The sequence below is a fragment of the Ovis canadensis genome, chromosome 1 (assembly GCF_042477335.2).
Source record: "Ovis canadensis isolate MfBH-ARS-UI-01 breed Bighorn chromosome 1, ARS-UI_OviCan_v2, whole genome shotgun sequence".
Taxonomy (NCBI): domain Eukaryota; kingdom Metazoa; phylum Chordata; class Mammalia; order Artiodactyla; family Bovidae; genus Ovis; species Ovis canadensis.
In genome coordinates, this window is record NC_091245.1 from 253,086,167 (window position 1) to 253,158,255 (window position 72,089).

General features: G+C 44.4%; 1 protein-coding gene and 1 long non-coding RNA gene across 2 annotated transcripts; both read left to right on the plus strand.

The window, feature by feature from the left end:
* Positions 1–25,396: 25,396 nt before the first annotated feature.
* Positions 25,397–37,858, plus strand: LOC138435862 (uncharacterized). Its single transcript, XR_011255279.1, has 2 exons — positions 25,397–25,599; positions 33,184–37,858. It is a non-coding gene; the product is annotated as an uncharacterized lncRNA (long non-coding RNA).
* A 29,819-nt stretch (positions 37,859–67,677) lies between these two features.
* LOC138444284 (proline-rich protein 23B-like) lies at positions 67,678–68,466 on the plus strand. Its single transcript, XM_069597659.1, has one exon. It carries the CDS (start codon positions 67,678–67,680, stop codon positions 68,464–68,466), a length of 789 nt encoding a protein of 262 aa, XP_069453760.1.
* Positions 68,467–72,089: the final 3,623 nt, after the last annotated feature.

A 72,089-nucleotide genomic window follows, 5' to 3' on the forward strand; every position in this document is an offset into this window, starting at 1 on the left:
AGAAGCTCACTCACTGCAACTAAAGAAAGTCCACTTGCAACAATGAAGAGCCAGTACAGCCAAAAGTAAATAAAGAAATGAAGAATGTCCAGAAAGTCCAGGTCCCCTTTATACTATGTTGTAACATAAAGTAAGAGAAATAGCATCATTCTGGGGTGTACTGTTGCCTGTCATCCCACATGAATCTAAACTGATCCAGCTCCTGCTTCATGACATGTATGGAAAAAGTGAAAGGGTTAGTTGCTCAGTCATGTCTGACTCTGTGTGACCCCATGGACTTTGCTCCCCAGGCTCCTCTGTCCTTGGGGATTCTCCAGGCAAGACCACTGGAGTGGGTTGCCATTTCCTTCTCCAGGGGATCTTCCTAACCCAGGGATTGAACCCAGGTCTCCAGCATTGCAGGCAGATTCTTTACCATCTGCACCACCAGGGTATGGACCAGAACACAATTGCCAGATTGATGCTCATGTATCACCCGCTGGAGACGGTGCTGATCTTCAGCAAGGAGAGCACATCTGGTTCAGCACCTGCACAGGGCCGTATCTCGGTGCTAAAATAAGGTTAATCAAGACCAGAACTTGATGGCTAACTGAAAAGGCTTTACTGCCAAACAGGGAACCTGACTCAGCAGATATTCTAGGTAAGCTATTGGGAATAAGGTGCAAGGAAAGAGAATTAGGGAAACTCTGTCAAAAGCCAGCTGACTGATAGTTGGTTTTGTCCCATATTGGGAAAGCAAAAGCTGGGAGTGGAACTGATTCACTGACAATGGTTGGACTTTTCTGTTGTGTGTGTGAGCACTGGATGTGGTCCGCTGTATACACGTGGTGCATGTTTTGGAATTACATCTTCCAAGTGCCTCTGCTAAGTATCTGCAGTCCCTGCCTCAGGACTACAGTGTCCAGCTGTTCTGTGATGTGTCTGAGTTAGGGTTATGTCACCCAGTCTGGTGAGCAACATCAATAGGCCAGGTGGACAGCCTAACTGGCCAGGTCAGAGTCACCACTGGTTAAGTATAGAATAGTCCACTGTCATCCATCAGAATCCAAGAAGGGTTTGGAGGTGCCAGGCTGCTGAAGGAAAAGGGAACGTGACACCCTTTAGGTCTTAGAGGGTAGCAATGAGTCATACATTTCCAGTAGTCATGTATGGATGTGAGAGTTGGACTATAAAGAAAGCTGAGCGCTGAAGAACTGGTATTTTTGAACTGTGGTGTTGGAGAAGACTCTTGACAGTCCCATGGACTGCAAAGAGATCCAACCAGTCCATTCTAAAGGAAATCAGTCCTGAATATTCATTGGAAGGACTGATGCTGAAGCTGAAACTCCAATACTTTGGCCACCTAATGCAAAGAACTGACTCATTAGAAAAGACCCTGATGCTGGGAAAGATTGAAGGCAGGAGGATAAGGGGACAGCAGAGGATGACATGGTTGGATGGTATCACCGACTTGATGGACATGAGTTTGAACAAGCTCCAGGAGTTAGTAATGGACAGGGAGGCCTGGCATGCTGCAGTCCATGGGACTGCAAACTGTCAGACAAGACTGAGCAACTGAACTGAACTGATGAGTCTCTGCTGGCCCTCCAAGGATGAGGCACGACTGTTTTAGGTACCATCTCGGCCGGGAGGAAGGTGGTTTCAGAGCCCCCATTTAGCTTTGCTCACTGCGATTGCTCTTAGCCCACAGGACAAGGAGCTGATGCGAGGGTTCTGTAGACCACCAAGCAAGTCCACTCAAAGGCACAGGGGGGGCCTTGGGAAATAGCCAGCAGGTGGACCTGTGGGTCCACGGGATCCCCTATGAGCCACATCAGGACCAGGAACCATCTATTATATGGACCTCACATGTCCCCCTTCTAGGGAAGCCAGGATAGCATTCTGGTTCTGGTGTCAATATCAGCTCAGACTCTGTGAAAAGTCTGACGCTTCATTCATATTTTGGAACTATCAGAGTAGTGTCTCCTGTGTGTGGTTACCTAAGTAAATGACCATAATCAACTTTGAGATAGATCTGGGGTATTATTACTGATCACAGTTGCTTCAGAGTTGCAGGGTCCTTCCTCATAAAAACCTAGCCTCCCCTTGTTGACTGTCCATCTGTCTTGTAAGGGAAAGGTCCTTTGACCGTCTCCATAGTATTACACACGTGGGGCTCCACTATCTTCCTCAGACTTTAGTCATGCTCCACCCTTGCTCCTGAGATTTAAGCACTGTGTTTGGCCTCTGGCATTTGGGACTCTATCATTCCCCACTGCTACAGAAAGCCCAGTACTACTGGGCTAAAAAGTTCACAACATCTTACAGAATAATCTGAATGAATTTTTTGGCCAACCCAATGTAACAGCATTTCTTACTAATGCCAGCCCAGGTCCACTGATCTTTTCAACGATCTCAGGGCCTCTCTCACCGCCTTCCCGATAAACACTGTCAGCCCTCGTGGAACACAGCCAACTTTTTCCAACCTTATGCAGCACATCCGCTCTACTCTCTACGCCTTTTGGTTCTTTCCACGCAGTCTGTCATGTCTGCTTCGCTTTGTGGGGACCGTCACTTTTGCCAAGTTTCCAAAAGCCATCCCAGCAGCATATTAGCACATTTCTCCTGAGATTCTTGCCAGGATGTTAAATCCTATCTGTGTTTCTGTATCACTAAACACCTGTCTATCTAGCTTTCCATTCCACCTCTTTTGATACAGCACCTTGACCCAATCCCACCTGTACCCTCCCAACTCCTTCCACTCATATAACAGATAAGCCAGTTTCTGCCCCCTGCAGCAGGCCCAGTACCTCCCCAGTAATATCCTCTGGGATTTGATGTTTGCTGTTAGTCTGGTTGCCTGGAAGAGAAGTGGGGATAAATCCCAAGATAGTTAAGCATCATTTTGTAAAGCACCTGCCTTATTTTCTTTGAGGCCTTCACATGATCCTCCAACAGGCAGTGGAGGTGGGGAGAGGACAACTGTCTTTTAACAATAGGGAGGGATTTGGGAGCTCAAGGTCCTCAATAGTATCTCCCCAGACATCCCTCTCTCAAGTGCCCTCCACGAGTTGTGTAGGGCTCGCTGGGTCAGCTCTGAGGTTCTACTTCTCTTAGTTAAGCCTAGTCTTCTGCTCTGTCTGGCCTCTGGCTGCATAAGACTATAGTGAAGTCGCTCAGTCGTGTCCGACTCTTTGCGATCCCATGGACTGTAGCCTACCAGGCTCCTCAGTCCATGGAATTTTCCAGGCAAGAGTACTAGAGTGGGTAGCCATTCCCTTTTCCAGGGGATCTTCCCAACCCAGGGATCGAACCCGGGTCTCCGGCACTACAGGCAGACGCTTTACTGTCTGAGCCACCAGGGAAGCCCGCATAAGACTAGCGTTTCCTTAAATGATGCCAACGATGACTCTGCAATTCTACTTCTAGTGGCACGGGTTCAAACTCTAGCTGGGGAACTGAGATCTCACATGCACTGTGCAGCCAAAAAAATTTTTAAAAGAGAGGCCAAGGAGGCTCTCTTGCCTTCCCATTTTGCCTTAAATTAGTGACTAATTATCCAGAGCCAGCCATGATCTCCTCTAAAAAAATTGGTGATACTCAACACTAGCCACCTCATCCTATAATTACCATTTCCTTCTTACTTCCTTAAATGCCAGAGATAATATATCTGCCTGTATTGCCTCCCATCAGCATCCCCACCCAGTTCACAGAGGTAAAAGTTTTAGCAACTGCACCTCTCCAGCACCACGGGCCATCTGTGCTGGGTTCTCATTGCCAACCAGCTGGCAAGTCATCTTAGCTTAAAGTCTGATTCTCAAGACCATTCTGGATACGAACTTAGATTGGGCTCCCTAAAAACAGACTCGGAGACAGAGACCTACATGCAGAAATTCTACTATGGGTGCTCCGGAGAGAGACAGGAGTAGGAAGTAAGGAAGGCAGGAGGAGACGGGGAGAAACTGATCCTTAGTACAGTTTGCAACTGAGACCGCAGCTGATCATGCTGGTGGGTCCTCAGCACCCCTACACCCACCAGTCATTGGCCTGTGGGCTGTCCCTAAGAGGGGCTATCACCTCAATGGGACTCTTTTCTTCAGAGGGCAAGGCCCAGTGAGGGAGGTGGCTGTGAGCCATCAGCCAATATTCCTAGCAGCTGGAAGATAGCGATGTCCTCCCTGGAGAGAAGATCTGAGCGGGGCACCATGGTACCCAGGTTTTCCTCACCCCATTCCCTAAAGGCCCCACCCTTACTGTGGACTCCTGGCACTAGAGGCCTTGCTCCACCCACCACAAGATAACTGCAAACTTGGCTTTGAGGATGGATGGGACTTCCTGAATGGATCCCTAAGCAGCCACCACACAGACAGGGATACCAAAGCCGACTCCTCTCTGAGTTGAATCCGAGTGGGGAGCAGGGATGAGTCTGTGCTTCCCTCTGTCCATTGCGAGAGCGAGCGGAAGCTCCTCCTCTAACCCCTTCCTGCAGAAGATCCAGGTTAAGGACGCCACTCGCCCGCCCGGACGCCCACCCCACTAACACTGTCTGCACTCTCCCTCCACTGTCTCCTGCTGAAGGACAGGGCATGCCTTTCCCACAGTGTCCAAGTTACACTATTCACCAGGCAGTGAGCACCCAGCTCTCCGCTGACCCTGGGCTAAGTGCCCCACACGTGACCTCATTAAACTCCTGTAACGACCTTTTCAGAGAACTCTGAAGGCAATTATTACTGTTCCCATTTTAGAGATGGAAAAACTAAGATTCAGAGAGGTAAGACGACTTGTTTTACTGCTGCCGAGGCAGTAAGCTGCAGAGCCAGCATTTCAAGCTTGCTCTTTTCTCCCTGCTCCCCTCTGAAGCAAGCCTCAGCAAAGCTTTGGAGTGGAGTTTAAGAGCAGCCCAGGTGCCCCTTTCATGGTGCCCACCGCAGCCTGCCCAGGACTGAGGGGTTCTCCGGGGATCTTGCCCAACTCTGATTCTACTCTTGCTTCTGTTTTCAGGAGAAAGAGGGCAGCAGTAGGTCAGTGATCGTGGGTGGGGTTGGCCTTGGCCATCAAGACCACTGATCCCTACTCCCATCACTGCTCTCCCTCCAACACCCTCCCTCTCCGCAGCCGGCCCCAAATCCGCCTCTGCCTTTAAGGTTCAACTCAAGTGTAGGCACCCAGGGAAACTCTGCCATTGTGCCCATGAAGCACCTATGCTTCTGTCTACTCCAGCATGAGTCACACATCCACCCCAAACTCCTCCGACCTGTCTTCTCCACCCAGTCAGCCTTTGGCATACCTTACCTGTGCCAAAGCTGGGGTGCAGCTCATGGCATTGTAGGAAGCCCTGTTTCCCCAAGTTGCTCTTCCCTTGCCTGGTTGCCAGTCGTGGTTGACTTGAGCATCTGAAATGGGCCAGGCACCATGCCAGAAGCTTTAAACCCACCACACCACTGGGCGCTCAAGAGTCCACTGTGTATTAGTTCCATTTTGTAGATGAGGAGACTGAGCCTCACAGAGGTTAAATGACTTACCCAAAGGCACACACTGGTGAAACCAGGATTCAAACCAGGTCCTCCTGTCTCAATGCCCACGTTCTGACTCATGCCCTAATTACATTAAACTTGGCACATAATGGCCTTCAGTGCCTTCTTGTCCATAAGACATCTTCACTTCCCCCGTTAACCAAAGCCAGGTGGCAACCTTGATGTTGACCCTCCCACACCTTGGTCAGTGCCTGAGTCCTTTCCCACCACCTCCCCAGTTCCTCCCCCATCAGTTACCTTCTCTCCATTCCCAGTGGCCCTCCCCTGCCCGGGACAGTTCTCACAATCCCTCACTGGATTCCTATCCCAACCTATGGTCCCTCACCCTTCCAATCTTGTCACTTCTTTCTTTATCTCCTCCCCACAAAAATCCCAACCTGTCTTTTGGTCATGGTTCTGCCCCTTCCTAAGTGAGCCTTGCTTTCTCACAACCCTGCATATCCCAACACTGCTGCCCACACTCCTGCCTATAAACTCCTGGTCAGCCTCAGAGACTCAATTCAAATGTCACCTCCACTGAGAAGCCCTCCTAGACCTCCCCTTAGGCAAGGATAGGTGCCCTTCCTTTGACCTTTCATGGAAATTTACAGGCCTCTTTCATGTCCTTTGTCACTCACTAGTGCAAGAGTTTATAGTGTGTGCATTTATCTCCTTCATTAGTCTCTGAGCTTCCTGGAAGCAGGGACTGTCTCTTACTTATCACTGGCATTTTGTTTTGTGTGTGTATGCACATGTGTGTGAGTGTGTCTGTGAGTGTGTATGTATGTGTTTAACCTCAGGTGCAGAGGGCTGCATGTGCTTCTCAGTTTCATGGAACTTCATCATCACTGGTCCACAAAGGCCTCTCTGCCTTTTATCTCCATCCACATTCCCTCTCCCCTCCTCCTCCTGTGTCTCTCTGCATGCCCAGACCCTGGCACAAACACAGAGCACAAAGGATGCTCAGCAAATGTAGCTGGGTGCAGGAGATGGGTGACAAATTAATCATGAATCCTATGTAATTTCACTCTTTGCAGGCTCCATTGGGCAGCCAAAGTGGAAAAAGATATGGTCTAGCTGCTGCAGTCTAGAAACCTCATATTGACAAGGAAATAAGAGTTACTGAAAGATGAAGTCTTCACTGTTGAGGGCCTGGCTGTGGCAGAGAGAAATAAAAAGCAATATGTTTTAATACACCAGAAGCTGGGTTATCATCTGGGGACAGCAAGTTAAGATTTTCAATGCAAATTCAGTTCAATCCAACAAGCCCAAGGTAAAACTCTCATCTCTTCATCCAAAAGGGCACTGTCGTCCCCAGAAGTCATCTCAGGGCTATACCCTTCCTTCTAAAGATGTCACTGTTGTCATAGATTATTTGGAATTGTCCCCTCAGGCAACTGTCTGGAATGCTTGTCTGGGGCAGTTCACTCACTACCTAAAAGATCACTGTCAGATCTTGAATCCATGAAAAATAATTTAAAAATAAATAAGGTAGAAAGTCTCTTTGTTGCTGTTGTTTAGTCACTAAGTTGTGTCTGACTCTTTGCAACCCTATGGACTGTAGAACAACAGGCTCCTCTGTCCATGGGACTCCCCAGGCAAGAATATGGAAGTGGGTTTCCATTTATTTCTCCAGGGGATCTTCCTGACCCAGGGATCGAACCTGCATCTCCTACATTGGCAGGCCGATTCTTTACCACTGAGCCACCTGAGAAGCCCAGAAAGTCTCCTTAGAAGTTGAAAATATATATATATACTGTCAGGATTTTGAGGCCACAACTCCCTCTGGAACAAAAATACTTTCCAATTTAGTCACTGTGATAGATGGCAAAAAAAAGTCACAGTCTTCATTCCTCCTTATATCCGTATCACGTGCCTTATGACTTGCTTTGGCCAATGGGGTGTTGACAGAAATGATGAACAGGCCTGAAATGGACTCACAAACTGAGGTTTCTTTCTCTTTATGCCTCTGCCATCACCATGAGACTATGCCCCAGCTAGCCTGATGGAGGGTGAAAGACAAGTCAGAGCTGAGGCCCCCAGGTATTCCAGATGAGGCCACTAAAGACTAGTCATCATCCAGCTGCTCTCTAGACATCAGAGGAAACTCAACTGAGATCAGCTGACCACACACACATGAACAAGCCAAGATCAGCCAAATCCAGCCCAGATCAGCTAAACCTCTGCAGAGTCATAAGCTAAATTACATTCACAGTTGCAGGTCCCTGAGGTTTCTGCGTTTGTTTGGTTCCTTTGCAATAATACTGCAGCAATTGATAACATCTTCAATTATTTATACACACACACTCCATTGATCAGAGCTTGAACTGATTTGGGGATTTTCTAAAGGTCACATCTGCCCCTAAGAACAAAGAATTGCCTTAGAGACATTGAATGAACATGTATTTTGTTCTGAAGGTAAAATATCCCAAAGCATGGAGCAATGATAGTATCTCTGGAATAAGTGAAGAACCCTCTGGGGAAGTGCTTTTGAAAAGGCCACACACATGTGGACATGTAAATGTTGGCATATTTACCCCTTTACTTGTGGTCATAATTTCACAGTTGCTGAGTATTTTCTAGTGTGACTGCTGGAAATGGCAATATTTTTTTCTGTACAGGAGATGGTCCCATTTAGAAGTTTTGTGAATTCAGTGAATGGATATTAACTATTTCCAAATCATGGGCTACTGTTTTTCTCTTTGGAAATGATAAATGCCTATGAGTATCTCCAGAGAACTGTTGGGTTCATGGAAAGTTGTTTGAAGATCTGTTAGACTACCATGAAGCTCAGACAAGCATTATCTTTGGGATTCCGGGCACAACTGGCAGAAACCGAGGCATATGTTCATATGTTTTCCATCCCTACCCCAAATGCACACAAAAAGGGAAGGTCCTTGTGACCTAAAAATACGATTTGCAAATGTACAAAGCCTGCTTGTCATTAATTCTCCTCTGAAGATGTGCAGAGCTTGTACTTTTAAGTGCAAATGTCTAATAGGTCTCCGGGCTGGGGAGAGCAACCTCTCCACCAGGCTGCGGGCACATACAGACTGGCACCCTCACTACCGGGCAGCTGCCCCCATGAGCCGAGCTGCCAGGGCCTCATGCCACCACACCAGGCCAAGGTCCACACACTGGGGGTCGGGGGATGTGCATTTCCTGAGGAGCCAGGGAGGCTTTATAGAATTGCACAGAACTCCTCCAAGGGAGGGCTGGTGACAAACAAAGGACATGGGCTTTGGCGTCATCATACCTGGTTCTATCCAGCCTCAGCCACCTGCTTGCCTCAGTGCCCTCAGGAAATCACCACATCCTTGCAGCCTCAGCTTCTTCATCTGTGATGGGGGACCAGCAGCACCTTCCTTGGGGGGCTATCAGGGCAGTTAACTCAGACAACGGATGTGAAGGGCTGAGCACAGTCCCTGGCACAGAGTAAACCCTCAGTAACAACTGTTATTAGTGAATCAGAGGCAGTCGATTTTGGCTTGACTTGGGGAAGCTGTTACAAGCAACAAAGCTGCTAAACTGCTAACAACTTCAGAACAAGCCAAGGAGTCCCACATATGTCCTGTGGCTAATGACATGTTGACTGTGTCCATCGACGGGTTCCCCAACTATCTCCTGTCCATTTCTCAGTAGACACACAGACTAGGAAAACCGCAAAACGAACTAGAAACATGCCAGTACAACTGTGTCTAACGTAGGAGTAAAGTTGTTTTGAATGAAGGTCTGAACCTGTGAGGATGGTGCCCAGACCTCAGATGTGGCCTCTGAGCTCCATCTATTTTTTCTACCTCTTTCTCAAGTCCACTGCTGTTTATTAAGCAGCTGGTATACCCCAGGCACTCACAGGGACACCTTAAGATGAACAGTAACATCCCAGTTCTGCAGATGAGGAGACAAGGCACAGGGGAGGAAAGCCATTTGCCAGATGTCACAGAGCCATTACATGACCAAGTCAGAATTGAAACATGGTCTGTGTGTCTCAAAAGCCTAATTATGTCATGCCCCTCACACTGAATCTTCTAGATAAAGGGTCCCATAAAACAGCATATACTCAGAGTAACAAACATGAGCCCTCTCCCATCATAGCTTTAACGATATTTCCAAAACTTCAGCAATTCAGTTTCCACCTCCATCATGTCTGACATATTCATGTGTTTCATCCTCTCCCATTATCTTCTTAACTCCTTTCATTAAATCAACTTGATTTTTCTCCTTAACGTTATTTTAAAAGGAAACACTCTGAACTATCACAGCCCATATCACTTGCTATTATTAATTAAATTTTAATTACATTATTATTCAAATTTAAAAGATCATTGGCATATCATTTAAAATCAGCTTGAGCACTGCTCACTATACATCATATCCAGTGAAACCTTGCCATAAATATTACTTTCTCATACATATATATACACATATATATAATTGTGTATGCATATATACAGATGCATATAATTTTCCATAATTTTTTTCTTACTTTTTATCATGAAAAATTTCAAAACAAAAGTAGAAAGAATAATATGATGAACACCTGTGTACCAATCACCCAGTTTTAATAACTGTCAGCTATAGCTAGTTCTATTTTATCTGTACCCCAACCGACTTCCCAAGATCCATGCTATTTTTTTAACTGGAGGATAACTGCTTCACAATGTTGTTGGTTTCTGCCATACAACAGTGTGATGCAGCCATACGTGTGTGTGTGTGTGTGTGTGTGTGTGTGTACATACATCCCCTCCCTCTTGAGTCTCCCTCCCACCCCCTCCCATCCCATCCCTCTAGGTTGTCGCAGAGCACGAGGCTGAGCTCCCTGTGTTATACAACAACTTCCCACCAGCTATCTATTTCACACATGGTAATGTATATATTTCAATGCTATTAGTAAGTCCGAAAGAGAAAAACAAGTACTGTATGTTAATGCATATATATGGAATCTAGAGAACTCGTGCTGATGAACCTAAATTTGCAGGGCAGGCATAGAGAACAGAGCTGTGGATACAGCAGGGGAAGAAGAGGGTGGGATAGTTGAGAGAGTGGCACTGAAATACATACATCCATGTTATTTTAAGCACCACCACCATCAGCTTACCTAACAGGCACTGCTGTCCACAAGGCAGGAAGGATGAGCCCCCAGGTATCCCTGGAGCCTCTGCTAAGGGCAGAGTGCAGGACCAGCATTCACGGCATGAGCCTCCAGTACCTGGGACTAGAGAGAAAGAAGACAGCACACTGCAGCTAAAGAAAGCCATATGCAAGTCAACCCTTGGCAGTCATTCACAACATGACATCCCAGTGCTGTTCTTTTCAGCCTTTGGTCTTCACCCAAGGCACTGATATCTCCTAGGCCATGCTTCCCAGGAACGCATCTATTGCTGAGGTTGACTGTGGCCACACTGGGACCAGGCAAAGAGGGATGTCTCTTGTCTTAGTTGAAACTTTCCACCCATTTGCTTTAGCACAAGCAGGTTTTAATAGGAGGTGAAAGGGCTGAAATATCTCCAGAGGTTTCTGAAACATGGGGTGTCTCAAGGGAGACGCAGTGATGATTTCAGGGTAAATGAATCAGAAGCACATACACCGTCTTTCTCCGTGCACACAGAGATACTTAGAAATGAAGGGAGGAAAGCGTTAGGGAAAACAATTTTGAGTGCTGTTGAACCAACATTAGAAAAATGCACAAGACAGCTTCCAAACAGCTTCCCAAAGCAGAACCATGTCTTTCCACCTCTGTGGCAAACTCTTCTGGTCTGGAAGCCAGGTCTCCTGGGGTTGCCAAAAGTCCCCCAGCCTCAGCATAGCACCCCCTACCCACTTCTTTCTGACCAGAAGCAGAGGGTCTCTCAGCCACCCTCTCCCACCCAAAAGCCCAATGAAGGGCGAGTTAGAGATGATGCCAAGGCTGGTGATTCTCCTTGGCAGAATCTTCTCTCTCTGCTCATCTGTGGTGCCCAACAAAACCATCTCCACCAGCAAGAATGCAGGTAGGCCCTTGTGTGGCTGGGCTCCACTAGTGAGCAAGAAGATAAACAAGTTCAAAGAACCTCCAGGGATGTGTGTTTGAGTAAGGCTACTTGGAGACATGCAAGTGCTCAGCTGTGAGGAGCAGGAACTACCTTCAGGAGGCCAATGTTTCTCCTGGGATCTGACATTCTCTGACTCGGTTATCTCCTGTCTTCTCCTGTTACCAGCCAACCATCCTCTCAATAGTCCCTGCTATCTTGCTTCCCAGGGCTTCCAAGACTCTCTTGACTCCCTTTTCTCTGCCTGCCTGCTGGAGTCTATCCTTCCTCTCTGATACCCACAGAGGAGAAGATCTGATTGGGCTCAGTGGCCAAACCCTGAATCTCTATTGGTAGTATCCTGCAGAAGACCATCCCACACACCATTTGGTAGCCTATGAGAGGCTGTCTTTGGCTGAGCCTCAGACTCTGGTCCAATCATGCAGCCAGAGGGCAGGAACATATAGTTCAACTCTAGGCAACCAATGCAAAATGAGCTGCCTCCAGCCATTCTGATTGGACCAGGGACTTGGGGATGGTGGAGTAAGGGGAGTTCTCCTTGGAAGTTGAATGTTCTTTGTTGCCCCAGACCTTAAACCTAAGGTTTCATTGTCCTGGGCAGAGCATGAGAGACTAACAACAAAGTCTACAGCCTGAGGGAGGCATCCACATATGTGAGTGTTTCTGTGTGTGGGGGTGGGTGTGTGTGTATCACATGCTAAGAGCAATGCTAAGATTCATTAGGTTGCAAACCTGTTTTGAAACATGGCCTGGCCTTTTAAATCCTGACTCTCATGGAGGCCTCTGCTTTCCAGGAAGGTATTCCCATCAACAGTTGTTTCTGCAATCATGGTTGTTATGGAACCCTTTATTTTGAAAACACGTTTCAAAACAAGGCTTCTTACACACTCCACTTTCTCTGGGCCATTCGGAGCAAAACGGTGCAGATGTTTTCCTGTGGCCCATACGCTTGTGTGTTATCCCTGCAGGCCAGTCAAGTCCCCAAACCCATCCTGCAGTCACCACGGAAAAATGCAGAGGCACACACTGCGGGGAACGCGTGTCAACTCATCCCAAACACTCCCCTTCAGCCTCCTCCCTGCCCCACATGTGGCTGAGCCATGACACAACAGCCTGCTCCTCAGAGAGTAATTCATTATGTAATTAAATTTTTTTTCATCCAAGTCGATTTCTAAAGCAACTGCTGAGATAATACCAATTAGCAAACACTAACAGAAGAGGCGCCCGCCCTGACGTCAGGGCTCACGTCCATTAGAGTTTACACGACTTGTCAGATGCTCGTGCCAGGGACCCTGACGGAACGCTGGGTAAGACACAAACAGCACATGCTCTTCAGGCTGGAATGGACCTTTCTGGAGGGAGCTTGTTCCCACCGACCAGACTTGCAAAGCCCTGGGAGGAGCCAGGAAAGAAATGGGCTCTGAGACAAGACTGATACGAATTCTGATCTCTGCTCCAAAAGTTCCCAGGGCTCTGGCAAGTCACTTAAGCTCTCTGAATCTCAGTTTCTTCTTTGGAGGGATGTTTTTGTACTACCTACCTCACGGCGCTCTCATCTTAGAGATGGAAACCAGGGCTGGCACACGGTACATGCCCCATGTGGAAGCCCAGTGGCATTGCCATCTGCCTTCCCACGCTAGCGGGTGTTTTGAGTCTATTGGCCCTTCAGTCGCCTGGTCTGCCCAGGGGTCCCAGGAGAGGCAAAGGCGGAGATGGACATTCCTCTCTTCAGATCACTCAGATCCCCTGCTGCAGAGGGCTTCCCCTGACCATCCTTGGTCCCAGTCATGATGGGTCTGGTTCAGAAAACCCCTCCTAAGCCCCCATTCTTAAGGTGCTCACTCTGAATGGAGACAACAGACAGGTAACCCCAGTACCTCCTGATCAGGGCAGTGTGCATCCTTATGCTTGGGGAAGCACAGAGGAGAGATCAGGGACAGCTTCCTGGAGGAGGAGAGAGGGGGGTGAGGGGAAGTTTCTAAGCCAATAAGATGCGTTGAGCAAAAGTTCAGAGGTGGTGAGACACAAGCTGTGGACAGGGCCAGGTCTCCAGCTGCAGTGTTAAGGAGCTCACGCTTCCCAGTGTGTGTTTACTTTAGGATGATGGCTCTAGCCAGAGTGAGGAAGAGGGAGCCCACAGGTGAGACCCAGGACTCCAGAGACCAGAGGGAGGTGGAAGCAGCCATTCAAGGGAGAAGGGCAGCCTGGTGCCCTGCTGACAGCTGGGCCAGGCTTATCTTCACTCTGGAACCAGAGGAGAAAACCAATTTGACAAATGGAAAAAAGTCTCATGTCCGGGAATCAAGTTACCTAAGAGGCAAGTTGGATAAGCCACAGCCTCCCTCTGGCCTGCTTCCTGAAGCAGGTTCCCTCTGAGGCCCTGTGAGCCGAGCTCCGGGTAGACCCGGCTGCACAGGCCCTGGCTACAGACCCTCAACGCTGGGCGGGAGCTGAGACGGGCCTCAGGAAACAGCAGAGGGTGGGTCACATCTCAGAAGTGACCCAGAACCCTCCTGTTCTCCTTCCGCCTGCCACTCCTCTGGGCCAAGCAAGCCCCTAGCCTCTCCCCAGGTGTCAGCCCCGCTCCTGCTTCGTGACACAACTGCCATCCACAACCATCTAGGCAGTACACTTTCCACTTGTGGACTTGGAGCTGGAGAGAAGTTTCCTGCTGTCTGTCTTCATGACTGGCCATCCAATGACTTCAGCCCTCTCTGAGGTCCCCGTGGGTGCCCCTAACCATACCCACATCCTGGAAGGTTGCCTTGGTGACAGGAGGTTTGCTCCAGGCCTGGCCCAGGCTGAGAGGCCTTGGGGAGAGTGTCAGGTTACCGAGCCCGGATGGAGATGTGCTGGCGGAGGCAGCTCTCCCAGTGGACCTGGGAGTCCTTCACATCCTTCATCCCCGCTCTCATCTCTAGGGAAGAGCTATGCCCCAGCTACGCTCACAAGAAGAGCTGTCCCTGGGGATCCAAAGTCACCTGCCTCAACTTGTGATTCAAAACGAAAAGTGTATCCCCCCACCCCTATTCCTTTAGAACCAGAAATGTATAATTTGTAGACTTCAGAACGGCTTCCCAGGTGGTGCTAGTGGTAAAGAACCTGCTTGCCAATGCAGGAGATGCAGGAGACATGGGTTCGATCCCTGGGTCGTGAAGATCCCCCAGAGAAGGAAATGGCAACCCACTCCAGTATTCTTGCTTGGAGGATCCCATGGGCAGAGGAGCCTGGTGAGCTACAGTCCATGGGGTCGTGAAGAGTTGGACACGACTGAAGCGACTTAGCATGCACACTGACTTAGGAGAATATATAAAGAAACAATACCTGATTTTGGCAGTTTACACACCCACACGTATACATACTCACTCCAAAAGCCTATCTCTCCCTACCCACTACTCCTGGCCCAATCCTTGTCTCCTGCCCCTCCCCCATTATGGACAACACCCCCTCTTCCTTTCCTTCATATGAGCATTGGACAAGACTTACCTCAAGGTGCCCCTCCTACCTGAGGCATCCTTAACCCTCTAGTCCACACTACCCTGTACCTTCCCTAAGCTTCCAACCAAACCAATGTCTAATAATTGGGTGCCACCTGTAGGTCTCCTAACGTGTCCTTGATGAGAGCTGTTCTCCCTGTTCACTCTAAACTCATTGCAACTTCCCCTGCCCCCTCAGCTCCAGAACCCAGCATAGTGACAGGCACATAGTAGGCACTTCATGTAAATTTTGCTGACATGCAATCCCCAAACCCAAGACTTTCCAACCACCAGGTAACAATTCAGAAAAAAAATCTCTGAGAACAGCCTAGTCAGCAGGAACCCAGCATCCTCCTGGAAGATCCAACAGCTCCTAGAGTGCCAGAGCCAGGGGGCAAGAAAGGGCTCTGAGTGCCACAGAAGGGCAGCCTTTGTGTGGCCCAAGTGCTCTGGCAGAGCTGTGGCGTGGCAACTGAACTTGCCCAGTGCTACATTCCAAATCACCCACCCCTGAATCAGGACCCCAAGCCCAGACCAGCTTTGGGACTCTATGTCAAGGAGCTAACAACGGCACCCTGCAACCCCAGTCAAGCTCGTGTTCATGAGATGAGCCAGGAAAGTAAGAAGACTTGGGGGAGTAGGATGGGTGCCCCTGGGAAATGGAGCCTAACAACCTTGAAAAGTCAGTGGCCCTGCCAAGAAAACACTATCATCCCTTAACTGGTCCCCAAGCTAGAGGCCCGGCCTCCAGCAGCCTTGACTGCTTATCACACTGCACATGCTCCATCAGTCACCAGTGTACCCCGTGCATGGCATCCAGTTCTGTCCCCTCAACCAGGCCTCTGTGGCCAGTCCTCTTCTCAGGGACCACCGCAGTTGCCTCATGGCTGCTGGCCCCCAGCGTCACCCCGTTCACTGCACACTATGCCCTCTTGAAAACTTATAGCTACCAGTGCCGCTGCCCATAAATGGGGTCTAAATTCCACTGGCTTGTGCCCTGCACACCTCAGAGGCTGCTCTCTGTCCCACCTCCCTCTGCCTCTCTTCTCCACAACTCCAGGAGCCCACCACATTGAGCCACTCACAGGGCTCTAACGGGGCCATGCTCTTTCTCGCTTCAGGGCCTTTGCAAAGGACACTGATGCAGACACTCAGACACATACAACTTCACCTGACCATGACTGTCTCTTTGTCTTCCTCTCAAATGTCCTTCCCTGAATCCCCAGGTGGCACGAGGTGCCTCCCTTCTATGCTCTCAGGGTTCCCCATGCTTCCACACCCAACTCTCAAGAGTTGAGCTTAAGGGGGTAGATCTCCCCCTGGGACAGAAGACTAGTAGGCTGTGCTGGTCTCCACCAGATGGGACCCAGTTGAGCCTCTGATCAAAGGCATGGCGTCTGTGTGGCCTGTCCAGTCTTTGGGCTCAGAGAACCAAAGACACTGGGCTTGGCTGTGCAGGCAAGGGTTGTAGACATCTCCATTCTCGAGAGCCAACACCACACCCAAAGTTCTTCCCCACTATTTAGGCCATCTTCTCCTGCTGAGAGGGCTCTGGTCACGTTCCTGTAGAAGCTTCAGTCAGTCCTCACAAGAGCATTCCAGAGCCAGAAGGGCAGTGCCCATCAGGAAATCTTAGCAGACTCACAGCCATCAATAGGAAAGCCTGATGAATATTCTGGAAAAAGGACATCCCAGGGCTAGAAATCTCATGTGCTTTTGACCCTTTGTAGTCCAGGGACTCTACAGCATGCCTGCTCCTGGGAGGGGCTCTTCCTCCTGACACCTGGTTACAGCCTAGCTCTTCCCTGAGCAGTGGAGGGTCAATATATTGTTTCATTTGCTGGCTTTTTGTTTGTAGAGGGAGTCCCCACAAAGAAGAGGTTCCCTAAGACTTCCAATGACCAGGACAGAGAGAAGCCAGTTAGTCCCTGTGATGGTTCTCTTTGTTTTATTATACCTACATTTTTGACTGCACAGATGTTCAGTGCCCCTGCCTCCCAAGTTGTTCAAGGGTCACTTGTATTGAGAATGTCCTATTGGAAGCAATCAGGTTCTGCTAGGTACTCTATCTTGTTGAACTCTCCCAATAATCCTTTGAGACAGGTACTGTAATTATTCCCATTTTCCAGAAGAAGTTGAGGCCAGAGAGGTCAAATCACATGTCTAAGAATGTACACTCGGTAAGTGGCAGGGAAATTAATCAACCACCTGCCTGCCCTCAAGGAGGTTGCCATCTGTAAATTAGTGTGAGGGAGGGCCGGCTTGGGGCACCCATTTCCAACTGTATATATTGTCTGGACTCATCATAGGAGTCCTGCAGTGAATTAGGGCTTTAAATTTACCCTGGTGGGGTTGGGGGTGTCCTGTGTATGTGTTACATGTATACATGTGTCTTAGAAAATGATGCCCAAGGCAGAATCTTCCACGAAAGCAAGACAATCCCTGCATGGTACCCAAGCTGGAGACCAGACCTCCATCACCCTTGATGGACTGTATAATCAGGGTTCTCCAGAGATGTCAACAAGGGGTGGATATACAAATATAATGCAGGTATAATTAACAAAACAAAAAGACAACCTACATCATGGGACAAAACAATTGCAAATGATGGAACAAGGGCTTAATTTCCAAAATATACAATTATCTTGTACAATTCAATATAAAAAAACTCAATCAAAAAATGGACAAAAGACCTAAATAGACATTTCTTCAAAAGAGACATACAGATGGCCAACAGGCATGTGAAAAGATGCTCAACATCTCTACTTATTCAGTTCAGTTCAGTTCAGTCACTCAGTCGTGCCCGACTCTTTGCAACCCCATGAATCGCAGCACGCCAGGCCTCCCTGTTCATCACCATCTCCCGGAGTTCACTCAGACTCACGTCCATCAAGTCCGTGATGCCATCCAGCCATCTCACCCTCTGTCGTCCCCTTCTCCTCCTGCCCCCAATCCCTCCCAGCATCAGAGTCTTTTCCAATGAGTCAACTCTTCGCATGAGGTGGCCAAAGTACTGGAGTTTCAGCTTTTGCATCATTCCTTCCAAAGAAATCGCAGGGTTGATCTCCTTCAGAATGGACTGGTTGGATCTCCCTGCAGTCCAAGGGACTCTCAAGAGTTCTCCAACACCACAGTTCAAAAGCATCAGTTCTTCGGCGCTCAGCCTTCTTCACAGTCCAACTCTCACATCCATACATGACCATGGGAAAAACCATAGCCTTGACTAGATGGACCTCAGTCAGCAAAGTAATGTCTCTGCTTTTGAATATACTATCTAGGATGGTCATAACTTTTCTTCCAAGGAGTAAGCGTCTTTTAATTTCATGGCTCCAGTCACTATCTGCAGTGATTTTGGAGCCCCCCAAAATAAAGTCTGACACTGTTTCTACTGTTTCCCCATCTATTTCCCATGAAGTGATGGGACCAGATGCCATGATCTTCGTTTTCTGAATGTTGAGCTTTAAGCCAACTTTTTCGCTCTCCTCTTTTACTTTCATCAAGAGGCTTTTTAGCTCCTCTTCACTTTCTGCCATAAGGGTAGTGTCATCTGCATATCTGAGGTTATTGATATTTCTCCTGGCAATCTTGATTCCAGCTTGGGTTTCTTCCAGTCCAGTGTTTCTCATGATATACTCTGCATAGAAGTTAAATAAGCAGGGTGACAATATACAGCCTTGACGTATTCCTTCACTACGCAAATCAAAACTACAATGAAGCATCACCTCACACTGTCAGAATAGCCATCATTAAAAAGTCTACAAATAATAAATGCTGGAGAGGATGTGGAGAAAAAGGATCACTCCTACACTGTTGGTAGGAATATAAGCTGGTGCACCCACTATGGAAAACAGTATGGAGGTCCTTAAGAAACTAAAAATTGAGTTACCATATGATCCAGCAATCTTACTCCTGGGTATATGTCTGGAAAAGATGATAACTCTAATTTGAAAAGATGCATGCACCCCAGTGTTCATAGCACTACTATTTACATCAGCCAAGATATGGAGAAGACAATGGCACCCCACTGCAGTACTCTTGCCTGGAAAATCCCATGGATGGAGGAGCCTGGTGGGCTGCAGTCCATGGGGTCGCTAAGTGTTGGACATGACTGAGCGACTTCACTTTCACTTTTCACTTTCATGCATTGGAGAAGGAACTAGCATCCCACTCCAGCATTCTTGCCTGGAGAATCCCAGAGACGGGGGAGCCTGGCGGGCTGCCATCTATGGGGTCGCACAGAATCAGACACAACTGAAGCGACTTAGCAGCAGCAGCAGCAAGATATGGACGCAACCTAAGTGTACATCAACTGTGAGTACTCAGTCACTCAGTCATATCTGACTCTTTGAAACTCCATGGACTATAGCCCCCAGGCTCTTCTGTCCATGGGATTTCCCAAGCAAGAATACTAGAATGGGTTTCCATTTCCTCCTCCAGGGGATCTTCCCAACCCAGGGATTGAACCAGTATCTCCAGCGTCACCTGCATTGGCAGGTGGATTCTTTACCACTGAGCCACCTGGGAAGCCCAATACATCAACAGATGAATAGTTAAAGATTTGGTATATACTATATATATATATATGAATGTTATGCAGCCATAAAAAATGAAATAATGCCATTTGCAGCAACATAGATGGACCCAGAGATGATCATACTAAGTGAAGAAAGTCAAATGTGGAATCCTTCTCTCTTAAGATTTTTCCCCCACATTTAGCCCTACAATCTGCCGTGGCCACAGTCTACCTGGAATACAACAAAGACATGAAAAGGAGATCTAACCTGGATCTTTCTCCTGGCAATGAGGTCTAAAAACCCCAAAATACCAGACAAAAGAAGCTGATGTGGTATTGGGGACTTTGTTTGAACACAGAACTGGATCAACTGGAAAGGCAGAGTGTGACCGGCAAGACACTGGCTCTGGTGGTCAAAGACCCACATTCTTTCTGCACTAGCCCTGTGTCTATGGGCAACTCATCATGTCTGTGGATGCCTCAGCTTCCCCATCTATGTAAAAAATGAGTTGGATAATTTCTAAAGTCCTAAACACGTAGGATTCATTGACATACAGCTGCATCTTCATAGAAAAGTGACCACTTACATCAAGAAAAAATATGTCATGAATGCTACTCTTGCCCCAAGCCTCTGCAAGCATCATTGACCTAAAACTGCCTTCTTTCCTCCTGAAGCAGATCCAGACCCAGAAGCCTTCTCAACATAACACTCCAATACCTACTACCAACTATTAGCATTAATAAATGTTATTAATATACAAGATAACATGTATTCACATTAGAAACATTCAAGCCTCTGAAAGTTTATCCCAATCCAAACCCCCAGTACTGTCCACCCAGGGCCTATTGGGGCTCTGCACTATCTCTGGACATGGATTTCAGGAGAACTCGCCAGCTGTCCACAGATGGGTGGGCCTGAGGAGAAATGGACCTGACCTCATCACCCTAGAACTCCCTAAGGTCAGGTTCCCGCATCCCGGGCCCATAGGAATCCTGAAAAATGTATCAGAAGTAATAACTTCTATTCTAAGGAATATTCCAGAGAAGCAGAGGCATAAAGCAGAGGCTTGGGGGTATTGGAAGACCCAAGCCAGGGATGCCCAACACACACAAACACACACACACACACACACACACACACACACACACACACACACCCCAGCTCAGGTATTCACTGGAGCCCACACTCATACAGGCACCCTGAAGGACTCCTGGGTGGAAACGACCTGCAACAGTGCCATCTAGTGGGAGCGGGGGCTGTCCTGCCCTCAGAGGTTCCAAAAGGAGCCCCAGAGAGATGGACGTGAGGTCAGAGCCCTGAGGGCTGGGCTGTGTCTCATGGGGAAGTGTACAGAGGAAGCTGTAACGTGAGACTCCGTCCACCTTGAGATTTCTCACCGCCCGGCTCACCACCTCCACATGGTGCTAAGTGACCCCTGGCCCTACATACACAAATGCCCGCAGCCCTGTCAAGCCCTGCCCCCCTGGGGCCCCGCTGCAGGATCTTCTACCCTAGCACACTGTCTCCAGCTCTGAAACACTTTTCCAACAAATGTGGGCAAGGCTCTAACCAGACTCTGGCTTGGTTATTCCTCAGGGCTTTGTTTCCTGCATCTGAACCTCAGTTGACCCCTCTGTATAATGGAAGAATCACCACGCCTTCCTGACTGGCTGCTATCACCATGGTGCCCAGCAGCACCCAGGAGGGTCATGGCCCTGGGTGGCTGGGAAGGCCATCTGCTAGAGGCCAGAGTAGGACTCACTCCTATAGGGTCCGGGAATGCCTGGACTGTCCCTCTCACCACCATAGGGGACTCTGCCCCACTCCTCTTCTGCGAGGAGTAGGATGTCACATTTTAAATAATTAAATCTTACACGGGCTTCCTGGCCAAGAAGGCCACTCCTTCTTTTTAGCAATTTACTGACCAGAGACATATTAATACATCTTTTGTTACCCAAACATTATGGTCTAGAGATGGTTCAGTGTTCGCTCACAAAGCGCCAGTAACAGGCATGAGTTTCTGTAAAAATCCCCCTGCCAATATTGTGTTAGAATCTGTAGGAAGAGTGGCTGTACCTTAAAGATCTCTTGTTTGGATATTCCAGCCAGTGTAACCAACAGAAACATTGTTAATGATCATGTAAGGGGACTCTGAAATGAGCGGGAGCATTGCTGATCCTCTCTCAGCAAGGGGGGAGGGTGGAGCAGTTTCCCAGGGTTTCCCAGAGGCTGGGAGACGCCAATAATGGGAGACTTTTGTAAGGAGATGAGGGGACAAGGAGGCTCTGGAACCCAGGACGCCGCTGGGGCTGAGCAGCAGAGGCAAGGGTGCCCATGAGGCCCCAGCCAAGGGAGATGGCCCCAGGGGAAGCACCCGGCCACTCAGCTTACTGCGAAGGCATGAAGGCCTGGCCACCCTTCAGCCTGTGAGGAAGGAAGCCCCAAATGGTATCTGGAGTAGCAGCATGACCCAAGGCCCGGCCTTTCCCTATGCTGGGTCTCTGAGCCTGGAACACATGGGCTGAGGTGGAGACCAGCTCTGATGGCACCAGGGACCCATTTACCAGTGGCTCCTGATCCCTCCTCTTTCCCCTGGCCTCCAGACCTGCAGCTGCTGTCAGCCGAGCCTCTCCTCCAGTGACCAAGCTTCATTCAAATCCTCCATTCCCCTGTTCCTTGCACTTTGCTAAAACAGAAGGATCACTTCCAAGTGTCCCCTCATCATCCCAAAGAAGCAGGACAGTTCCCTTTGGGGCTCCTCCCAGACCCATCCAGCCTCCTGCATCTAGTTCCCATCCGTTTGTCTCCCCCTATTCCCACCTTCTTTGGGCCCAGACCCCAGCCACAGGAAGGCCAAGACCAAAGCAGGGGTCGAGAGAGAGAGCACCAGAACAGCACTGGCTGGCCCAGAGAAGGGTACAAGGATCCACTGAAGGGCAAAGTCACACGTGCATCCTTTGGAGTGAAGGGGAAGGCAGGGTGGGTGGCAGGGCCTGTGAGGTGCTGGCCACGTTGCCTACCTCCTGTCTCTTTTAAATGGCACAAGGGGCTGTGAGTCAGGTTCAGAGATGCCTACCTCCCAGGGAGGACCCTCAAGATTAGGGGACTCACCTGGCCTGAAGCCACCAAGGTAGAGGACTTTGGAACCCAGGGACCCAGGTCTCGTGGTCCTATGTCACTTCAAATATCACTCCAATTCTGTGGGCATGGTCATGGGGAGTGGTCTAAGCTGGAGGCCGTGTGCATGGTAGTGAGGTGCCTAGAGGCAGAGGAGAACCATCACTGACAAATTCTGGCATGGGCTGGGTACACGGATTGGAGACCTTTCTTTGCCCCAGAGACAAGCGGAGAGAAATGGACAATGACACCCTCATTGATCTGTAAAGTTGGGTGGGGTGGAGCAGGACAGGAGTAGGGGAGATCACATCCAACCTCCTCTCCCCCGGCTCACACTGGACCTGCTCTGGCCCCATGAGAAGGTCAGAACTCCCAGCATCATCCCCGCCCACTGGGAGGCTGCACAGTGGGAGGAGGATGCCTATATCGTGGAAAATGGTACAAAGAGAAAGGACTCTTGTTTTGATTTGGGAAAGGATTCAGGGACATCTCACAGCATCTGCAGGTAGAAAGTACACAGCCCTCAAAGGAACTAAAATCATATCTGCTATATTGCTGGGGGCAGCGAGAGTCTGTCTGTGTCCGTCTGTCTGTATCGGCTTTTTCTGCTCACTCACTTGGTGGCCCATGGCCCCATAATGCCCACACAGAATCTAGCCTCGGCTCTTGAGTCTGCAGTTATACCTTTCTCTGTATCTTAGTTCAAATCTCAAGAGAGGATCTGAATAATTTAATCTAGTCTATGATTTGAGTCCTCTGGAGTCAAGTGACCTTCCTTATCCAATCAGCTATAAACTGGCCCCAGGGGAGCTGGGATGGGGCGGGTGTTTAAGGTTAGGTCACATGGCACAAACAGAGCAACTGGAGAATGTGATGTGAGAAGTGACTGGGGACAGGAAGAATATGATTAACATCACTCTATATGATATATAGATGTAAAGATGTTTCATGTGGAATTGTTTATAATAACAAAAATCAGACTTCTCACTCAACATTATTAATTCTCTATGCATTTGCTGAGCATGTGCAGCTTTCCAGACTCTGAACAGAACCCTGGACACTAAGACAAGGAAATCTAGCCTCTGCTCAGGAAAAAAAGCACAATCACTGTATAAGTAGAGGAACAGACACAGGCTTCTCAGAGGGAGGTGACAGGCAAAACCTGGAAGGTATCTCTAGGAAAAAAAAAAAAAACCATAAACAAATAACCAATGAATCAAATAAACTAAGCCTCAATGAGAAACCTGCTAAACAATCAAGATGAAGTGACAAGCAATAGTCAGGCCCTTCCTGGACTGGAGGCTGATGACGATAGAATCAGAGCCCTCTGGGCTACTGGCCAGAGCACTGGAATCTGGCAGAAGAGGTGATTCCTCTCCAGAATTGGCAGGCCCAGTCTCCCAGTTTGAACCTGCATTTTGGCCCGAGAGTCAGCAGCCCCAGCCGACAGATACAGTGTCCTTGCCTCTACCTGAGCTTAATTCAAACCATTCTGTCTGCCCCTAATTCGGAGCTTTTATTGGGTTTTAGGTTACTCTATATATGGCACAATAGAAATATTTTTTTAATCTTAAATTAGAAACATACCACAGGAGGATTTTTTGAAGCTTTTTAACAACACTGCAGAGTGAAATGTCTTCAACTCTGCAACAGAAACCTACCCGAGGTAACCTTCCACCGGAGAGACTTTGATATCAAGTGTGGCATGTGTCCTCTGGAATGTGCTTTTCTCCCCCTGGTCCAAAAGCAATCCAGCAATCCACAATGGTCCTCTAATTAGTCTGGGGTGTGTGAGTGCTAAAAGCAAGGCTACTCTGGGGGCATTCCTAGAAGGACCAGCAGTAGAGATGGACAGAACAAAATTAGCGCTTTGGCTGGCCTATCCAATGGAGATGCCCATCACCACATCTCTTGCTATACAATGAGGCCTAGAGACAAGACTGTGTCCAGATGGGTCAGGCCAAGATTCCTAGCTTGCCTGGAATATTTAGACACTTGCGGCAAGCTGTAAAGGTAACCATTCTCATGAGAGGAAGGGATTATAGAGATCAAGATACTGGTCTGAGCTGGTCTGAGCTCCAGGTAGCCCAAAAGAACTCAAGCTAGAAAGTGCTTCTGGTGGCCCTAAGAACAGCTCTGCCACTGGATACTCCTCCAGTGAACACACTGAGCTCACACCAGGAGCTCCTTTGCACTCTGGCTCTACCCCTGCTGGACATCATAAGAATGGCCTATTAAATGACCACAGACCCAGGCTCATGGCTTGGCGCATGGCTTGGCACATGGCACAGCCCTATCCTTTGACATTTGGGGTCCTACTTAGAATTTTGGAATACATCTAATTGTTTTTTGGAAAGAAATCACAGCAATGAATAAGAGGCAGCCAATAAATGCCAGGAAAGAAATAGGACAATCATGAGACTATGCATATATTTGTCCTCTATGGGGTAATCTAATTTCCTTGAATCGTGCCAAGAAGCCCTAAAATCTAAAAACCAGAGCATCACTTTCCAAGGCTGCTCTCTGGCCCTGTGATCTGACCGCCATCTCAAGGTCAGAGCAGCTAGCCAGCTTGATGTCACTGTCACCACAATGGTGGGCAATGCAAGCCTTGGTTCTCCCTCTGGAGAAATGGGGAGTGTGCGTTCACTCCTGTTTTCAGTGGGGAGGGATGGGCTGGTGTTTGCTATCTACCCTCAACGAGCCAGCCAGCTGGGCTGAGTGACAAATGTCAAATAGATTAAACCAATCTGGCTCCTCCAGGCTGTGGGGCCCAGGTTGCATGAAGCACCCCACCTCCATTTGAGGGCAGCCCACAGCTCTGCCAGTGGTCCCTCTGATGCTGAGGCTTCCTGCATACGTGCACCCAGCACTGGGTCTGGTCGCTGCTCACCACGGTGCGTTGGGGAGGGAGTGACGCTGGCCCTGCAGGCTCCTGCCAAGTAGAAGAGACTGAGCTTCATGCAGAATGGTGAGAGACTACACAGGCCATGGGTCGGGATGGGGTGTCCTTTGGGCACATATTACAGGAGGAACTCTGAGGTGAAAAGGTGTTGTTGGATTGGAAAAGGCACAAAGGCTTTCCCAGAGAGACAGACCTGAAGTTGGGCCTTGAAGGGTGTACAGAAAAGGGGCAGGCATTTTAGGCAGGTGGTACAGCCAGTGATAAGACAGATGGGAACAAACACCATGCGTTCAGAAATGGCCAAAGCAGGAGGGCTTGCCCTATGGAGGAGCAGGAATAAGCAAAGTTTCATCCTCCTAGGTTTATTTCCTCATGTGTCCTCATCTCTGAGAGTTCTCAAAGGTGGCTCTTCGGATCTAAAATGCCACCTGACTAAGAGAAAGCAGGTGGGGCTGCCTGGAGGAGTGACCGAACCCTTGGGAAATTTTGTTGGCCCTCTTGCCCCTCTCCAACATCTGTCCCCCACACTCTTGGGTATCAGCTTCTACCATTGATAACTCCCCAAGATCAGGCTCGATCAGTCCCGCCTAGGGATCCAGGGGTCCAAGTGAGCTCTGGGCCTTGGGTATAGCCCCCAGAGGCTGGGCAGGTTGAAGTCCGGACCGGGGCCCATCTCCAGCCTGCCCTCAGCCCTGGGGATGTCACTCCACAGGACAGGACACTCAAGGAGCTTCGGTGCATTAAAGGGCGGGCCAGGACAGCTTTGGACCTCCAACCTCACTTTCAGCTGCCCTCTGGAAGTGGAAAAGGTCACAGGTTTTTCTTGTCTGAAGTGGCCCATTGCAAGACCTGCAGCCATCCAGCTTCTCGGTTCTGCCAGGTCTCCGGGCTTTCTCGACAGCATGCTGCTGCTGCTGCTGCTGCTGCTAAGTCGCTTCAGTCATATCCAACTCTGTGCGACCCCATAGACAGCAGCCCACAAGGCTCCGCCGTCCCTGGGATTATCCAGGCAAGAACACTGGAGTGGGTTTGCCATTTCCTTCTCCAATGCATGAAAGTGTAAAGTGAAAGTGAAGTCGCTCAGTCGTGTCTGACTCCTCGCAACCCCATGAACTGCAGCCTACCAGGCTCCTCTGTCCATGGGATTTTCCAGGCAAGAGTACTGGAGTGGGCTGCCATTGCCTTCTCCGCTCGACAGCATGAGTCTCCCTTAATCCATCTCCACCACACGTCCATGAACTCAGCCTGGGTCCTTCTGCTCACTCCCTCTATTTCTTCCCCTTTCAGCAGAAAGAGGTGCTAGGGGAGTTCCTCCAGATTCTGCCTCATAGGCTGGCTCCAAAAGCAGAGTCGATCAGCCAGAAGCTCCACCTGCCACCTCTCTGCCCCAGGCCCCTTTGCACCAGGGGCCTGGTTTCACTCTGCTCAACAGGGAACTGAGAACTGCCCATGAACTAACCTAGACCAAACCAACCCCTGTCCCCAGTACAACCGATCCTGGAGAGCTGCTGCCCCTTGTGTGGATAATCAGGGCTGAAAAGGTTCCCCACCTCCCTTGACAGTCTGATTTACACTCGTCTTCCCCACTCAATTCACTCTCAGAAGTCTTCCAGTTGAGAGGATAAATTATATGGCCACCCTGTTTTACCACATCTAAGGGGAAGGGGTAAGTGAGTGGTCAAGACAGGGCTGGAACTCAGACCTGGCTCTCAAGTACCAAGCTCTTATCCCCTCAGGCATTAGGACCAGCAAAGGCTTAAGGAAGGGAGCTGGTCAACAATGTGGGTGGTGCTGTCATAAAGCAGCCCACAAGTAGCACAAGCCAGGATAGAGAAGATCCCAGAAGATCTCCTGGTGGTGGAAATGTGGCCACAGGCTGTGACCGGTGAGCAGAAAAAAGGAAAAGTGTGTACAAAGGTGGCCGCCAGCTTGACCCTGGTGGCTAGGAGAGATAACTCTGCCCATGGTCCCTGTTAAACACTAAGATGGCTGTGAAGAGAGCATAGGTTTGCAAGGAAGGGTCTGTTGTCTAAAATATCTGCATTTGGCTTGAAAGAAGAGGTTTGATCTCTGAATAGAATCTGGCTATCTGGGCCAGCAATCAAAGCCAGGCATCCAATGTCAGACAGACAAGCGCTTAAAAAAAAAAAAAAAACAGGGTCGGGGGTGGGGGTGGGGGTGGGGGGTGGGGGGGAGGTGTAGAGGACGACTCGTTCTTTCCCTGAAGCATCAAGGACATCTGCTGGGCAGGTCACGGGCAGGCCAGGGCAGGATGTGCAGCCGGGAGACGTGGGGAGTCGGCAGCACCGTCTCTGGGTAACAGTAACAAGTGGCACCAGCACTTTTCGTATTAACCCCCCCAGTCCTGCAGCCTTCAGCCGAGGTGTAAACTGGGAAGGCTCCGTGTAGGCAGGGGCACCATGCAGGCTCATGCAGGCACCATGCAGACCTTGGCCTTGGCCTGTGATGAACAGTCACAGAGCCAAGGAAGGCCTGCAAGCTTAGACATTTTTCCTATCTGGCCCTGACTCCTCATCCGACTGTTTAGCTCCTCTGAAATGTCTTCCAAATTCTTACCCATAAGTGGGAGCAGGATCCCCTCAGTTTAATTAGGATCTCCTGTTATACCATATCACAGAATCTAAAATAATATTTCTGTCAAGGAATTGATTATAATTCATAAATAGAAATGTACTTGTTTGCTTATTATCTGATTATCCCCACTATACCAAAAGCTCCATGGCAGGGGGTGGGGGGTGGGGGTAGCACTGTAGCTGTTTTATCCACTAATACATCCCCAATGTCTGGCACACAAAATAAATGTTTGTAGAGAGTCTGGATGCATGAGCACACAACTAAAAATCCATTAGGACATCATTCAGGTCCTTTCACTTATCTAATCAACCAACTTTTACTGAGAATCTACTATGTGTCAGACTCAAAGCTGGGGAAAGCAGAGTTTTAAAAAAATCTTTTAAAATACAAATACCCATGGGAGAGCTAAACTCTAAGATATTATCAGTTATTCACAAACTGATGGGAATTTGATTGGCCAGTCCTCCTTGGAGGAGGACCCTGGCAGCAGGAATAAAGAGGACTGAGGGTCTAGAGAGACAAAAGGAAAGCCTGACTGAGGCTCTAGGTGAAGGGGAGAACACGGGTGCCCGGGGAATAAATGGGTGAACGCTAAGCAGCTGGGTGTACGTGCATAAAAGGAGATCACACACAGGAGATCCAAATAGGAGGCCTATCTGCCTTTACACAATAGGCCCATATTATGTTTATACACGTCAGCCCAATTCACTTCACAGCAACACCTAGAGGTAAGCAGGATTATCGCATTTTAAGAAGAGGCAGCTGAAGCCAGAGAGGCCGAATAACCTGCCAAAGCACACACAGCGAATTGAGAGGCAGAACCTGTAATCAAATGCAGGCCTACTGACTCCCAACTCTTTATCAGCCCAGGGCTGCTTCTGTGGCAGGCCCTGTCCAGGCGCTGTCCATGTGAGGGTCTCCAAGATGGAATTACAAGCTGCAGTACAGCTCCGACACTGGGCAAAGGAAGCACGCTCGCCTTCTACCACAGAAAGCGGGAGGGAGCCACCCCCTCCGGTGCTAATCTCGCCCGTCAAGGTCCCAGGCCTTTCTTCACAACCCAAGGACCTTGAGAATAAAGAGGCAGGGCTGAAGATAGTAGAGTTCACACACTTGCCACCAACAGTTCTTCCAGCTTGGGACGGGGCCCAGCGCTGATCCTCAGCCATGTCAAAACCAAAGTTCTGGGGTGGGGGAGACCCCAAAGTAGAGGGCAGGGCCTGGGGCTCCCCTAATCAGAGAGGGAAGGTAGCCCAGCAAATCTCTGTGCAGCAAATAAGAGCCGGCTCCCCACCACGCCCTCCACAGGGTACTTTCCCCCCACCTCTAGTTCCCCAGCCACATAGAGGGGGCTCTAGGGGTCAGGGTCACAGTTGCACAGGGCAGCTCTCTGCTGTTCCACCCTGTCTCTAGACAGGAGCGCTCGACAGGAAGTGGGGAGAAGGGCCAGGCCTGAGGGGTGTCAGGAAGCACAGAAGGGATCGGGGAGGAAGCTGGAGCTCAGTGAAATCAGTCCAGGGACTGGGCCATGCGACCTCACACACTTTACCACTGGGGAAATCGAGGTCAGAGAGAGCCAGGCTGTGCTCCAGACCACAGAGGGAGGGCTGCTCTGGAGCTGGGTTTCCAGGCCTGGATTCCCCCACACCTCCCTGAAATCTGTGTGTCTCTGTGGCTGACGGTACCCCAACACCCCTCCCCCCAGAGACTGGACAGAATGAACTGAGCAGGGCTGAACGGAAGCAGGCATTCGGGGACCTGAGGGTTTGAGCACCACCACCACCACACCCCCGCCTGACCAGGGGTGCGTCTCCCTCGCCCCGTGAGCCTGTGATTTGACCTCCTCCCACCCCTCAGGGATGTGATCACAGACCGGAAGCCAAGTTCCCTGAGTCCTTCTGGAGAGACCATCCCCCATTTCTCAGGTTCTGACAGAGAACAAGTGGGGAGCCACAGGAGAGTGGAGAAAGCCAGGCCCTGGCGGTGTGCAGACCTGCATTTATCTAAGCGCACACTCCATACCTGCTGGCTCTCCAGCCTTCAGTCACCTCGGCGCTGTTTCCTCTTCCATAAAGTGAAAGCAGTGCCAGGGCCTCAGAGGACTGCGGGGAGGCCAAACAGGCCCACGTGCAACCAGCACACAGCAGGGCTTCATGTGGGATGGGGACTTCTCTTCCTGCCTCCACCCCCATGCAATCCCTCAGCTTCCAGAAAACACCTCTACGGATTCTTCCTTCCTTTACAACGTGGCTCCAGCATATGCAGTTGAGACCCAACATCCGGCACATCTCTGGAGAGCCCCTCTGTGTGTCGAGTCAGTGGGGACACTGTTGGGGAGGCGGGGTATAGGATTCATGATCTGGCGAGGAGACTATAGCTTCAGCAGGCACATAGCAGCCCCCCAGTAAACAGCTGCCCAGAGAACTGACAAACAGCTCGTACAGTCAGTCAGCAGTCACTGTCATCCTCTTCTGTTTTCACCATGGGTTGTCTGACCCAGAGGATGTGATGAGAACAGAGAGATGTTCAGGGACTTGCTTTATGTCACCACAGACAGTCAATGCCAGAGACCTGGCCAGGGAAACAGCAGAGCACATTTATTCACAGAATAATCCCTGACTTGAAAATCAAATTGGCTGGAATCCCATTTCAAGCTCTGGCTTTACCACTAAAGGCTGTGAGACCTTGGGCAGGATACTTAACCTCTCTGAACATCAGTTTCTTCTGCTACACAAGGCGACACTTTTCTCTCAGAGCAGAAACAAGATGGGTATAGATTTCTGGATGTAAAATATGGGGTATGGCACTGGGAAGGGATCAGCACCCGCCCACCCTAAGCCCCCCTAAAATAGTCACTAGGCAGTAACAATAAAAGGCATGAAGTACCAGTGAGGCTCAGTTCTAGAACGTCCTTAGAAGAGCAGCAGGAAGATGGAAAACCACACAGGAGCTTGTTTTTAAAGGCAAAGAAAAATATGATTAAGCCTGAGAATGATGTAATGAAAGAATGAAAATATTTTCCTTACCAGGGCATTTGTATGTCAACAGCTGATAGGGGGTGGGAACGGCCATCACAAGGCTGCCAGGTGCTGCCAACAGCACCACATGAGGATCTACCAGCAGAGACGGGAGTAGGCTGTGGCTGCACAGTGGGGAAGGGAGGCCTTGCCAGGGCCTCAGTTCTCCAGTCTGTGAAATGGGACTGCCCAATCTGGGCTCAGTCTGGCCATGTGAAGTGAAAGTTGCTCAGTTATGTCCGACTCTTTGCGACCCCATAGATATACAGCCCAAGGAATTCTCTAGGCCAGAATACTGGAGTGGGTAGTCACTCCCTTCTCCAAGGGATCTTCCCAACACAGGCATCGAACCCAGGTCTCCTGCATTGCAGGTGGATTCTTTACCAGGTGAGCCACCAGGGAAGCCCAAGAATACTGGAGTGAGTAGCCTATCCCTTCTCCAGGGTATCTTCCCAATCCAGGAATTGAACTGGGGTCTCCTGCATTGCAGGCGGATTCTTTACCAGCTGAGCTACAAGGGAAGCCCCACGGCACCCTTCTTTTATTTTTTAAATAAAAACTATGTGCGTAAGATGTACAACATGATGATTTGTTATACACAGTAAAATGACTGCTACTACAGTCAAGCTAATCAACATATCACCTCCGCACACAGTTACCTCCTGATGTCTGTGAGAGCGCCTAAAATCTACTCTTAGCCCATTTCCAGTATTCAATATAGTTTTTTGGTTTTTGGTTTTTGTTTTTTTTTTTTGGCTGCACAGCACAGCATGTGGAATTTTAGTTCCCCCACCAGGAATTAAACCTGTACCCCCTTCAGTGAGAGCCTGGAATCTTAACTGGACCACCAGGGAAGTCCCAATACAGCATCATCAACTATAGCCATCATGCTGTGCGTTCGATCTCTAGTCTTATTCATCCTAGAGAACTGCAGGTTTGGACCCTTTGACCTGCACCTCCCCATTTCCTTTATGTCCCTGCCTCTGGCAAGCACTGTTTCACACTGCTCCTATAAAATCAACTTTTTAAAATTCTACCTATAAGGGAGATCATGCACTATTTGTCCTTCTGTGACTGATTTATTTCACTTAGTATAATGTCTTCCAGGTTCATTAATGTTGCAAATGGCAGGATCTCCTTCTTTTCTAAGGCTGAATAATTTTCCATTGTATATATCCCATCATTTCTTGATCTGTTCACCTGTGGCTCCATTCTGTCTGTCCTCTTTTTGGTAATCCAGGCTGCAGCAGCTCTAGTTTGGTCTCAAGGTCCGGGAAAAGGAGCTGGTATGTTACAGTTAGGCTCAGAAAAGTTAGGGAGTGCTCCTGAGGTCACACAGCTGAGAGTAGTGCGGGGAGTCTAGACCAAAGCCCCCGCGGTCCACTCTGTCACACTGCCTCCCCGTCCTGGGTTGTGGGTAGGCCTCCGCGTTCATCCACTTGGGCCCTGTGACAGCACTGACACGTGTCCCAGGCGCCTTCTGGCCAAAGCATGCACTCTCAGCACCCTCACCACACGCTCTCACGGAGGGCCAGCCGCCTGGACCCAGCAGCCCTGCCCTCTCCCCACACCCAGACACAACATCTAGGGATTTTCTTTCGGGCTGTCCTCACCCTTGCTCCTCTCTGCTCAAGCGACCATGACCCGTGTCCTATTCTCAGATTTCTCGCCTAGCCCTGTCACCTTCCATTCACCACAGTGGCCAGCCTAGTCCAGCTTGTCCTCACTTGATCCTTGGGTCACAGACAGCACCCTCCTAATCTTGCACATTCTAGCTTGTCGCCCCTCCCAAATGCCGCTATGGAAATCAGCCTCTGAGGAACACCAGTAAGCCTAGCCCCTGCCCTTCCATTCTGACTTTGAATCCTTCTATCCTGACCACCTACCTGATACAGTTCCCAGCTTTTCCTATGTGCCTGTTTCTGGAGCTGCATTCTCCCCAGCTGCACACAGGAGGTGCTCAATAGATGTGTGTTGATGATACATATTTCTGGACAATGGTTTGATTTATGTCACTAGGAACCCCTTTGACTTCCAGGTTTCACCCAGAGCTCCTGGAGTCTGTGATCCTACAGTGGGTGCTGCACGGGGTCCGGCCCTCGGTCTGCATCTTCCAAGGAGGACTCTCACAGTGGACCCTCCATCCACCCTGGAAGTGGGCCCTGTCACGCCTTTCCCCAGCCTTATGCACTGACCTCAGAGGCCAGAGGGCGTGAGGCGGTCCACCCCTAGTCTGAGTGCTGAGGCTGTCAGCAGGTAAGAGATGCAGCCTGAGGCTCCCTCTGCCACCTGGGCCACCATGGTATGACTCCCCCAGCCCAGCTGATCAGACCAGGTGGAGAGTGGCCCAGAAACGACCAGTCTACTAGATGGTTGGTGAAAAGATGAAGAGGGCCATGAAAAGTCTGGCTTTGGAGAACTGGAGCTTCAAAAGCTAGTGAGTTTAGGACTTCCCTGGAGGTCCAGAGGTTGGGAATCTGGGAACAGAGCCTTACAGGACTAAAAACACCTCTATGTCCTCAGGATGGAGAATCCTAAGTGAAGAAACTGAGGTTCTGAGGGGGATGTGCTTCAGTTGCCCGGAGCCCAGGCTCAAGCCCTGTCGTTCTGTCCCTTTCCACTACCCCAGGCCATCCCTCTCCATCCAAATCCCCTGGGAGGGAATCACACTAAACCTTTATCCCCAGGGGACAGCCAGTTTCAGATCCTCCTCCTCTGGGCCTGAGGAGACAGCAGTTCCAACCAGGTCCACCTAGGAGGGAGTCTTTCACAATAGAACTGCCCGGGAGCAGGCACAAGTGCTTGGGAAGTTCTCCCCCAAATCTTCTCACATGCCGTCTGGGCCGTCTGGGGGTTAGGTGATGATGAGGGTGAGAGCAGAAGCAGCCCATCTGGTTTCAGGACAGGCACTCCCTTCCACTCCCTGCAGGTGGCAGACAGAAAACTTTGCAGTTCCTAGGCACATTTTCAGAGCAAAAGGGGGAATGTTTATGAGAAAGGCAGCTACTTCCACCATGCAAGTTGTGTTCTGGAGAGCCTGGGCTAGGGGGTTTCCTGTGCCCCACAGCCACAGGCAGGGCAGGACCTGTGTGGACTGAGAAATATTACAACACCAAGCAATGAGATTTTCCTGAACAATAGCTGCCACTTCTAAAGATGTGCCAGGCCCAGGCCCTATACATCAGAGCTGGGCCCCTGACTGCTCACCGTCAGGTGGACCAGTCAAACACCGACTCTTCTGCCGAGCCGCAACTTGGGTCTTTGTGAAACCAGCAGGAGAATATGTGGCCCACCCTGCCATAGTTCTCAAACCACTGGCTGTCGATGTGGGCCAGGCCAGGTACCAAGTGCTGAGGATCTAGATGTAAACAAGATGTGGGCCCCACTTCGACAGACCTCAGGCTGGTGAAGGAGGTGAACAGCCCTGAGTCTGAGTGCCGAGGCTGTCGGCAGGTAAGAGATGCAGCCTGAGGCTCCCTCTGCCACCTGGGCCACCACGGTGTGGGCCACATGACTCCACCAGCCCAGCTAATCAGACCAGGTGGAGAGTGGCCCAGAAATCACCAGTCTATGAGCTGGCTGGTGAAAAGATGAAGAGGGCCATGAAAAGTCTAGCTTTGGAGAACTGGAGCTTTGAAAGCTAATGCGTTTAGGACTTCCCTGGAGGTCCAGAGGTTGGGAATCTGCCTACCAGTACATGAGACACAGGTTCGATCCCTCGTCTGGAAAGATCCCACATGCTGTGGGGCAACTAAGCCCGAGGGCCACAACTACTAAGCCTGTGCTCTAGAGCCCACGAGCCAAAGCTACTGAAGCCTGAGTGCCCTAGTGCCCACGCTCTGCAACAAGAGAAGCCACCACAATGAGAAGCCTGTGCACCACAAGAGTCTCCCCACTCGCCACAACTAGAGAAAGCCTGCATGCAGCAATGAAGACCCAGCACACCCCAAAATAAATAAATAAAAGCAAGTGAGTTAGACTAGGAAGGACCACATGGCACAGTCGGGGCCAGAGATGCCTTGACAGCCACACATAAGCTGAAACAGCAGGAAACACACAAAGCCTGCACTGGGAGACACAGCGGGCCACACAGTGCCAACTCTAGGATCAGAAGGGCTGGAGTGGGCAAGAAAGGCTGCCCAGGAGGCTGTTTAAACCTCAGCAAGTGGGTGACCAGACTGGGAACTTAAAGGACCTTCAGGCCACAGGACTGGGGCTCAAGCTCATTCAGTTCATCCAAGAAATATTTATGGGTCACTTCCAGGCCCCAGGTCAGGATGACAATGACTTAGTCTGTGTCCCCAAGGAGCCCACAGCATGAAGGAAAACATAAAGATTAGTCAGATGACAGCAGCATGGGAGAAGCCCTGCTGTGAAAGCAGGGAGCCGAGTAGGCTATGGGAGCTTTTTGCAGACCGGTGACGCAGCCTGGTTTTCACAGGGAATTCATCTCCAAGTTTGAAGATACTAAGACAATGGAGCGATTCTGGACAGGAAGCAGCACCATCAGGTAATGAAGGGCTCTGCTTGCCTGGGAAAGCCCTGGGATGCACTCACACAACTGGTTTATTCCAGCCACAAGCAACCACAAAAAGCTGACTGTCCAGTTGTCATGTCCATTCCCAGGGCAGTGGGTTCAGAGCAAAAAGATACTCTGCCTCTATACACATAGAAACAGAAGCCAGGGAAGCTTCTACAATTAGCCCAGATCCTACCCCAACACTGATGGCAGGCACAGGTGTCAGCAGGCATTTGGAAAAACCAATCAGACCAGCTGGACAGGGCCTACAGAAAAGGGAAGTAAACAACTGATTAGCACTCTTGGGCCTTGGATTCTTTTTTTTTTTTTTTTTTTAGCCTATAAATAAAAGACTAGAAACCTAAGATTGGGGTACCAGCATGGCCAAAATCACTTCCGGCAGTAATTGCAACCATGAAATTAAAAGAGTCTTCTCCTTGAGGAAAACTAAAACAAACCTAGACATTATATTAAAAAGCAGAGACATCACTTTGCTGACAAAGGTCCGTATAGTCAAAGCTACAGTTTTTCCAATAGTCATGTACGGACGTGAGAACTGGACCATAAACAAGGCTGAGCTTTGAAGAATTGATGCCTTCAAATTGTGGTGCTGGAGAAGAATCTTGAGAGCCCCTTGGACAGCAAGAAGATCAAAGCAGTCAATCCTAAAAGAAATCAACCCTGAATATTCATTGGAAGGACTGATGTTGATCCTGAAGTTCCACCTTCAATACTTTGACCACTTGATAGAAAGAGCCAACTCATTGGAAAAGACCCTGATGCTGGGAAAGGTTGAGGGCAGAAGAAGAAGGGGACAACAGAGGATGAGATGGTTGGATGGCATCACTGACTCAATGGACATGAGTTTGAGCAAACTCAGGGAGATAGTGAAGGACAGGGAAGCCTGGCATGCTGCAGTCCATGGAGTTGCAGAGTCAACACGACTGAGTGACTGAACAATGAACAGTAACAACGGTTGGGTAAGGACCCTCTGAAGTGAAGTGAAGTGAAGTCGCTCAGTTCTGTCCGACTCTTTGCAACCACATGGATTGTAGTCTACCAGGCTTTTCTGTCCATGGGATTTTCCAGGCAAGAGTATCGGAGTGGGTTGCCATTTCCTTCTCCAATTTCTTTGTTGTATCTTCACATGCAGAAGAGGCTAAGAATCTCAGAGCTTTTTTTTTTTTTTTAACTTTTTATTTTGTATTGGGATATAGCCAATTAGCAATGTTGTGAACAAGCTTCAGGTGAACACCAAAGGGATTCAGCCATACATATACATATTTCTATCCTTCCTTGGGCCTTGGATTCTTAATCTGAAAGGAAAACAATCTGCTCCATAGGCTTGTGTCAGGATTCAATGAGAGCATGTGGGTAGAGCTCTCTCCAGTAAATGCCCCGCTGCATTAGAGGGCTGGGCTTGAAGCACAGTTCTCCACACCAGGAGCTGTGTCCTCTTCCCCTTGGCATCCCCACCCCAGAGAAGGCTTGTGGAGCTCTTGCATCAGTGAAGCACTTTTATTCCCCTACCAAGGTATTCTCTTGTTTATTTCCTGCCTTGTTTTAAAAAAATTGGTTAAACCAGTATTTCTTTTTTCCACACCCTCTTCAGCATTTATTCTTTGTAGAGTTTTTGATGATGGCCATTCTGACCTATGTGAGATGATATCTCATTGTGGTTTTGATTTGCATTTCTCTAATAATGAGTGATGTTGAACATCTTTTCATGTGTTTATTAGCCATCTGCATGTCTTCTTTGGAGAAATATCTGTTTATGTCTTTTGCCCATTTTTTGATTGAGCTGTTCATTTTCCTAGTATTGAGCTGCATGAGCTGCTTGTATACTTTGGAGATTAATTCATCAGTTGTTTTGTTTGCTATTATTTTCTCCCATTCTGAATGCTATCTTTTCACCTTGCTTATAGTTTCCTTCATTATGCAAAATCATTTAAGTTTAATTAGGTCCCATTTGTTTATTTTTGTTTTGATACCATTAAATAAAATAGTGAGAGAGAGAACATTCTGTACAGCCAGGGAACTCTACTCAATATACTGTGGTGACCTGAATGGGAAGGAAGTCCAAAAGGGAGGAGACATACGCATATGTATGGCTGATTATTTTTCTGTACAGCAGAAACTATCACAACATTGTAAAGCAACTATACTCCAATAAAGATTCATTCAAAAAAAACAATACCTCTCAGGAGCAAGAGGTTATCAGTCTTTGCATTTGGTTCCTTTATGGCTGCTTTTGTTTCAATTGACATGGAATTAACATTAATTGAGCAACTTTCATTGACAAGCTAGATGATTTACATATACTAACTTATTTGATTCTAGGATATAGTGGAAACATATTACTTCAAAAAACATGATAAAATGTCTTTTAGCAAGAGACTGTGTTGATCAAATGACTTAACCTCCCTAAGTCTCATTTCTTCAGTTTCCTCAGCACAAAAGTGATTGCAATCATACCTATCCTGTTTGGCTGCTGTGAGGAGTAAATTAGATAATGCATGGGATGCATGAAGCACAGTGCTGAGGGAAAGCTACCAAAGTGCCTGGAAAGTATCAAACCTCCACTGCAGCAAGCATTAGGGACCAGAAAAATAAATGCACACTACACATTGTAATCCACAGGATAACCTCTAAAGGAACAGGCGGGGGGGGGGGGGCTGGGGGTGGCGGTGAATGGCATAATTAAATAAATCCCAAAGAGAAAGACAAGAATAGGGAAACAAGAAACAAGAAACCTCATGTGGGACAAATAGAAAGCGTATAGTAAAATACATACAGACTTAAAGACATTAAATGTAAATGGACTAAACATTCCAACTAAAAGATTATCAGAAGTATTCTTTTAACTAACTGAAACATATCTGCTTAAAAAGAGAAACATAGGGGAGGAGGGAGAAATTAGGAGTTTGGAATTAACATATACACACTACTATATATAAAACCGATAACCACAAGGACATACTGTCTAGCAGAGGGAACTAACTATACTCAGTATTTTGTAATAACCTATAAGCAAAGAGAATCTGAAAAAAACAGGTATATAAGTACACTTAATGGAATCACTTTGTTGTACCCCTAAAACTAACACAACACTGTATATCAATTATACTTCCATTTTTAAAAAATTTAAAATAAAAAGAGAAACACATAAAACAGAGGTATATAGAAAGGGGCTATGGTTTAAATGTTTGTGTACCCCCAAAATTAATGTTGAAAAGTGATGGTATTAGGAGGTGGGGCATTTAGGAAGTGATTGGGTCATGATGGCTCTGCCTTTATAAAAAGTATTCCCTTTGAAAGAGGCCCCACAGAGACTTCTACCATATGAAGTTACAGTGAGAAGATACCATCTACTGAGGAGTCAGGCCCGCATCACACCATCTAATCTGTCTGTTCCATGATCTTGGACTTCCTAAACCATGAGAAATTCCTGTTGTGTATAAACCAGTCAGTCTATGATATCTTCTTAAAGCAGGCCAAATAAACTAATATAGAAAGCTTATAAGTAAAAGAACAGAAAAACACACTATGCAATGAATAAGCTAAAGAAGCAGCATGTCTACACTATTATTAGTCAGTCAAAGTTTTAAGGCAAAAAGCATCACTAGAAAATAAGAGAGCCAGCTCATGGTGACAAAAGGTTCAGCTCATCAGAAAGATAAAATAATTCTAAATTTGCACACACTTGATAACATGCCCTCAAAAATACAAAGCAAATATGGACACATCTACAAGCAAAAGAGACAAAGTCTCAAAATGAGAGATTTAATAATTGGCAGCTGTTAAAAGAAGCAGATTTTAAAAATTAGTAAGGATAAATGTATGTTAACAACACTTAACTAATGGAGAATTACATAATACTACACCCAAGATCTGTAGAATAAAATTTACTTTCAAGTATACACAAAACAATGATAAAACTAACATACTGGACCATAAAATAAGTCTCAACAAATTGAAAAGTACTGAACCATAGCAGTACATTCTCTAACTATATTCAATTAAATTATAATCAGTAAGAATAAAAACGAACTCTAAAACCTATGTTTGGAAATCAAGAAATGTATTTTGAAATAACCAGTGGATTAAAGAAGTTCAAAGAGAAAACAGACAATATTTTGAACTGAAGGATACCAAAAATACTATGCATCAAAATTTGTCAAATACAGCTAAAACAGTGCTTAATGGAAAACTCCTGGTCAAAAATGCCTATATTTGCAATGAAAAAGGAATGAAAATAAATGAATTAAGCATTATCCTCAAGTAGTTAGTAAAAGAGATTCGGGGAAGATGGCAGCATCAGTGAGAGCATTACTCTCTAACCTTTCCCTTCCCCACATAAAAACAGGAAGCATTCAATTAGCAAAACCAAAAACATTTACATGTACAATATTTACAACAAAAGTGATAAAATGTAAATAAATGAAGAGATATCCCATGTTCATGGATCAGAAGTCTCAATCTTGTTAAGATGGCACGTGTCCCCAAATTGGTTTATAGATTCAAAACCCAAGCAGGACTTGAAAAAATAATTTGCCAAATCGACTCTAAAATTTAGAGATGCAGAATGACCTGGAATAGTCAAACAATTCTGAAAAAGAGAACACATTTGGAGTACTTACACTTCCTAACTTCAAGACTCACTAGGAAACTACAGTAATCAAGGCAGAATGGCACTGGCATATAGACATATAGATCAAGGAACAGAATAGAAAGTTCAAAGATAGATGCACATATACACAGCCAATTGATTTTTGACAAAGATGCCATGGTAACTGGATAGAGAAACAAAATGTTTTCAACAAACAATGCTGGAGAAATCAAAAAGGAAGGAAGAGACAAAGCAGGAATCAGAATTCATGCCTGTCCAGCACTAGATCCCCAAATCTAGACACTGTCAAACAAAGAAGAAAACTATAAAAGAGTGTAGAGAAAAACAAACATGGAAATCAGACCCTCTAGGTTATCTTGTCCCTCACCAAAGAGAGTGGAGGCCAGTATCACACAGCAGGCACAAGAACAAAGAGCTGGAAAAAGAAACTTTTTAGGAAGGTGGAGAGATGCCCTGAAAGACAGCTCTAAGAGAGGACCCCTGACCTGACCAAACATTCCCCCTACCTGCTAGTCTACAGTGGATTCAATGATGGCACCTTGGGCCAGAGGAGCGTGGGGCAAGATGGGAGCTGTTAATGTTCTCGTGCTCTCAGATGGAGCTACTAGTGATCAGAAAGCAGAATCTGTGTAGCCAGAAGAGATAGCCTCCTACCTGTGTGTGTGCATGTTAAGTCACTTCAGTCACGTCCGCCTCTTCGCAACCTTATGGGCTATAGCCCACCAGGCTCCTCTGTCCCTGGGATTCTCCAGGCAAGAATACTGGAGTCGGTTGCCATGCCCTCCTCCAGGGGATCTTCCCAACCCAGGGATCAAACCCTCATCCTTTACATTTCCTGCATTAGGAGGCAGGTTCTTTACCACTAGCACCACCAGGGAAGCCCAGCACTCTACCTAAATGGGTATAATACCTACCTCACCAGGTTGTTGCAAGAATTAAGTGAACCTGGTACGGCACTAGCTGCTTTCTGTACTTTACAGCATTTAACTCCCTCCTCCCATCTCCCCAGTGCCCAAGAAGAAAGACTGGGGACATATGCTGTATGTTCCCTCTCCCTGCCTCCTCTACATCTATCCTGAACTGTGATATCTGGGTGGGAAACAGCTTCAGGCTGCAGATGCTATGACAGCGTTGCTTAAATTGAATTACGAGGAAACCAGAGAAGGCTTCAGCTCTCCCAGGGAGTTCAGAAGTGTTCACCCTGAGAGTAACTGCACACTGCACAGGAAAAGGCATTCAAGTTGATAAGAAGTCATTCGGATCACCATCTAAGGCAGATTTCGCCTTTGAAATAAACTCATTCCTTATTAGCACACACTTGGGATTTCCAGGACCGAATATTATTTTTATTACACAAAGGCCATTTTGAAGGCATTTTCTCATGCTGTCAGGGTCCTATGTAATTTCATCTCTCCACAATGTTACTCTCTTTCACATATATAGAATCACTGGTCCTGATGAGAAGGGAGAAAATTAACAAGAGTCATGATTCAGCTAGGGCTAGAAGCAGGGCAGCAGTGTATAGGGAAGGGCAGCAGTGTATAGGATAGGCAAGTTCATGTCATTGAGAGCCTTCTTGCCATGAAACAGATTTTGAACTTTTCCTGAAAGCAATAGGAAGTCACTGAAAGCCAACTAAGAATTTAAAATAGGAAATGACTGATAAATTTTTCTTTTAAAATGATCACCTTGATTATAATGAAAAAGACAGATGTGAAGATGGCAGGCAGGGAAGAGTAGTTAAGAAGCTACTCAATTGGCTTCCCTGGTGGCGCAGACATTAAAGAATCTGCCTGCATTGCAAGAGACCTGGGGTTGATCCCTGGGTCGGGAAGATCCCCTGGAGAAGGGAATGGCAATCCACTCCAATATTCCTGCCTGGAGAATTCCATGGATAGAAGAGCCTGGTAGGCTCCATGGGGTCACAAAGAGTTGGACACAACTGAGCCACTAACACCTTCACTTTCACTTCAATAGATAAAACTGTACTATAAATATGTAATATGATAAATATCATTATAATCACAACCCTATTATAATATATAAATGTACCAAAATAATATGCTTTACATCCTTAAATTTACACAGCATTACATAACAAATTCATCTCAAAAATTTGGAAAGAAAAATACTCTTAAATTTAAATTTAAAAACAAACAGCTTACATAAATGAGGGATTTAGACTGTTGCTGTTATGCAGTTGCTCAGTCTTGTGACCCCATGGACTGCAACACGCCAGGCTTCCCTGACTTTCACCATCTCCCAGAGCTTGCTCAAACTCATGGCCATTGAGTCGGTGAGCCATCCAACCATCTTGTCCTCTGTCGTTCCCTTCTCTTTCTGCCTTCAATCTTTCCCAGCATCACGGCCTTTTCTAAGGAGTCGGCTCTTTGCACCAGGTGGCTAAAGTATCGGAGCTTCAGCTTCAGCATCTGTCCTTCCAGTGAATATTCAGCATTGATTTCCTTTAGGATTGACTGGTTTGATGTCCTTGCAGTCCAAGGGACTCTCAAGAGTCTTCTCCAACACCACAGTTCAAAAGCATCAATTCTTCAGCACTCAGCTGGTCCAGTTCTCACATCCATATATGATTACTGGAAAAATCATACCTTTGAGCATACAGACCTTTGTTGACAAAGTAGTGTCTCTGCTTTTTAATATGCTGTCTATTTCTGTCACGGCTTTTCTTCCAAGGAGCAAGCGTCCTTTAATTTCATGGCTGCAGTCACCATCTACAGTGATTTTGGAGCCCAAGAAAATAAAGTCTCTCACTGTTTCCATTGTTTCCCCATCTATTTGCCATGAAGTGATGGGACCAGATGCCATGATCCTAGTTCTTTGAATGTTGAGTTTTAAGCCAGCTTTTTCACTGTCCTCTTTCACTTTCATCAGAGGGTCTTTAGTTCCTCTTTACTTTCTGCCATAAGGGTGATATCACCTGTGGTTATTGATATTTCTCCCGGCAATCTTGATTCCAGCTTTGGCTTCATCCAGCCCAGCATTTCGAATGATGTACTCTGTATTTAAGTTAAATAAGCAGGGTGACAATATACAGCCTTGACATACTCCTCTCCCAATTTTGAACCAGTCCATTGTTCCATGTCCAGTTCTAACTGTTGCTTCTTGACTTGCATACAGGTTTCTCAGGAGGCAGGTAAGGTGGTCTGGTATTCCCACCTCTTTAAGAATTTTCCACAGTTTGTTGTGATCCCCACAGTCAAAGGCTTTAGCACAGTGTTTTCAAAATATTTTCTAATATTGATAATAAGTGTTTAAACATAAAAAAGAAACTATTCAAATGTTTGCTCAATTTAGATATGACACTAGAAAAATAAAAGTGATAAAAGAAAAAATAGGGAAATAAACTACATCAAAATTAAAAGCTTTTGTGCTTCAAAGGAAAACATGGAGAAAATATAAATAAAAAGACAACCCATGGAGAAGGATTGGGGAACGGACATGTACACACTGCTATATTTAAAATGGATAACCAACAAGGACCAACTGTATACCACATAGAACTCTGCTCAATGGTATGTGGCAGCCTAGATGGGACGGGACTTTGGGGGTCAATGGATACATGTATATGTACGGCTAAGTCCCTTTGCTGTTTACCTGAAACTATCACCATGTTGTTTGTTAATTAGCTATCCCCTCAATACAGCATAAAAAGTTTAAAAATGACAACCCAAGGAATAAAAGAAAATATTTGCAAATAATATATCTGATAAGAGAATTTCCTCGAAAATATAAAAAGTACACTTGCAACTCAACAATAAAAAGGCAAAGAACCCAATTAAAACCTAGGCAAAGGAACTGAGTATACATTTTTCTAAAGAAGATATACAAATGACCAATAAGCATATGAAAAGGCGTTGAACATCACTAGTCACTAGAAAATGCAAATCAAAACTACAATGAGATTCCACTTCATACCACTTGCTGTTGTTCAGTGGTATGAACAACACAACTAAGTCATGTCTGACTCTGTGACCCCACGAACTGCAGCTTGCCAGGCTTCCCTGTTCTTCACCATCTCCCACAGTTTCCTCATAGTCATGTCCATTGAGTCAGTGATGCTATTTAACTATCTCATCCTCTGTCACCCCCTTCTTTTGCTTTCAATCTTTCCTGGCACCAGGGTCTTTTCCAATAAGTCAGCTCTTTGCATCAGGTAGCTAAAGTATTGGAACTTCAGCTTCAGCATCAATCATTCCAATGAATATTTAGGGTTGATTTCCTTCAGGATTGACTGGTTTAGTCTCCTTGCAGTCCAAGGGACTCCCAAGAGTCTTCTCCAGCACCACAATTAGAAAGCATCAATTCTTTGGTGCTAAGCCCTCTGAGCAACTCTCACATCCATAAATGACTACTGGAAAAACCATAGCTTTGACTAGACAGACTTTTGTCAGCAAAGTGATGTCTCTTCTTTTTAATGTGCTGCCTAGGTTTGTCATAGTTTTCCTTCCAAGGAGTAAGCATCTTTTAATTTAATGGCTGCAGTCACTGTCAGCAGTGATTTTTGGAGCCCAAGAAAATAAAATATGTCACTGTTTCCACTTTCTCCCCATCTATTTTCCATGAAGTGATAAGACCAGATGCCATCTTTGTTTTTTCAATGTTGAGTTTTAAGCTAGCATTTTTCATTCTCTTCTTTCACTTTCATCAAGAGGCTCTTTAGTTCCTCTTTACTTTCTGCCATTAGTGTGGTGTCATCTGCATATCAGAGGTTGTCCACATTTCTCCCACCAATCTTGATTCTAGCTTGGGCTTCATCCAACCCAACGTTTCATATGATGTACTTACTCTGCACATAAGTTAAATAAGCAGGGTGACAATATACAGCCTTGACATACTCCTTTCCCAATTTTGAACCATTCCATTGTTTCATATCTGCTTCTAACTGCTGCTTCTTGACCCTCAAACATGTCTTAGAAGACAAGTAAGTGTGATCTGATATTCCCATCTCTTCAACAATTTTCCACAGTTTGCTGTGATCCACTCAGTCAAAGGTTTTAGCATAGTCAATGTAGCAGAAGTAGATGCTTCTCTGGAAACCCCTTGCTTTCTCTATGACCAAACTAATGTTGGCAATTTGATCTCTAGTTCCTCAGCCTTTTCTAAATCTACCTTGAACATCTGGAAGTTCTTGGTTCACATACTGCTGAAGTCTAGCTTGGAGAATTTTGAGCATTACTTTGCTAGCATGTAAAATGAGTACAATTGTGCAGTAGTTTGAACATTCTTTGGCATTGCCTTTCTTTGGGACTGGGATGAACACTGACCTTTTCCAGTTCTGTGGCCACCGCTGAGTTTTCTAAATTTGCTGACATATTGAGTGAAGCACTTTAACATCATCATCTTTTCGGATTTTAAATAGCTCTGCTGGAATTTCATCACCCCCACTAGCTTTGTTTGTCATAATGCTTCCTGAGGCCCACTTGACTTCACACTCCAGGATGTCTGGCTCTAGGTGAGTGACCACACCATCGTGGTTATCCAGGTCATTAAGATCTTTTTTGTATAGTTCTTCTATGTAATCTTGCCATCTCTTCTTAATATCTTCTGCTTCTGTTAGGTCCTTACCTATCAAGCCGGTCTTTATCATGCCCATCTTTGCATGAAATGTTCCCTTGACATCTCCAATTTTCTTGAAGAGATCTCTAGCCTTTCCCATTCTATTGTTTTCTTCTATTTGTTTGCACTGTTCACTAAAGAAGGCCTTATCTCACCTTGCTATTCTCTAGAACTCTGCATTCAGTTGGGTATATCTCTCCCTTTTCCCCTTGCTTTTCACTTTTCTCCTTTCCTCAGCTATTTGTAAAGCCTTCTCAGACAATCACTTTGCCTTCTTGCATTTCTTTTTCTTTGGCGGATGGTTTTGTTTATTGCCTCCTGTACAATGTTATGAACCTCCATCCACAGTCCTTCAGGCACTCTGTTACCAGGTCTATCTAATCCCGTGAATTCATTTGTCACCTCCACTGTATAATCAAGGGATTTGATTTAGCGCATACCTGAATAGCCTAGTGGTTTTCCCTACTTTTTCAATTTAATGTGGAATTTTGAAATAAAGAGCTCATAATCTGAGCCAGAGTCAGTTCCAACTCTTGTTTTTGCTGACTGTATAGAGCTTCTCCATTTTCAGCTGCAAAAACTTAATCAGTCTGATTTCAGTATTGACCATCTGGGGATGTCCACGTGTAGAGTCATCCCTTCTGTTGTTGGAAAAGGGCGTTTGCTATGACCAGTGTGTTGTCTTGACAAAACTTTGTTAGCCTTTGCCCTCTTTCATTTTGTACTCCAAGGCCAAGCTTGCCTATTACTCCAGGTATCTCTTACTTTCTACTTTTGCTTTCCAATCCCCTATGATGGAAAGAGCATCTTTTTTGGTATTAGTTCTAGAAGGTCTTGTAGGTCTTCATAGAACTGTTCAACTCCAGCTTCTTCAGCATCAGCGGTTGGGACACAGACTTGATCTACTGTGATACTGAATGGTTTGCTTGGAAATGAACAGAGATCATTCTTTCATTTTTGAGACTGCACACAAGTATTGCATTTTGGACTCCTGTGTTGACAATGATGGCTACTCCATATCTTCTAAGGTATTCTTGCCCACAGTAGTAGATACAACAGTCATCTGAATTAAATTTGCCCATTCCCATCCATTTTAGTTCTCTGATTTCTAAGATGTTGATGTTCACTGCTGCCATCTCCTGCTTAACTATGTCCAATTTTCCTCGATTCATAGACCTAAAATTCCAGGTTCCTACGCAATGTTGTTCTTTACAGCATCTGACTACTTTTACCACCAGACACATCCACAACTGAGCATCGTTTCTGCTTTGACCCAGCCTCTACATCCTTCCTGGAGCTATTTCTCTGTTCTTCCCAAGCAGCGTATTGGACACCTACCATCTGGGGGGAGGCTCACATTCCAGGGTCATATCTTTTTGCCTTTTCATACTGTTCATGGGGTTCTCACAGCAAGAATACTGCAGTAGTTTGCCATTCCCTCCTTCAGTGGACTGTTTTGTCAGAACTCTTCACTATGACCTGTCTATCTTGGGTGGCCCAGCACAGCTTGGCTCATAGCTTCATTGAGTTATGCAAGGCCCCTTGTCATGACAAGGGTGTGATCCATGAAAGAATTCATATCACTAAGATGGTTATATTCAAAAAGATAGATAACAAGTGTTGGTGAGAATATAGAGTAATTGGTACCATTATGCATTACCATTATGAATGTTAAATGGTACACCCATTTTGAAAAATAGTTTGGTAGGTCCTCAAAAAGTTAATCATAGAATTAACATATAATCTGGTAATCTGACTTCATTCCACACAAGAGAAGTGAAAGCATATATTCATACAAAAATCTATACACATAGCATAATTATACTAAGGATGAAAAAATTTATTTGAAGCCCGTTATAAAAGATTTGGGTTTCCTAAGCACAGAGTCCTTTGACTTTCACACCAACCCACTGCAAGGGCAGCATCCACCTCAGCCAGCTATGTCATCCCCATGGCTCTTGCAGAGCAGGGGGAAGGGCAACTAACTGAAGCTTGCACAAATTACTGAGTCCTGAGTAATACAGTCATTTGTCTCTGATCTAGGAGTATCTTATCTTATCGTAAGGAGTATCACATCTTTTGCCAGCTTCCATGAGACAGTGACAGGCTCACTTGTGAGCTTGCAAGTCAAGTAAAACCTTAGAACTTCCCAGTTCTTGACAGAGAGGTCTTCAGGCAATCAACTGGGTAAATGGTCAGGGAGACCACAGGAAGAGTAAAAAGGTGCCATACACGCACATATCAACTCATTATGTTATTCACCTAAAACATATACAAAGCTATATATCAGTTATATCTCAATTTTTAAACAAAGTTAGACTAGCTTCATTTTCAGACACAGTCAGGGACTCTAAGGGGTTGAGGAAAGCTTTTATCTCCCTTACACTGGCTTCTTTCACTTAGCATGTTTTCAACGTTTCCACAGTGTCGGAACTCTTCCTACAAACTATGCAACTGCTCTGTAAATCTAAAATTCCTTCAAATTTTTAAAGTTTATTTAAAAAAATAAAATAAGGAAGGTCAGACATGACCTTATTTTACCCCCTTTTCCCTCAAAGAAGAATATTACATAATAATAAAGGGGTCAGTTCTCTAAGAAGTCATAATGATTATCAATGTGTATGTGCCTAATAAGAGAGCATTAAATACTTGAGACAAAACTGATAGAACTGCAAGGAGAAATAGAAGAATTCACTCTTACAGTTAGAGACGTCAACATCCCTCTATCAGAAGTGGCCAGATTCAGCAGGCAGAGAATCAGTAAGGAAATACCTGAGCTCAACAGCACCACCAGTCAACTGGCTACAATTGACATCTATCGACTACATCAGGCAAAAACAGCATAATTCATATTATTCTCAAGTTCACATGGAACACTGATCAACAGAACACATTCTGGGCCATGAAACACACATAAACACATTTTAAAATAGAAAACATTCAGTGTATGTTCTCTGATGATGAAGATATCAGTAACAGAAAGGTTGTCAGAAAATTCCAAAAATAATTGGAGATTAAACAACATACTTCTAAATAACATACAGGTTATAGACAAAATCACTAAAAAAAAATTTTAACATTTTGAACTAAATGAAAATACTATTTATCAAAATTCGTGGGATACAGTGAAAGCAGTGCTTAAGGGAAATTTATAGCACTGAATGTATATGTTAGAAAAGGAAAAAGATCTAAAATCAATATATAATTTTGATATCTTTTATATGTCATTTTATATATCATTTTTATATATAATCTTTTATATATGATTAAACTAGAAAAAGGAGGGCAAATTAAATCCCAAGAAAGCAGAAGAGAATAGAAATTGGAGCAGAGATCAATGAAATTGAAAATAGGAAATCAATAGAGAAAATCAACAAGCCCAAAGCTGGTTTTTTTAAATATCAATAAAAACTGATAAGCCTCTAATCAGGCTAAGAAAAAAGAAGAGAAGATATAAATGACTTATATCAGAAATTAAAGAAGAGACATCATTACAGCACACAGGGACATTAACAGGATAATAATGAGACATTATAAATAATTATATGCTTATAAATTTTATAACCTAGATGAAACAGACCAATTCCTTAAAATCTACAATCTGCCAAAGCTCACATAAGAAGAAATGTACTGAAATATGTTCAGAAATATCTGAATAGACATGCATCTCTTAAAGATACTGAATGTATAATTAATAACCTTCCCCAAAAGAAAGCACTAGGCCCTGAAAGGCTCAAATGTTTGGTGAGTTGTACTAAACATTTAAGAAAGATAGTAAACCAATTATCTATAATCTCTTCCAGAAGATAGAAGCCAGTGGACTATTTCCTAACTCATTCTATGAGGCCAGCAGTAACATAACACCAAAACCAGACAAGGACATTACAAGGAAAAAAGAATACTACAGACTATATTTCTCATGAATAGGAATGCAAAAATCCCCAACAAAAAGTTAGCAAATAGAATCCCCCAATGCATAAAAAAAATTATATATCACAACCAAGTAGGATTTATCCCTGGTATGCAAAACTAGTTCAACATTTGAAAATTAATTAATGTAATACATCACATAAACAGGCTAAAAAAGAAAAATCACACGACTATAGCTGAAGATGGAGGAAAATTATTTGACAAAAATCTAACCCATTCATGATTCTTTTCAAGTTAAAGCAAATCAGGAATAGAGGATAAATTCCTTTATTTACAAAAACATCTAACATCATACATAAACCTACACCTAACATCATGAGAATCTAGAAGACTTCCTACTAAGTAAGGTCAGGATCAAGGTAAGACTATCCCCTCACCACACCAATTCAACATCATACTAGAAGTCCTAGCTAATGCAATAAGAACTCCCCCAAAGGAAAATAAAAGGTATATATCCTGGGAAATAAGAAATAAAACTGTCTTTGTTCTCAGATGACATGACTGCCTATGAAGAAAATCCCAAAGAATCAACAAAACATCACTGGAACTAATGAGCAGTTATAGCAAGATCAATATAGAAGAGCCAATCATTTTCTTATATACCATCAACGAACAAATGGAATTGGAAATTTAAAACATAATGCCATTTAAAGTGAAGTGAAAAGTGAAAGTGAAAGTCACTCAGTCATGTCCAACTCTTGGCGACCCCATGGACTGTGGATGGAGTGGGTAGCCTTTCCCTTCCCCAGGGGATCTTCCCCAGCCCAGGGATCAAATCCAGGTCTCCCACACCGCAGGTGGATTCTTTATCAGCTGAGCTACAGGGGAAGCCCCAGAATACTGGAGTGGGTGACCTATCCCTTCTCCAGCGGATCTTCCCGACCCAGAAATCAAACCAGGGTCTCCTGCATTGAAGCCGGATTCTTTACCAACTGAGCTATCAGGTAAGCCCAATGCCATTTACGTTGGCACCAAAAAAAAAAAAGAAAGAAAGAAAGAAAAGAAATATTGAGGTATAAATCTAACAAAATATCTATTAATATATTAAAAACATGAACAACCTGATTTAAAAATTGGCAAAAGAGCTGATTAGACATCTCACAAAAGAAACTATACGGATGGCAACTAAGCATATGAAAACGTGCTTCCACATCATATGTCATCAGAGAAGTGAAAATTAAAACAACAGTGATGTACCACTACATATCAATTAGAATGGTGAAACTCTAAACCACTATCACCACCAAATGCCAGCAAAGATCTGGAACGCTCGTTCATTGATGGTGAGAATGCAAAATGGTACAGTTTGGCAGTTCCTTACAAGACTAAATGTATTCTTACTATGTGATCCAGCAATTTCACTACTTGGTATTTACCCAAAAGAGTTCAAAAATGCAAGTCCAGGACCTCCCTTGTGGTACAGTGGGTAAGAATCTGCCTACCAATCTGTATGTGGGAGGTACAGATTTGATCCCTGGGTCCAGGAGGATTCCACATGCTGCGGAGCAACTAAGTCTCTGTGCCACAACTACTGAGCCTGCATGCGGCAGCTACTGAAGCCCACTAACCTAGAGCCTGTGCTCCACAACAAGAGACCACCACAAGAAGGCCACATACCACAACAAAGATTTGCCCTCGCTCTCCGCAACTAGAGAAAGCCCATGCACAGCAACAGCCAAAAATAAATAAATAAATGCAAAAAAATGTAAGTCCACACAAAGACCTGCATTCAGATATTTATAGCCACTTTATCCACAACTGATGAAACTTGGAAGCAACCAAAATTTCCTTTAGTGAGTGAATGGATAAATAAACTACGGTACACCCATACTACTCAATAATAAAAAATAAATGAGTTATCAAGCCAAGAAAAGACCTTAAATACCTATTACCAAGTGAAAGAAGCCAATCTTAAAAGGCTGCAAATTGAATAATTCCAACTATACGACATCCTGAAAAAGCAAAATTATGGAGACCATGAAAAGATCAGTGATTGCCAGGGGTTAGGAAGGAGGGAAGGAAGAATAGGCAGAGCAGAGAATTGTTAAGACAATGAAACCATTCTGAATGATACTATAATGATGGATACATGCATTTGTCAAAACCCATAAAAGTATAAAAATAAATAAAAAAGAATGATACCTAATGTACACTATGAACTTTGAGTGATTATGCTGTGTCAGTGTAGGTTCATCGACTGCAACAAATGTACCACTCCGGTCCAGGAGGTTGATATTTGAGGAGGCTATACATGCTGGGAGCAGTATATGAGTTGTTGCTCAGTTGCTCAGTCGAGTCTGACTTTTTGCAATCCCATGGACTGCAGCACACCAGGCTTCCCTGTCCTTCACCATCCCGGAACTTGCTCAAACTCACATTCACTGAGTCCATGATGTCATCCAATCAGCTCATCCTCTGTCATCTCCTTCTCCTCCTCCCTTCAATCTTTCCCAGCATCAGGGAGAACTCTTCTTAATTTCTGCTCAATTTTGCTGTGAACCTAAAACTACCCTAAATAATAAAATCTATTATTTAAAAATGCAATAAACATATTCTCTCATTTGTTTTCTTAACTTTCTTAAAAGGCAAAAGACTGTATAATGCAATAATTTTAACACTATATTTTTGGATTCATAACACATACAGTTGACCCTTGAATAACATGGGAGTTAGAGGCCCCAATCCCTACAGAACTGAAAATCTGCATACAGTTGGTCCTCCATATCTGCACTTCCACATCCAAAGAGTCCATCAACCCCAAAATGTGTAGTAATGTAGTACATATTTGTTGAAAAAAGCCCATGTATAAAGGGAATCATGCAGTTCAAACTTATATTATTTAAGGGTCAACTGTATAAATATAATACAGATGAGAGTATAGAACAAAGAAGAGGGAATGGAATTACATTAAAGCCAAGTTTCTATATATTACTGAAATAAAGTCAGTATTAATTTTAAGTAGATTGTGATAAGTGAAGATGCATATTGTGGTCCCCAGATATCAAACACAAAGAAAATAACAAAATAATACAGTTTAAAAATCAATTGATTAAAAATAAATTTTAAATGACACACACAAAAAATGTTTAACACAAAAGAAGTCAAGGAGCAACAGAGGAAAACAAGAGAGAGAAGTCAAGGAGCAACAGATGAAAACAAGAGAGAGATCAATTAGAAAACAAATATTAAAATGCTAAGTGCAAATTAAATCATATCAGTGATTACCATAGATATCAATGGTCTACATATACCAAACTAATGGTAGAAACTGTTAGAATGGATGAAAAAACAAGATCCAATGATGTATTGTTTATGAGACACACTTAAGATCAATAGTTATAAATGGATGTCTTAATAATTCATTCTCAATAATTGACATAACAATTAGAAAATCATCAAAAATAGAAAACACTTGAACACCACTATAAACCAGCTCAAACGTAATATATATGGAACACTCTATCCAATGAAAACAGAATACACATTCTTTTAAGGTACGCATGGAACATTCTCCAGGATAGAACATATGCTAGGGCATAAAGTAAGTCTCAGTAAATTGTAAAAAAGCTGAAATCATACAAAGTATGTTTTCTGAATGAAACAGAATTACTATAAATAAACAACAGAAAGGACACTAGAAGTTTTCCAAATATGTATAAATTAAGCACCTCAATTCTAAATATCCATGAGTTAAAGAAGAAACCAAATAAAATTGGAAAATATATTGCCTGGACAAAAACAAAATTTAAAGAATTATAGAAAATATTATAAACATCTTTATGGCAACAACAGGTAACCTAGAGGAAGTGTACATCGTCCTGCTGCTGCTGCTGCAAAGGCGCTTCAGTCGTGTCCGACTCTGTGCGACCCCATAGACAGCAGCCCACCAGGCTCCCCCGTCCCTGGGATTCTCCAGGCAAGAACACTGGAGTGGGCTGCCATTGCCTTCTCCAATGCATGAAAGTGAAAAATGAAAATGAAGTCGTTCAGTCGTGTCCAACTCTCAGCGACCCCATGGACTGCAGCCCGCCAGGCTCCTCTGTCCATGGAATTTTCCAGGCAAGAGTACTGGAGTGAGTTGCCATTTCCTTCTCCAGGGGATCTTCCTGACGCAGGGATCGAACCAGGGTCTCCCACATTGCAGGCGGATGCTTTACCATCTGAGCCACCAGGGAAACCCAAAAATTTAATTAACAATTTCAAATCTTCCCACAAAGAACACTCGTTTCAAATAGACTCATTAGTGAATTATATTAAATGATTTTAAAATAAATAAGCCTCCCTATCCATCACCAACTCTCTGAGTTCTCTCAGACTCACGTCCATCGAGTCAGTGATGCCATCCAGCCATCTCATCCTCTGTCATCCCCTTCTCCTCCTGCCCTCAATCCCTTCCAGCATCAGAGTCTTTTCCAATGAGTCAACTCTTCACATGAGGTGGCCAAAGTACTGGAGTTTCCGCTTTAGCATCATGCCTTCCAAAGAAATCCCAGGGCTGATCTTACTTAGTGCTAAAAGGATACTATTGACTTCCCCACTAAGATCAGAAAATTACATCCATAAAGGCTATGGGTGTAATGCACAGCAAAGGGGAAAAATCAAAGAAAGGAATAAGGCAAGAATTTCACTATTGCCACTTTCATGAAACATTTCACTGGAAGTGCTAGTCAGTGCAATAAGGAAAGAAAAATAAATTGAAGGCATCCAAATAGGAACATGAGTACTAAAAACCTACCCTTGTTCTCAAATGACAGTATTTACATGTATAAAATCCTAAAGAATATACAAAAAATCTTCCAGAATAACAATTATAGCATGGCTTCAGGACTTCAGATCCATGTAGAAAAATTAACTATATTTCTATACACTAACAACAAACAATATGAAAATGAAATTAAGAAAATAATTCTGTGCACAGTGAAGGAAATAGTAGTCGATACAAGTGGACAACCTACTGAATGAGAGCAAGTATTTGCAAATTATATGATGTATATAGGGTTCAGTTCAGTTCAGCTCAGTCACTGAGTCGTGTCCGACTCTTTGCGACCCCATGAATCCCAGCACGCGAGGCCTCCCTGTCCATCACCAACTCCCAGAGTACACTCACACTCACGTCCATCGAGTCAGTGATGCAATCCAGCCATCTCATCCTCGGTTGTCCCCTTCTTCTCCTGCCCCCAATCCCTCCCAGCATCAGAGTCTTTTCCAGTGAGTCAACTCTTCGCATGAGGTGGCCAAAGTACTGGAGCTTCAGCTTCAGCATCATTCCTTCCAAAGGAATCCCGGGGCTGATCTCCTTCAGAATGGACTATTTGGATCTCCTTGCAGTCCAAGGGACTCTCAAGAGTCTTCCCCAACACCACAGTTCAAAAGCATCAATTCTTCGGTGCTCAGCCTTCTTCACAGTCCAACTATCACATCTATACATGACTACAGGAAAAACCATAGCCTTGACTAGATGGACCTTAGTCGGCAAAGTAATGTCTCTGCTTTTGAATATGCTATCTAGGTTGGTCATAACTTTTCTTTCAAGGAGTAAGCGTCTTTTAATTTCATGGCTGCAATCACCATCTGCAGTGATTTTGGAGCCCCCAAAAATAAAGTCTGACACTGTTTCCACTGTTTCTCCATCTATCTCCCATGAAGTGATGGGACCAGATGCCATGATCTTTGTTTTCTGAATGTTGAGCTTTAAGCCAACTTTTTCACTCTCTGCTTTCACTTTTATCAAGAGGCTTTTTAGTTCCTCTTCACTTTCTGCCATAAGGGTGGTGTCATCTGCATATCTGAGGTGATTGATATTTCTCCCAGCAATCTTGATTCCAGCTTGTGTTTCTTCCAGTCCAGCGTTTCTCATGATGTACTCTGCATAGAAGTTAAATAAGCAGGGTGACAATATATAGCCTTGACGTACTCCTTTTCCTATTTGGAACCAGTCTGTTGTTCCATGTCCAGTTCTAACTGTTGCTTCCTGACCTGCATACAGATTTCTCAAGAGGCAGGTTAGGTGGTCTGGTATTCCCACCTCTTTCAGAATTTTCAACAGTTTATTGTGATCCACACAGTCAAAGGCTTTGGCATAGTCAATAAAGCAGAAATAGAAGTTTCTCTGGAACTCTTTTGCTTTTTCCATGATCCAACAGATGTTGGCAATTTGATCTCTGGTTCCTCTGCCTTTTCTAAAACCAGCTTAAACATCAGGACGTTCACAGTTCACGTATTGCTGAAGCCTAGCTTGGAGAATTTTGAGCATTACTTTACTAGCATGTGGTTAATATCCAAATATATAAACAGCTCATACAACTCAATATAGCAAAAAACAAACAACATAATAAAAAAACATGCAGAAGATCTTAATCGACTTTCCAAAGAAGACACAGAGATGGCTAATAGGCACAGGAAAAGATGCTCAACATCACTACTTATATGAGAAATGCAAATCAAAACAACAATGAGATATCACCTCACATCTATCAGAATTACTATCACCAAAAAGTCTATAAATAACAAATGTTGGTGAGGATGAAAAGCAAAGGGAACTGTAGTACACTGTTGGTGGGAATGTGGATTAGTGCAGACACTATGGGAAACATTATGGAGGTTCCTAAAATAACTAACAATAGAAATATCGTATGATCCAGCAATTCTACTCCTGCTTATTTATCTAAAGTGAACAAAAATGCTAACTCAAAAGAAATAGGCACCTCAATGTTCATAACAACACCATTTACACAGCCAAGATATGGAAGAAATTTAAGTGTCCATTGACAGATGAACAGATAAAGAAAATGTGGTATATATACACAGTGGAATATGACTCAACCATAAAAAAAATAAAATTCTGCAAGTTATAACAAGATGGAGGGACACAGAGAGTATTATGCTTAGTGAAATAAGTCAGAAAGAAAAAGACAAATACTGTATGTTTTCACTAAATAAAACAAACAAGTGAATATAACAAAATAGAAACTGACTTAACTATATAGAGAAAAAACTCACGGTAACAGTGCAGAGAGAGAAAGGGGATGGTCAAGATTGGGGTAGGGAATTAGAAGCCAAAACTACTATGTATAAAATAAATAAGCTATAAGAATAAAGTTACAGCACAGGGAATATGGCCAATATTTTATAATAACTTTCAATAGAATATAATCTATTAAAAATTGGATCACTATGTTGTACACCTGAAACTAATATAATATTGTAAATCAACTATTTTTCAAGTTTAAAAAATCCAATCGCAATACCACCCAAAATGATAAACTGCATAGGAATAAATGTAACAAAACAAGTGTAAGGCTTATATACCACCAACAATAAAACATTGAGGAGATTAATTAAAGAAGATCTAAATAAATGGGGAGACATTTATGATTCATGGTTGAAATCATGATCATATTTAAGAGACTCAATACTTTCAATACAGAAATTCTTCCCAAAATTGATTAGTACATTCAGCATAATCCCTATGAAAATACAGCAGATATATCAGAAATTGACAAACTGATCTTAAAATTCATATGGAAATACACGGGACCTGGAATTACCGTGACAATATTTTAAAAGAAAAAAGTTGAAGGACTTATACTTCTCAGTTTAAATCTTACTCAGAAGATACAATAATCAAGACAGTGCAGTACTGACATAAGAACAGTCATACAACAATCTCCATAATAAAAGGCCTAAAGACTCCACACAAAAACTTATAAATAAACTCAGCGAGGCAGCAGGATACAAGATTAACATATAGAAATCAGTTCCATTTCTTTACACTAATAATGAAATATCAGAAAGGGAATATAAAAAAATAAAATACCTTAATAAACTGCACCAAAAGATAAAATAAAATACCTAGGAATAAACCTGAGTCAAGGAGGTAGAAAACTTATATGCTGAAAAATATAAAACATTAATAAAGAGAATTAAAGACAATTCAAAGAAATGGAAATACACCCCATGCTCTAGGAGTAGAAGAAGCAATACTGTTAAACTGTCATACTATCAAAAGCATTCTACATATTTAATGCAGTCCTTATCAAATTGTCCAGGGCATTTATCAAAGAACTAGAACAAATGATCCTAAAATTTATATAGAAATATAAAAGATCCAGAATTGCCAAGCAATCTTGAAAAAAAAACAAAGCAAGAAGCATAACCCTCCCAGACTTTGGATAATACTATAAAGCTACAGTAATCAAAACAGGGTAGAGTTGCACAAAATTAAACATACAGATCAATGGAACAGAATAGAGAGCCCAGAAATAAACCCAAATACCAAGAGTCGGACACAACTTAGCAACACAACAACCACCTATGGTCACTGAACCTTTGACAAAGCAGGCCAAGAATGGGAAAAAGACAGTCTAATCGGCCAGTGGTACTGGGAAACTTGAACAGTTGCATGTAAATCAATGATGTTAAAACACATCCTTACACCATGCACAAGAATACAGTCAAAATAGCTTAAAGACTTAAACATAAGATATAACACCATATACCTCCTGGAAGAGTTCATAGGCAAAACATTCTCTGACATATACTGTATGAATGTTTTTCTTAGGTCAGTCTCCAAAGGGAATAGAAAAACTAAACAAACAAATGGGATCTAATCAAACTTATAAGCTTTTGCACAGCAAAGGAAACCATAAATTAAATTACAAGACAACTTACAGGATGTGAGAAAAATACTTGCAAACAATATGAATGAGAAAATATACAAGCAGCTCATACAACTCAACAACAACAAAAAGCAAACAACCCAGTTGAAAAATGGGCAGAAGACCAAAGAAGACATGCAGATGGCCAACAAGCACATAAGAAGATGCTCATCATTGCTAAGTATTAGAGAAATGTAAGTCAAAACTACAGTGAGGTAGCAGCTCATACAGTCAAACTGGTTATCATCAAAAAGTCTACAAATAACAAATGCTGGTGAGCGTGTGAAGAAATACACTTTGGTGGGAATATCAGTTCATGAAATCACTATAGATAATAGTATGGAGGTTTCTCAGAAAACTAAAAGTAGAATTAGCATATGATCCAGGTATCCCACTTCTGGCTATATATATCCAGACAAAACTGTAATTCAAAAAGATCCATGCAGGATTTCTCTGATAGGGCCAGTGGTTAAGACTCTGCCTTTCAATACAGGGGGTGTGGTTCAAACCGTGGTCAAGGAACTAAGGTCCCACATGCTATGGGGTATGGCCAAAAAAAAATTTTTTTAAGCTACTCACACTCCTATGTTCATAGCCTCGCAATTCACAATAGGCAAGACATTGAGACAATGTAAATGTCCATCAACAAATAATGGATGCAGATGTGGAATGGAATACTACAGGTACAATGGAATACTACTCAGCCATAAAAAAGTGAAATAATGTCAGTTGCAGCAACGTAGATACAACTACAGATTATCATACTATGTGATCTAAGGAAGAGAAAGACAAATACCACATGATATCACTTACATGTAGAATCAATAAGATACAAATGAACCTCTCTATAAGGCAAAAACAAGCTCAGAGAAGAAACTTGCAGTTGCCAAGGAGGAGGAAGATTAGGGGAGGGACGGACTGGAAGTTTGGGGTAGATACAAACAATTACATATAGAATAGATAAACAACAATGTCCTGCTGTATAGCAGAGAGAACTATATTCAGTATCTGAGATAAACCATAACAGAAAAGAATATTTAAAAGGTATATATGTGTATAACTGAATCTCTTTGTGGTACAGCAGAAGTTGACATAACACTGTACATCAACTATACTTCAATAAAAAGAAAACTATACTTCAATTTTTTTAAATTCCATTCACAATACCACCAAAACAAATAAAGTGCTTAGGAATAAATTTAACAAAATAGGTGTAAGGCTTATAAACTGACAATAATAAAACATTGAGGAGATTAAGTAAAGATGATTAATTAAATGGGGAGACATTTATGATTCATGACTGAAGTCATATTCATGATGGAAAGACTAAACATTGTAAAAATAGCAATTCTTCCCAAAATGAGCAATACATGAATCTAGCAGGCATTAATCAGAAAATAACAAACTGATTCTAAAATTCACATGAATATGCAAAGGACCTAGAATTGCAACAAAAATGTTTTTAAAAAAACAAAGTTGAGGGACTTACACTAGCTTCAAACCTTACACAAAAGATACAATAATCAAAACAGTGTGGTATTAGCACAAGTATAGTCTACAACAGCTAAATTAAACTGAATTATGAGACAAAAGCAAATCTTTAAATTTATGGTCAATTTATTTCTGATAAAAGTTCTAAGACAATTAAATGTAAAAGGTATAGGCTTTCTAACAACTGAATATATACATTCAAAAACCAAACTTAAACTATTAGTTCACACCATACACAAAAAAACTAACTCAAACTGGATCAGAGACCTAGATGTAACAACTAAAATTTTTAATTTCTTTAAAAAAGCAATGGCAAGAATCTTTATGACTTTGGTTGAATAAGAGGTTCTTAGATACAACACCAAACTTACAATATATTTTTATTTGGTATCTTGAGGGTTATCAAAATGTAAAATGCATGCACATTACCAATAAGTTACCAATAAGAATTTTGTGAAATATACTTAACTGTAATATGTCAATTATACCTCAATAAAACAAGGGAGGAAAGTCCCTAAAATGAGATAAAAATATGTGCAATTACATATAAGATACAGGATTTGCACCCAGAATATATAAAGAAATTTTATAATTCAAAAATAAGACAAAAAAGATAATTTTTAAATAGACAAAATATTTGAGCAGATATTTAACCACAGAAGATACATGATATAAGCTCAGCTTAATAAGCTCATGAAAAGATGTTCAACATCATTAGTCATTAGAGAAATGCAGGTTAAACCACAATAACATAATACAACACACTCAACTAGAGTGACTGTAATCAAAAAAGACAGTGTCAGCTGGTGAGAATGAGGAAAGACAAGAACCTATAAGCCTTGCTTGGGGCAATGTAAAATGGTACAACCAATTTGGAAAACCATTCCTTGTGAAAGCTGCTCAGTTGTGTCTGACTCTTCATGACCCCGTGGACTGCAGCCTGCCAGGGTCCTCTGAACATGGAACTCTCCAGGCCAGAATACTGGAGTGGGTAGCCATTCCCTTCTCCAGGGGATCTTCCCAACTCAAGGATCAAACCCAGGAATCCTGCATTACAGGTGGTTTCTCTTTACCATCACAGCCACAGGGAAGCCCCAAGAAAATTGAAGAGGGTAGCCTATCCTCTCTCCACGGATCTTCCCAACCTAGGGATCGATCCCAGGTCTCCCACATTGCAGGCGGATTCTTTACTGTCTGAGCCACCAGGGAAGCCCACAATTTGGGGGTTTTTTTAAGTAAAACATTCCATAGTTTGTTTTTTTTAAGTGAAACATAAACCTGCCCTTCAACCCAAGAGTCATATTCCTTGGAATCTATGTGCAATATCTGAAAATATATGTCCCCACAAAAACATGTATATGATTGCTCATAACAGTATTATTCATAAAAGCCCCAAATTAGAAATAACCCAAATGTCCAAATACTGGTGAATGAACAAACAAATGTGGTATTTCCATACAATAGATAACTATTCCTCAAGTAAAATGAAAGAACTACCAATGAAACATGCTACAACATGGATAACAATAGCTAAAATAAAAAATAAACTTCTAAAACAGTATACTGACTGAAACAAGCCATATAAAAAGACTACAAACAGTATGATTCTTTTTTGTGAAATATGTAGTAAAGAGGCAAATTCATAGAGACAGGGGCAATCAGTGATTACCTTGGCCTGAGATTTTGAGAGAGGATTTAATGCAAACAGGCGTGAAGGAACTTAGGTGAAGATGTTCTAAAACTGGCTATATTGATGACTGCCCAACTCCATAAGTGTATTAATAATCACTAAATTGAAAACAGAAAAATTAACATCACCTATAAAGGAAAAATGGCTACGATATGTCTCCAGAGAAAGACATAGGATCACTTAGTAGTGTTCAAAAACATGTAACTTTAAGTAATTGACTTTAAATATTCCTTGTCTTGAGGAAACATCATAGAATCCCAAATAACTACCTATAATTTTCAAAAGTTTTAATAGCTTGAAAAACATCAAAAGGCTAGCAACTGTCCCACATAAAAGTTAATGAAGGAGGCATGACACCTGAAAGCAATACATGATCCTGACCTGCATCTTATAGGCCAACCTGCAGAGGGCAGATTGGACGAAAGCTGCCAAATGGTACCAACTTTCAGTTATAAGATAAATAAGTACTACAGATGTAATGTATAACATGATAAATATAATTAACACTGCTTATGTTATACATGAAAGTTGTTAGGAGAGAAAATTCAAAAAGAGTTCTCATCACAAAGAAAAAAAATTTTTTTTTTCTATTTCCTTAGTTTTGCATCTATAGCATATGAGGGATTTTTCTCTATACTCACTGTGGTAATCATTTCATGATGTATATAAGTCAAATCATTATGCTGTATACCTTAAACAGTGTTGTGTGTCAATTAATATCTCAATAAAGCTTAGGGGAAAATACTAATAAAATTAAAAATTTTTAAAGTAGATACAAAGATATATAGATTGAGATATATTTAAAAAGGGCATTATTGGTACAGTTGACAAAACTGGAAAATGGACTGCAGATCAAAGTATGGCATCAATGTCAAATATCTTTAATTTGATAAATATTCTAAAGATATATAAGAATATTCTTATTAGCAAATATAAACTGAATTAACCTGAGGTAAAGAGTCCTAATGCATAAAACTTACTAATGATTCAAGAAAAAAAAAATATATATATATATATATCATCACATACCTCCTGTGATCTTTCTGAGAAACAGAAATAAAGACTAATAAAGCAAGTGAGGCAAAATGTTAAAAGTTAATAAAGGATAAATGGAAGTTCTTTATATTATTTTTGCAATGTTTCCATAAGTTTGGGAATATTTCAAAATAAAGCACTAAAAGTTCAATAAAACAGCAAGAGACCAATACTTATTTGACATGACATTTATTTCTGAGCAACAGCCAGTATCATGCTGAATAGGCAGACACTAGAAGAGTCCCACCAAAGTCTAGAATAGAAAAAGATGCCATTTTCCACTAGTATTTGACATTGTATTGGAGATACTAGCCCACAAATTAGACAAAAGACAGGAATTAGATGTTTACAGTTTTGAAAGGAGAGAAAATAAGACCATTTGCAGACCATATGATTGTATATGTAAAAAATAACTGAGAAAAAATCCCATAAGAAAGCTGAATACAAAAAATATACAGAAATTACTGCCTTTCACTTATAACAGAGAAGCCCAAGTATTCAGTTAAAAACAAGCCAAACAAATTGCTATTTAGCTCCAGCTTCAGTTTCAGCCTCAACATTTAAAATCCCAAATAACTACTTTAAGGACAGTTTTGCCATTCTTAAAATGGTATGACATTAATGATCTTGTGATCACATAGTCCGTAATCACACCTAATCAGTGGAATACTTCAATAACAATGCTATTCACTCCGCAGTAACGTGTTCGGGTAGTAACAGAAAGCACAGCCTAATAAATCAGAATTACTGTGAGCTAAGCAGAAAGTGAGTGGGCCACTATCATTATTCTGCTTCAGGCAAAGACAAAGGTGTATAAGAGATATTTGAAGTTGCCTTTTCTTATACAACATTTTCATATAAAAGCCAGTATTGCACACCGGGAAAGGTCTCTCCAATAACAGAAAAAGAGTTAATATACTTTGTGGATAACAAATAGCAACAAGCTCTAACATTTTTCAGAAAAAAAAACACACACACAATACTTTGCCATTTTAGGAAGAAAACAAATCCCCTGTGTTATGTGTGTAAATACAAAAAAAAGATGTTGTCACATCACCACTGGATTGGGAGCTGATGGAGAGTTGAAGGGAGGTACAGCTTTAACTATGCTATTTAGATTTTCTAAAATATGTAACCAGGTGTTATTCCTGAAGTGAATAAAAATAAATAAGAATGTTTAAAAACTAGTTATGCATTCTTAGAGAATAACACATTGGCCCTCATTAGTGCCAATGTCAAGAGAACTGTCAGGCCTAGAGCTTTGGACCTGAGTGGCTCAGAGTCTTAAATGAAGGAAGAAAGCATTCACAGTGCTCAGATGCCCAACGCTGAGAAAACTTCTGAGTTCTACTTGGTGATGTCCATCTTTTGCCTGGCTTCCTGTACCAAAGCTCCCTCACTGTTCTTCCCTAAATGGGACAGCAGCCACCCTGTACCCTACCCAGAACCAAGATTTATTTGCTAATTCTGCACCACAGAGGTTGAAGCAGTTCATACTGACTGGATATTCCATGTTGATTGATACCAAGAAAGCCCAACGAGTGGGCCTGATAATGTACCCCTTTGGGTTTCTTAAACAAAAATGAGGCAGAATGAAAGATATTTAATCTGGTGCAAGCCATTCCTGAATTATACAGATGTTATGCCATGAAAACACCTAGAAAAGTACTTTCTAACAGATCAGACCCCTTTTTAGGATGATGAAGAGGATAATAATGATGATATTATTTACCATGCATTACCATGTGTCAGGGATTGTTCAAGAGACTGAAAACAGCCCTGACAATGTCAAGTGGGAAAGACATACTACAAACATTATAAACTATTCAGTAAACACTCAACCAGGCTCCAAGAACATCTTATGTACATTATTTCACAACCCTCTGCACAGTAGATGGCACTCTCCCCACTTCACACGTAAGGAAACTGAGGTTAGTGAAGGTGACATGACTTGAGAGGCTGAGCAGAAGAGGAAATCGGGTGCATCTATGCCAGGTCTCCAGTAATCGTCTTTGTCTCAGTCCAGGTCCTCATTCCCTTGGAAGGGAAGTGTCTCACAGTGAGGAGTCACTGAGGTCTGGACAATGAACCCAGATGTGAAAGTGCTGAGGTCAGCAGAGCAGCAGACACAGGGGGCACCAGCTAAGGACTGATAACTCCGCATTCAAAACTGCAATACCCATTATGCCAGGAGCCCCGAGCCCCACCAGATGTCCCGGCCAGCTTTCAGTTGTTCCCTCTGTCTCTTAGAACATGGAACATCCACACTCACTCTCCTGAATAGAGCCCCCACTATTCCCAGACCATGGAGTATTCAAAGATCACCAAAAGAACTCTCCAGGACCAAAGTAGTTGTTTCCTGCAAGTTCCCATTCTTTCCCTCCCCACCCCACCTTCTGTGCAAATAAAAGTAGCAGGGCAGATGCTCCTATTGCTTGGGAACATAGAGGTTGGTGACAATGGCATCCACCTTCACCTCATGGGAACTCAGGGGGGTCCCTCAACACTGATGTAGAGCTGGCCCAGGTTCCACCAGCCACAGCCCAGACCGAAGTCACCACCACAAGGGAATTTCTTAGCCAGTAGCCAAGAACACCAGAAAGCCAGCCATAAACTCGGATGTGGGCCAGAAGTGCAGAGAAAAGCACTGAATTTAAGCCCAGGAAGTTTCAGTTCCCTTTATGACTTTGTCACCAATAAGCACGGGCCTGCCTTCAAGCACAAACTGCCCTCTACCTAAACACCTCAACTGCTGAATGAAAACAAGTTTAGTGATCTTAAACTTTGGCATAACACAGAATCTTTGTGGAGGTACTTAAAAAGAATTCCTCCATCCGTGGCTTCAGGAACTCTGTTTAGTGGTTCTGGGATGGGGCAAAGAATCTGCATTTCACAGTAACTGGCCAGAGAAGGCCGGTGTCACCCAATTCACACACCAGTGGTTTAAATGAGCATCAAGAGAGGCCTGATTTAAACAGAATTCTGTATAAAGGAATGCTATGCAGCCCTCAAAACGAGAACACATAAGCTATTTTGTTAAAAAAAAAAAAAAAAGGAGTGAGCGATCACATGGACATGGGTGGAAGGAAATCCTTTGAGGCCATATGACAGTGTTGTTGCTGCCGCTGCTGCTGCTAAATCGCTTTAGTCCTGTCCAACTCTGTGCAACCCCATAGACGGCAGCCCACCAGGCTCCCCCATCCCTGGGATTCTCCAGGCAAGAACACTGAAGTGGGTTGCCATTTCCTTCTCCAATGCATAAAAGTGAAAAGTGAAACTGAAGTCGCTCAGTTGTGTCCAACTCTTAGCGACCCCATGGACTGTAGCCCACTAGGCTCCTCCATCCATGAGATTTTCCAGGCAACTCTATCCATGAGATTTTCCAGGCAAGAGTACTGGAGCGGGGTGCCATTGCCTTCTCCGATATGACATTGTTACCTACCCTGAAATCATTATTGGATGTTTTCATCCATTAATACTGGAGAAGCTGAGCCACACCTTCCCTTGGTCACCAAGATCTGCAGCATAGATTCACCTTTGAACTGATCTTCAGATCAAAGACGCCGTCCTCTTCATTATCTTGAGGGGAGCCTGACGTCTCACACTCAGCTAGGCTAGTTTCTGGCTCCTGAGTAAACTGGTTTGTCCTTCGGCAAGACGTTTCATCAATAGAAAATTGCGCTAAAACGGATACACTGCTCCCATGTAGTTTACGTCAAAATTAGAGACAGTAAACTCAGTTCAGGCTTCCCAGCTGGTTCAGTGGTAAAGAATCCGCCTGCAATGCAGTAGCCGCAGGAGACATGGGTTCGATCCCTGGGTGGGGAAGATCCCCTGGACGGGGGACCTTATTCCAGTGGAGAATCCCATGGACAGCGGAGCCTGGCGGGCTTGTCCACAGGGTCGCACAGTCGGACATGACTGAAGCGACTTAGCAGGCACACAAACTCCTGGTTCAGTTAATGGAAATGTAAAGATAACCATCGTCATGCTAACTATATATCGTGATAGATATATAAGCTAATCCTGCAGGGGTTGCTATTAAGACACTCAATTCTAACATCGCTTTTCCTTTTTCAACTCCGCTGCAAGGATCTGACAGTCATTGACAACACAGGCAAACAAAGGCTTAAGGACATTATCCAAAAACCTGCTTCCCTCCAGGCTCAGCTGGTAAAGAATCCACCTGCCATGTGGGAGACCTGGGTTCGATCCCTGGGTTGGGAAGATCCCCTGAAGAAGACAAAGGCTACCCACTCCAGTATTCTGCGCTAGAGAATTCCAAGGACTGTATAGTCCATGGGGTCACAAAAAGTCGGACACGACTGAGTGACTTTCACTTTCACTTTTCACTTTCTAAGACCTCACCTCACTATTGGACCAAAAGAAGATAAAAGGTCACTGCCAGGGCGAGGTCTCAAGGGATGAGGGAACTACATCTCAGGGTCCTGGTGCAGCATTCCTCTGTTGGGACTTTAAATTTAATCGGTTTTCCGGTTAAGGGTTTCCGCTTCTGAGGTCAACACGAGGAAAGCCAAACTCTTGACCCAGGAAGCCTAGTCTTAGAGCTGCATGATTGCTCCGCCCCCTTCAGGCCTATAAAAGTATTTGTCTACCTTGAACTACCCACCACAGCTACAGCTCTTGCGCAACACAGACGCCTCCATTTCTGTGGGCGGAGCCTGAAGGGGCAAGGATTAACGCGAGGCTGCTTTCCGACTCAAGTTCCGCCGGCGTCACTCACGTCATCCTTTGCCCACTTCTGTGCAAACCCGTCCATGTGAGGTGCGGAAGGCTCAAAGACGCAAGGCCAAATCCAACAGCTCGCCTAGACGCCAGGACTGAGTGACTCCCCAGAGGCAATCCCAGAGTTCCGAAGACTCGTTCCTCGTCCCGCGGTCGTGCGCCTCACCGCCCCGCGTCGGCCTGGCCTGTCAAGCGGACTGTCATTACCTGTAGGACAGAACCCTTCCTCTCCCTAGGCCTGCGGCGACACTGAAATGATGGGCAGCCGGCCCCACAGCCCCAGCGCCTCCTCTGCAGACCAATGGGAACAGCAGGCCGAAGGACCCGGCCCTGCCAAGCGCCGTCGAACGGAGGAGGCCCCGGACCACGAGTTCGAGGTAGCGCCCAGAGTGGACAACGTGATGGGGACCCCAGACATGGGAGGGCTCACCTCCCTGGTGATTCTGGCCGACGGCTATGCCCTGCATCTGCCCCTGGACGAGGTCGACCTGGTGCTGGAGCCCGAGCCCACATCCGTGCTGCAAGTTTCTCTTGGGGATCACACCCTCATACTGATCCCTGGAGCCCTCCTGGGCTCTAGCAGCGAATTCCTAGAAGGGGAGAGCCACTCGGCCCTTGTTCTGGAACAGGGCTCTTTCCTGAACGCTCCTGGGGAATGCATCGCCCTCGAGCGGGGATTCTATGGACCTGTCCCAGAGATCGCTGGCCAAGAAGAGGTCTATGAGGAGGACGCAGATGCTGTGTTCCCGCCGGCTAGGATGAATGCAGCCGCCAGCTCAGTTGCTGGGCTCCTCCTTTCGCCTAGAAGCGCATCTGAGCCAGACCTCTTGGGCCTAGTCCCAGAACCCTGGCCTCAGGCGCCCAACCCTACTCCAGAGAGAGGCTCTCCTCACCACCAAGACAACCTAGACTTGCACGTTCCGGAGTTCTTCCCCGACTCACCACTCCAACCTCTACCTCCCTCTCCTTGTCCAGGTTTTCACGAGCGCCCCCAACACCGTCCTGTTCCTGCTCGAAAGGCCCAGAGACGCCTGTTTCAAGAATGAACTTCCTCCCACAATTCTTAGCCACCGCTGGGACCAGTATGGACTGTTCTGGTGACTGCTGGGTGTATGTTGCCCACCCAGCCAGAATCACAAGGCCGTGATGCCTTTTGCATGCACGCTGTCCTGCAGAATTTTGCAACATTTGCAAAATTTACATCTAGCTGGCTAGATCCCTGGGAAGGAAACTCACCTGGGCAAAGAAAAGCCTCTTGAAACACAGCATGCTTTAAGACAACTACTTAGGTTTTTCTCTAGGGAGGTCACCCCTAAGCAGCTCTATGCCTCCGCCCCAACCCACCCCCATTTCTCTTCAAAGTCAAGTGCCAGCACTTTTCTTTAAAATGCCATCCTTTCCCACGCACCCTACGACTGCCCCTCCCCCTTGTTTTCCCCCCGGTAGAGTAATTACTAGATGTGTCTTGTTCGATGTAGTTTTTGGCCCTAGTGTCCCAACTTTTCTAGATGGTGGCTCTAGCCCACTTGGGGGATCTAGCCAATTGTTGTATGTGCACAAATGTTTGTTGAATACAAAACAGGGAATGGGGAACAATGATTATGGCCCTTCTATTTGAATGACTAGGTTGCAAGTGGTTTACTTCTATTGCTAGCTTTGTAAGGGTAGTTTCCAAAAAGAACCAACTGTTTTTCGTTTTTCTTACATACTTTTAATACAATTCTGTTGTCATGGAAAAGTTTCTAATTCTAAAGATTCTGTGTTTTTTTGTACTTGTAAGATCCCAAAAATGTTTGTACATTGCTACTGGCATATAGAAAAAATTTGCTCTTATGTTGGTCTGGTATCCAGAAAAATTATTTAATTTCTGCAATCACTTATCTGTAAATTCTTATGCTTGACTGATAAAGATAATATCTTTATCAGATAATAATAAAGATATATCTATCTTTATAGATATCTTTTGTGCTAAGTTGCTTCAGTCGTGTCCAGTTCTTTGCAACCTATGGACTGTAGCCCTCCAGGCTCCTCTGTCTTTGGGATTCTCCAGGCAAGAATACTGGAGTGGATTGCCATGCCCTCCTCCAGAGGATCTTCCCAATCCAGGGATCAAACCTACATCTCTTATGTCTCCTGCACTGACAGGAGGGTTCTTTACCACTAGCACTATCCTGGAAGCCCAAGAAAGAAAGTGTTAATCACTCAGTCATGTCCGACTCTTCGCAACCCCATGGACTGTAGCCTGGCAGGCTCCTCTGTCCATGGAATTCTCCAGGCAAGAATACTGGAGTAGGTTGCCATGGCCTCCTCCAGGGGATCTTCCAAACCCAGGGATCAAACCTGAGTTTCCTGCATTGTAGGCAGATTCTTTACTGTCTGAGCCACCAGAGGGCTTATCTTTATAGATATATCTATATCTATCATATATATGTAGACATATCTCTATATCTATCTTTATGGATAATAGTATCTCCAAATAATGATAGTACTGTCTCTTTTTTTATTTTTTGACAAGCTTCTTACATCTTATTTTTCCTTAATTTTTTTTATTGGCTATTACTTCAAATACAAATTGAATGGTATGGTTAATATTGTCATCCTTTGTTTTTAGGAAGTATAGTTGATTTACAATATTAGTTTTATATATACAACAAAATAATTCAGTATTTTTATGGATTATATTTCATGTGACGTTCTTACAAAATAATGACCATATATCCTTGTGCTGTATAATATGTCCTAGTTGCTTATCTATTTTATACATAGTAGTTTGCTTCTCTCTTTCTCTCTCTCTGGTTGCACTGGTCTTGTTGCTGTAAGCAGGCTTTTCTCTAGTTGTGATGCATGGGCTTCTTATTGTAATGGCTTCTCTTGTTACAAAGAATGGGCTCTAGGCACATGGGCTTCAGTAGTTGTGCTGCATGAGCTTGGTTGTTCCGCAGTATGTGGGATCTTCCCTGACCAGGGATTGAACCAGTGTCTCCTGCATTGTAACGTAGGTTCTTACCCACTGGACCATCAGGGAAGCCCCAATTTGTTTCTCTTAATCTCATACTTGTCTTTACCCTCTCCCCACTGTTAAACCACTGGTTTGTTCTTTATATCTGTGAGTCTGTTCCTGTGTTATTATATGTATTTAGTCATTTTATATTTTTAGATTCCACATATAAGTGGTAACAGAGTATATGTCTTTCTCTATCTGACTAATTTTATTACGCATAATGATCTCTAGGTCCATCCACATTGTTGCAAATGGCAGAACTTCCTTCTCTTTGTGGCTGAGTGACATTCTCACATCTCCTTTATTAACTCTTCTAAAATGGAGAGGTGACAGAATGATTCAGCCCTGAAACATTAGATGGAGACAACTAAGTAGTTATATATTAATAACTTGAATCCCCAGATCTCTTTTAATCTTTGGCCTAGAGAAGTGGCCTACCACTCTATGAAAACTTGCACATCTACCTTGCTCGAAGATGATGCAGAAGCCTCTGCCTGGCAAGACAACATGCACCAACCTCATTCACCCCCATCCCCTCTTTTTGCCACCAGATGGTAACTAAAGTTAAGCATAATATGATACAATAGAAAATCAGAAGGTTCAAAGCAATGGGTATGGTACACTGATATAATACCTAAAGTAGAATACTATATCAGCTAGTGGGGGTGTGGAAGGGCCTACAGGGACACTGTAATAACTAACCAAAAGTAATGCGCTGGGGAGGCACCAGCATCATGAGTTCAGTGGGCCAGGGTTGGCCAGTGATGGCAGGAGATACCATTAAGAAGCTAGACTCCTTGGTAGCCTTTGATCTGAGTGACTGATTGTACAAACTAACAGTGACCAGAGCACTTACGACAACAAAATTCTGACCCACAAACTTTGCAGCAAGCCGCCCAGAAACAAAACTATAAGCCCTGTGGTAACTGGCCCCAATGATCAGGATTTTGTCAAAAACTGCCAACATCCCTAATTTTCATCCCTCTTTCTGGTAGTTCAGACGGTAAGGAATCCCCCTGACAATACAGGAGAAGCAGGTTCAATTCATGGGTCAGGATGATTTCCCTGGAGGAGGGAATGGCTACGCACTCCAGTATTCTTGCCTGGAGAATTCCATGGGCAGAGGAGCCCCGCAGGCTACAGTCCACGGAGTTGCAAAGAGTCAGACACAACTGAGCAACGAACACTTTCTTTCTTCTTTCCAACTCAGGGCCATTTTAAGAAAGTCAAATATATTATGCTTAAAATGCAAAATCCACAAATCAAATCAATTGTATAGGATTCCCTGCGTCTAGTTAGCCTGCCTCTAGCTTTCCCCTGCCAATAACCTCTATTCAAACACAACAGAAGCCCTCCCTTTTTGCACTATAAACCTTTCTCACTCCCTTACCTGCCTATCAGCTCTCAAATGCAAGTGACGGGGCTGACTCTCTTGCTATATATCAAGCTCTGAATAAGTATCCCCTACTTGTCCTACTTTGAGCAGCCTTAGTTCATATTCAGTTTTCCTGGGGATCCCAGTGAGGCAGTCTCCATTCCCCATGGCCATAACTCTCAGCCCTGGACTAAGTGTGGTACTCATAGAACACCTTGCGCTGTAAGCTACTCTCAGCTTATAGTGTCCACACCAATGTGTAAAGTCCATGCCATGTCTGAAGTCTCTCATTG

Bases quoted from the DNA above. Each gene is read 5' to 3' on its own strand.
- LOC138444284 (XM_069597659.1), top strand. From the start codon at position 67,678: ATGGGCAGCCGGCCCCACAGCCCCAGCGCCTCCTCTGCAGACCAATGG.